The sequence below is a fragment of the Dermochelys coriacea genome, chromosome 1 (genome assembly GCF_009764565.3).
Source record: "Dermochelys coriacea isolate rDerCor1 chromosome 1, rDerCor1.pri.v4, whole genome shotgun sequence".
Lineage (NCBI taxonomy): Eukaryota > Metazoa > Chordata > Testudines > Dermochelyidae > Dermochelys > Dermochelys coriacea.
In genome coordinates this window covers 185,305,753-185,360,008 of record NC_050068.2, presented here as the reverse complement: position 1 = coordinate 185,360,008, position 54,256 = coordinate 185,305,753, and the positions used below count along the sequence as shown (strand labels likewise).

General features: G+C 42.1%; 2 protein-coding genes across 8 annotated transcripts; both read left to right on the top strand.

Moving 5' to 3' along the window:
• The first annotated feature begins 10,836 nt into the window (after positions 1-10,836).
• On the top strand, positions 10,837-15,668 carry LOC119841779 (CD160 antigen-like). Its single transcript, XM_038369385.2, is given in 4 exon segments — positions 10,837-11,486; positions 13,144-13,163; positions 13,165-13,486; positions 15,526-15,668. Coding segments are annotated over 4 exon segments (591 nt in total). The 5' UTR covers positions 10,837-11,380.
• LOC119862095 (cell surface glycoprotein CD200 receptor 1-B-like) lies at positions 15,561-52,322 on the top strand. 7 transcript variants are annotated; one of them, XR_005295146.2, is made up of 11 exons: positions 19,650-20,488; positions 22,708-22,778; positions 28,533-28,682; positions 30,031-30,345; positions 31,347-31,598; positions 33,416-33,532; positions 34,925-34,971; positions 36,407-36,525; positions 37,497-37,607; positions 49,501-49,593; positions 51,840-52,322. XR_005295146.2 is itself a non-coding variant. In XM_043509766.1 (10 exons), the coding sequence occupies exons 3-9, from the start codon at positions 28,625-28,627 to the stop codon at positions 49,588-49,590; spliced, it is 990 nt and encodes a 329-aa protein (XP_043365701.1). In that variant the 5' UTR covers positions 19,650-20,488; positions 22,708-22,778; positions 28,533-28,624; the 3' UTR covers positions 49,591-49,593; positions 51,840-52,318. The 7 variants fall into 7 exon arrangements, 6 of the variants coding, with proteins under 6 accessions (XP_043365704.1, XP_043365701.1, XP_038274053.1 ...); XM_043509766.1 differs by lacking the exon at positions 36,407-36,525 and having other exon boundaries at positions 51,840-52,318; XM_038418125.2 differs by lacking the exons at positions 49,501-49,593; positions 51,840-52,322 and having other exon boundaries at positions 36,407-36,495; positions 37,497-38,476.
• The last annotated feature ends 1,934 nt before the right edge of the window (positions 52,323-54,256 follow it).

Sequence of the window (54,256 nt, the reverse complement as noted above, 5' to 3'; positions counted from 1 at the left end):
CTGCTGCCCTGTGAGAGATCCATTCTTCAGCACCAGGAATGAGGGTTACTTTGTTGCTGGCTCCTGAGCAAACCTGCAGTGTCACTATATACAACGTAGGAATAGTGAGTAGGGAGTACAGAAGTTATAGTACCTCTTGTATTTGGCAATGGTGTGACTGCTACTGGAATACAGTGTCCAGTTCTGTTGTTCACAATTCAAGAAGGATGTTGATAAATTGGAGAGGGTTCATAGAAGAGCCATGAGAATGATTAAAGGATTAGAAAACATGCTTTTTTGTGATACTCAAAGAGCTCAATCTATTTAGATTAACAAAGAGAAGATGTAGGAGTGACTGACAACAGATTTGATAACAGGTTTTTTTAATCTAGCATGCAGAGGTGTAACAAGATCCAATGGTTGAAAGTTGAACTAGACAAATTCAGACTGGAAATAAGCTGTACATTTTTAACAGAGAAGGTAATTAATAATTGTTCCAGTTTACCAGAGTGTCATGGTAGAGTCTCCATTGCTGGCAATTTAAATATCAAGACTGAATTTTTTTCTAAAAGATGTGCTCTAGTCCAGACAAGACTTATTTTGGGAAAGTTCTATGGGCTGTGCTATACAGTCAGTAGTCCCTTTTGGCCTGGGAATCTATGACTCTATGAAAAACATTGTTTCCACTTATTTTTCTTGTGTACATCTTCTGATAATTTTTTTTCCTGGTCTGTGTACTGTGATGACTGTTTAATGGGTGGGATCCTCTGAGGATTTAAAAATCCAGATTTGTAGTAAACTAAAGAAATGTCTTTCTCCTTTTATAATAAGAGTGTCATTTGAACAGCTATTTTGATTTCTGCTCAGGTCGGTGGAAAATAAGGGGAAATAATTACATTGAAAAAAAGACTTTATCTAATTCGCTTGTCCTGAGACTAAAAGAAATAACATGCAGAAGTAGATGCATATGAATGGGCATGTTTGCAATTAAGACTTACAATTCAGTCTTAAGTTTTATTTTAAATTTTTTTGTTTTCTTTTGAATTGAATTGAATGGATTTTTTTAAATGACAACCTCTAAAAAATGGCCAGCAATTTTGTTCAAACTTTCAGCAGTTCACGATCAAAAGATCTAGTGACCAACATCATCAAACTGACCGAATCAATCTGATATTTTGGGACTGATAAATAGACAATTTACTTTCTGCAATGTTCAGTTTACTGGATTTTTCCAGGTTTCTACAAGACATCTCCCAAATTGGGACTTGATTATTGTGAAAGATGATGTAATAAATCCACATTGGGTAAAAGGCCTAACAGCTCCTGGGAAATGCCTTATTCTGATTCAGCCAGGTAGTTCAGAGGAGGAGGTGTGGGCATGCCCCTGTAGAAGTGGTGGTGAAAGGTGACTTGAAGTCCATGTCCCTGCCCACCCCATCCCAAAGTCAGAAGCCATGTGATTTCAATGTAACCCACTGCTGTGTGTGTGTGTTACAGGCCCACCCTTTGTGCCCAGTAAACAGAGGAGATGAGTTGTTACAGCCCTCAGCTACCGAGCCATGGCTCTTTCGCTCAAACTGTAGCAGCCCATGCATTTATCTCTGGCAGTCCCCTGTTCAATCCTTGGTGTGTTTCCCAAGAGATTGACTATCACATAAGCAAGATCTATTCTTCCTTCCCTGGCATCTGGCCAGTGATGGGTTGATGGAACCCAATAATAGCCAGCAACTAAGATTTATCACAGGTGAGTCTGACAGCATCCAAGTGACCAGCTAATTAACTGAACACCAACAGAAGCTGAGAAAATCCACCATCTACAGGCAAGCAATGTTCCAGAAAGATTTGAGAAGTGCTGTCAGGATGAAGAACTTGTGTTGCCATTGAAGGATTTAAGTTTTTATTTGGATTTTTATTTTGTCAAGTAGGAGATGTGTGTGAGGCTGGCAGACCAGGTGCCAGCTCATGCCAAGGGCCCTAGGCCTCACTGAACACAGACAAATGCATAGCTAGAAACCAGTCTGGTTCACCTGTGTGTTAGCATTGTTAAAATAGATGGTGAGTTTATAAGAATGTGTTTAGATGATGAAATACTTGTAGGATGCTAAATGTATTGATCTCACTTATAACATCTGTAGCCCATGGTATAAAGTTATGTGGAGTGTTTGCATGATAAAGCTCTGTCATAAATATAAAGGGAAGGGTAACAACCTTCCTGTATACAGTACTATTAAAATCCCTCCTGGCCAGAGGCACAAAATCCTTTTACCTGTAAAAGGTTAAGAAGCTCAGGTAACCTGGCTGGCACCCGACCAAACGGACCAATAAGGGGACAAGATACTTTCAAATCGGGGGGGGGGGGGGGAGGGAGGTTTTGGTCTGTCTGCTCTAAGTGCTTGCCAGACACAGATCAAGGAAGCAAGCAATCCAACTCCATTAGAATCAGTAAGTACTAGCAAGGGAATGCGTTAGCTTATTTTTGTTTTGGCTTGTGATTTTCTCTGTGCTGAGAGGAAGGTGTATTCCTGGTTTTCTTTTTGTAACTTTAAAGTTTGGCCTAGAAGGAAATCCTGTGTGTTTTGAATCTGATTGTCCTATAAAATTACCTTCCATCCTGATTTTACAGAGGTGCTTCTTTTACTTCTTTTTTCTTGATAATAAAGTTCTGTTTTTTAAGAATCTGATTGGGTTTTTAGCGTCCTACAAACCCAAGGGTCTGGTTTGTGCTCAACCTGTTTATTTTTCAAGCCTCCCCAGGAAAGGGGGTGTAGGCTTGGGGGGGATATTTTGTGGGAATAGGAACTCCCAGTGGTCCTTTCCTTGATTCTTTGTTTAAATCACTTGGTGGTGGCAGCATACTTCAGTCCAAGGACAAATAGAGATGTGTGCCTTGGGGAAGTTTTTAACCTAACAGAGCGGCGGGGGGTGAGGTGGTGTCTCAGAGAGGCAGATGAGCATGGGCAGGGCTTCCAGGGAGGAGGCTGAGTGGGGTCAAGCCTTGGGGCATGACCACAGTCCAGGTGTGCATGTCTTCCCCAATGAAGAAGTCACACATCGCCCATGCTGACCAGATATTAATAAAGAGACACGGTAGGCGAGGTAACTTGTCTCTCTTACCAACAGAAGTTGATCCCATAAAAGATATTACCTCACTCACCTTGTCTCTGTAATATCGTGGGACCAACATGGCTATAATTACACTGCATGCAGGTATGAATGTGCATTTTTAGTGATGTGTGTATGAATGAGTGAGTGTGGGTGTGAGAGCGTAAATGAGCTTTGATCAATCCTACAGAGAAGTGGCACATAACCAGGCTGAGAGTAGCTATGAGTCAAATAACGATTTACTCTGAAAAGTCCCACAGGTGTTCATGTTTGAGTTAAAAGAAGCTACATATCTAACCTTGGGAAATGTTGTTTCCACCTAATTTTTTGGTTACCCAGATATAACAAATTGGGCTTATCCTCAACATTTTCATTATAAATGATATTGAAACATTTTCTATGACCATTCCTTTGGGGGCGGGGAGCAAAAACTTTGGTATTAAATAAAGATTGGCAAAGCCATTCTTTTGGGTTGGTAGTTTTATTGTCTTAGTGACTTAAAATGGGAGTTGTTTTCTCCACTATTTGTTCTTCTTTGAGCAAAGTGTATAAATATTTGATTGGCTTTTATAATGTTCCTTTTATTTGAGAACTATAGACCCCCCCCCCATCAGCACCTTTTTTAGGTTATTGGCTAAGGATTGTTTATTGGGATATGAATTTATTAGTTTGGGGATTTTAATCTAATCTTTTGAATTGAGATATTTGTAATGTTTCTATAATGCATCGGGATAGCTTTATTTTAGTGTGGGGTCTTGGCTAAGTTAATTATCTAGATCTATAAATAAAATACAAAACTCAAACTTTGTCTAGTCAATGTTCCATCATTGAACCAGACATTTGGGGTCTTTAAGTCTCCTGACAATCTGTCATTGTTACTCTGTGTGTGTGTGTGTGTGTGTGTGAGAGAGAGAGAGAGAGAGAGAGAAAATTTCAGTCTGCATGCAGGACTACGATTGTATCAGACCTGCTCGGGTACTCTGATATGTTGAGTTGGGAGCAGAACACAGGATGTTTTTCACTGAGGGCTGCTGCCTTTGGAATTCTTTCCCCCTGAGTACCTGCTTTCCTCCCCTCTGTCACTGGTATGATACGTGGTCTGAAGATCATAGGGAAAGGAGCTATCTGACGCAACATACTGGTGAAGTGGAGGAAGAGATAATGAATCCAACCTTATTTGTATGGTTGATACCCACAATGCCAGTGTGAACATTTTGGTCATTTTAGTTAAAATTCCCTTAAGTTTTGGAGGTGTGGGGTAATGAAACATTAGGTCCTCAGACCTGGTGGAAAGGACTTTGCTTAAAGAATATGCCATCTTCCCCCAGGCAGCTCCTTGCTGAGCTACAGAGTGCAATGACGGAACAGGTTGAATTCCAGTGAAGAGCCTCTTTTTACCCACCACCCACAGAACTGAAATTGCTGTAGCTGGGTTAGATGGTGGTGCCTTAGGCATGAGTGTAGCTTCCCATAGTTCTGGTTTCCAGCGCATACAGAGAAAACATCGATGCATCCAAAGGCAAAACTGAGGCCAAAGTTGGCTGCTTGTTCCAAATTCCGTATTCGTGTTTCCTTCATGCACTGTTGATGTAGAAATAGCTGTGAGCCAGAAGAGCATGCTAGGTCCTAATGTGCAAATGAAATGTACCATGTGTCTTTTTTTTTGGGGTAGAATTCCTATTGGGTGCATCCAAGTTCTGCCACAAGGAGTAACTTGACCTGGAATCTCCAGTGTGTTCACAGTGCTGAGAAAGTCTACATGGTTGTGAAGGTGATGAGGCGACCTATTTGCAGCCCCTTCAGCACTAATTTCCTGTCTTATCTCTGAACATCTTAGATGAATTGATATTTGGCTTTGTTTTTGAGGTAATATGCGGCAGTTCATCTACTGTGTTACTAGAAATGTGGGGGAGGAGAGTTCCTGCACTCCATTAGCTAGTGTCATCTTTGTGGTTTTGAAAGGCTTGTATCTGACACTACATGCAGTATGGTGATCATCGGAACAAGCCCTCTGTTGTTTGCAATTACAATAGGGGAGGTGATGAGGAGGTGATATAGGCTGATTATAGTCTCCAGTCTCCAGACTCTAGATGCAGGTGCTAGCTCTCCCCAGAGCAGAGGCACACTGACTGAAAGGGCAAACACCCACAAATCAAGAAGTAAAAATAACAAGTGAGCTGTTTAATCAAAGGGATTCTTTATTAAAAAAAAATCCCAATGAACCAGTGGTTAAATTGGGGAGTAGCAGTTTTATAGCTTCAATACCACTTTTTAGCTTTCAGGGAGGTTTGAGCTTGTCATGGTCTTGGTTAGCCTACACATCTAGATACCTGAATTGCCTTTTTAAGACACTAGGTGGAATCTCAGTGCTATGATCACATAAATGTATAACTTTACAACCCAGCTCGATATCTGTCATGGTGGTTGCGATCTGCATCATCTGAATGGATTCAATCTTAAGGTTATTTTTATATCCAAGTAGTTATGTTGTTTTTCACTCACAACAGTTGGTCTTGTTTAAAATATACTCTCCTCCTTTCCGGGATAAAAACATTGGAGGGTACATTGTCTTCATGGCAGTGCAAGCAAAATAACCTCCATTATTCAGGATTGAGAAGTTCCAGACTCAGACTCCATCATCTCGCACACGCACAACAGTGTGGGACAAATATGTGTAGCTTTTAACTGTCTAAAATTATAAGTGATAAAAATTTATATTTATAAAAAATATTTATAAAATTATAAAAAATATTTATATATAAATATATAAAAATTATATAAAATAATTATAAAATTATAAAAATAAAATTAGTCACTTTATAATTACTAGAGCTGACTGGAGGATGACAAGTCAATTAGATGGCAACTTTTGAGTTTCAAAATTTGTGTTCCACTGAGGTCTATACCTGGGTCATCCACCTCCCTGGCCTGTACCCTAATCACTCAGCTATTCAAATAGCATGTCTCTTTTCCTGCCCTTCCCCTCAAAAAACCTTTCTGGTGAACATTTCATGGAACCCAATATGTCTTCATGAAACAGTTTGGCTTAGATAAAACAACATTTTGCCAACATTTCATTTTGGCAACAAAGGTTCCAACCAGCTCTAATGATTATACTGTCTTTTTTGAGCAAAGTAATTTAAAAGTGACTGGTTTTAAATAAAGTTAGGCTTTGAAGTTACCTCTCGTTTTGTGATAAGTAGTTGCCATTTTACATCTCTGATGCAGCACACTATACAGAAGTACTGAAACCTTAATATTTTTTCATAATGGAAAGATTCTGCAGAGCAGAAAAATCATGGAATACATGAACACACTGGAGAATATATTGTCTGGAGCAATCCCACAATGGCAAGGAGAAAGACTAGATGATTTTATATTGCAGGTCATTTCCTGTCTAATTTACCCTTGCCTCACAAAACTGTAATGAAAACACACATCTTGGGCACAAAGTGCACTCATCCCACCCTTTACTATGACTGAATAATTACAGTTACTGATGAATCTAAAGAGATTTTATTTGCCTTAAAACAAACAAGCATTCATTACTTCAAGGGAGTGGGGGAATGGAATTTTGCTGTTCATTTCTTTAGTTGAGGATTAGAATTGGTTGATTGAATATTTTATTTTTTGTAGCCCTATATAAAATAAGCTGGGCATGTTTAAATTTCACATGCTACTCCTGACATCGTCCTACTTCACTCAAAAATCCAACAGCTATGTGGGAAAATGGATAGTTCAGGGGAGCAGTAATAGGGTACAAAGCCATACATTGCAAAGTTGCCAGCTTGAATCTAGCCTGGGTCTCTAGCAGCTTAAAGGTTTTTAACCTTCTGATGTCTGTACAATGGCTGGTGTGGAAAGAGTGAGGTGCTTCAGTTCGGTTTCTATCGGATGTGTATCTACATGACAACATCAGTCACAGCTGATTACCTCGGTGAGTACCCTCAGCAGAAGCCCAGGATTTAATGGGCCCTAGACAGTAAGTCCCTTTCTCAACATTAGAAGTAGCCCCTTTAGGGCAATACTGAGGCACAACGAAGGGTGGATAGGAAGAGCAATGTGGGAGAATCTTGGGCTGCAGCTTGAGGCTTCACCCTTTTGGAGAGGATGTCTGTTTCAAGGGCTATCAATCTGGCAGCCTTCACCAGCATTAAAGTCATTTACATTTAGTTTGCTCTTGCAAACTGCCTTGCAGAGCAGAGGATTTATTTCTCAGGGTCTGAATGAGTATGGGAGGCTGACCTACCCTCTGCTAATACAGTCTATGGTCTTGATTGCCTTTATGAATTACTGAAACTATGCCGTGGCTTCACTGATTTCCCCCGCCCTCCCGCGCATGCGCACACACATTAACCACCACCTTTGAAAAAGCTATTGAAAAAGCAACAGAGTTTGCACCCTTTTTCATGCTCTGTAACTAAAATTAATCAGATATTTGTAAAATGTTACCTGGGCTATCAGACAGTTTAAACTGCACTGAGTTGGTTCTTAGTGAAGAAGATGAGATTGGAATTACTCTGCTACTTAGCGTCTACAGTAAATAAAACTCTAACACCACAAGACCATGGGGCCCTTGCCAAACAGTGCATCATTACTGAGTTGGGACCATTAGAATCAGTTAGTTAGTGATATGCGAGGTGGTTTGGGTAATGTAGGAACTTCCCCAAACCTTTGCATCATGGAAACTTCTCTGGGGTTTGGATATGTATTTGTCATTTTCACACCTCTCTGTTCTTCCTGGTTCTAATCAAGAGCAGAAGAGCTGAAATATACTGAGAGAGGAGCTGTTCTTGTCATGTTTCTAGCTCAGTTGGAAATCGTTAGTACCTGAAAACTTACGAAAGCCAAGATTCCCAGGCTGGTTTTGTTCTTGTGTATGGCTTATTGAGCCTGGTGGTGGGAGGGAAATTCCCCACTTCTGGATACTTTTCCATACCAAACCTCAGAACTTCTTGAGATGTGCTCATCCTTGCTTCTAGCAGAGGGTGTTGCTAATCAGTAGGGATGAGTGAACTCAGAGTTAAAGATTTCACAAACTTCTCTAACTAGGTTTTAGGGGCATAGGTTTTTCTATGTCATTTAAACCCTTGTCTTTTTTTCTGTAGTAGGTGATAGAATCTTTTAAAAATACATCTATATTTTCCTAGTTAGAAGGGAAGCATATGTTCCTGTATTAGGAATTGGAGGCCTAGTAGCCCTCAACATTAGGCTGATGGGTGGGTGCCCCTATATTTGGTACATATAATTTTTAGGACTGTCGATTCATCGCAGTTAACTCACGCGATTAACTCAAAAAAATGAATTGTGATTAATCGCAGTTTTAATCACACTGTTAAATAATAGAATACCAATTGAAATGTGTTAAATATTTTGATGTTTTTCTACATTTTCATATATATTGTATTCTGTGTTGTAATTTAAATCAAAGTGTATATTATTTTTTATTACAAATATTTGCACTGTAAACATGATAAATAAAAGAAATAGTATTTTTCAATTCACCTCATACAAGTACTGTAGTACAATCTCTTTGTCGTGAAAGTACAACTTAAAAATGTAGAGTTTTTTTGTTACATAACTGCACACGAAAACAAAACAATGTAAAACTTCAGAGCCTACAAGCCAGCTCAGTCCTATTTCTTGTTCAGCCAATTGCTAAGACAAACAAGTTTGTTTACATTTACTGGAGATAATGCTGCTCTCTTTTTATTTACAATGTCACCAGAAAGTGAGAGCAGGTATTTGCATGGCACTTTTGTAGCTGGCATTGCAAGGTATTTACGTGCCAGATATGCTAAAGAACCGTATGGCCCTTCATATTTCGGCCACCATTCCAGAGGACATGTTTTCATGCTGATGACACTCATTTAAAAAAAATGCATTAATTAAATTTGTGACTGAACTCCTTGGAGGAGAATTGTATGTCCCCTGCTCTTTTACCTGCATTCTGCCATATATTTCATATTAGAGCAGTCTCGGATGACCAGCACATGTTCATTTTAAGAACACTTTCACTAGATTTCACAAAACGCAAAGAAGGAATCAATGTGAGATTTCTAACCAACCCAAGGTTTAAGAATCTGAAGTGCTTTCCAAAATCTGAGAGGGACAATGTGTGGAGCATGCTTTCAGGAGTCTCAAAAGAGCAACAATCCAATGCAGAAACTACAGAACCCCAACTACCAAAAAAGAAAATCAACCTTCTGCTCGTGGCATCTGACTCAGAAGATGAAAATGAACATGCGTCGGTCCGCACTGCTTTGGATTGTTACTGAGCTGAACCTGTCAGCAGCATAGACGCATGTTCACTGGAATGGTGGTTGAAATATGAAGGGACATATGAATCTTTAGCGCATGTGGCACGTAAATATCTTTCAATGCCAGCTACAACAGTGCCATGTGAACATCTGTTCTCACTTTCAGGTGACATTGTAAACAAGAAGTGGGCAGCATTATCTCCTTCAAATGTAACCAAGCTTATCTGTCTGAGCAATTGGCTGGACTTGCAGGGTCTAAAATTTTACATTGTTTTATTTTTGAATCCAGTTTTTTTGTACATAATTCTATGTTTGTAAGTTCAACTTTCATGATAAAGAGATTGCACTACAGTATTTGTATTAGGTGAATTGAAAAATACTATTTTTTGTTTTTTTACAGTGCAAATACTTGTAATAAAAATCAATATAAAGTGAGCACTGTACACTTTGTATTCTGTGTTGTAATTGAAATATATTTGAAAATGTAGAAAACATCCATAAATATTTAAATAAATGATACTCTATTACTGTTTAACAGTGCAATTAATCGTGATTAATTTTTTTAATTGCGCAATTAATTGCGATTAATTTTTTAATCGGTTGACAGCCCTAATAATTTTTAATTCTCTTTCTTCCTCCCTCACTCCCTTAAGCCCCCAGAATATGAAAACAATAGCACTTAAGTCAAAATTTCACACCCAGGATGTTCAAGTGAGTTCATAAGGGGGAAAAAGGAAGTCTGCCTTCTCTGCTAAATGGTGATTTGTCATAAATATAAAGGGAAGGGTAACCACCTTTCTGTATACAGTGCTATAAAATCCCTCCTGGCAAGAGGCAACATCCTGTTACCTGTAAAGGGTTAAGAAGCTCAGCTAGCCTGCCTGGCACCTGACCCAAAGGACCAATAAGGGAACAAGATACTTTAAAATCTTTGGGGGAGGCTTTGGATTGTGCACTTTGTTTACATGGTTGTTCTCTCTTGGGACTGAGAGAGGCCAGACAGAAAACCATCTTCTCCAACCCATCTGAATCCAAGTCTCCAATATTGCAACCATTATAGGTAAGCCAGGCAAGGCGGATTAGTTTATCTTTTGTTTTATGTGAATTTTCCCAGTGTTAAGAGGGAGGTTTATTCCTGTTTTCTGTAACTTTAAGGTTATTTTAACCCTGTAAAATATTTTCCATCCTGATTTTACAGAGGTGATTCTTTTAAGTTTTCTTTAATTAAAATTCTTCTTTTAAGAACCTGATTGATTTTTCATTGTTCTTAAGATCCAAGGGTTTGGGTCTGTGTTCACCTGTACAAATTGGTGAGGATTATTATCAAGCCTTCCCTGGGGGATATTTTGGGGAAAGATGTCTCCAAGTGGTTTCTTTCCCTGTTCTTTGTTTAAAACGTTTGGTGGCAGCATACTGTTCAAGGACAAGGCAAAGTTTGTACCTTGGGGAAGTTTTTAACCTAAGCTGGTAAGAATAAGCTGAGGGGGTCTTTCATGCGGGTCCCCACATCTGTACCCTAGAGTTCAGAGTGGGGAAGGAACTTTGACAATGGTGAATGGGATGGAGTAAACTGGGATTTTTTTTTTTATTTCTAAAGACATTTTCCTGGGGGTTCACGGTTCCTTTTTGAAGAGCTATACAAGTAATTTGCTAAAATGGCTGGTACCAGGCCATGCTGAAAAGGAAGAGAAGCTATAGAGAATATGGTCGAATTTCTTAAATGTCATTAAAACTACTGCAAATTAGAGTGATGATCATTTTGCTCCATTTTAGGGAGGTGTGATTTTCAGCGTGCGCGCGTGTGTGTGTTGTGCTGTGAGAGTGTTAATGGTCTTCTGGCTCTTTAAGAAGATCTCTGCTCTGTGGTGTCTGTTCAAGTGAGGTTAAGTGGCAATGTGCTTTAACCAGTGAGCATGTAACTAGTTGGAGGAGGTTTGTACTTTCCTGACAGCTCATAAACAGCAGAAGAGGCTTCTAATGCACTTTCTCTGCTACGAGAGGAAAGTGGTCTGCTGATAATTGTCAAAGATTTTGATCTGATGGTATCCCAGAAAATGAGGAGGATCAGGGGTTGGCTGATTGGGTGTGGAAGAAACAGCCTTATTGTGGCTCTCCTGTGGGCAACATTGGAAATAAAAGCCACAGGTAAGTAGAACTCTGCAAATCTGGGGTTATCTGTGGACCACATTTGCAGCTCGAATGCGGATACACATTTTGTATCCACCAGGGCTCTACAGGTAAGGCAAAGTCAGGCAAGACGTAGGACGTTGCTGACAGTTTTCAAGCCCAGTCTAGAAGTTAGTTTTCTATACTGAAGAGAGAAGCTGTCTGGGGGATGGGAAAGGAGAGGTATATCTCAATACCCTTCCTAGACAGACTCTGAATCATGTGTGTCTCCTCCATTGGTGAATTTAGCTCACTGGCACAGTGACTGAGGGTGTGTCCACTGCAAGTGAAAGGTGTGATTGTAGCATTATACCCATGCTAGCTTTAAACGATAACAGTGTAGGCATGGTTGGCACAGGCTGAAGCACTAGCCAGCAAGGAGAGTATAAACCCTCCAGGGACCCTGGGTTGTTAGCCTCTGCTGAAGCTGTGCCCCCACATCTACATTGCTATTGTTACCTATGCTGGCTAGATTAAAGATAAGGTGGGTTTGCCTACCCATGCTAATCACACCTTTCCCTTGAATAACCTGAGAGAGAAGCTGAACTCTGACCTCAGAAGGAAGAATATCTAGAGCTGGCTAGAAAAAGGTTTATTTTTCCTGTGAAACATTGTGATTGTGATCTCTTGAAAAACCAAAAGTTTTCAGTCAAACTACTGAAAATTGAAAATTTTAGGCTTTTAGGTTTTCTAATGAAAAATAAACTTTTTTTGAGGCAAGCTGACATTTATCAAACCCGATTTTCTGTCGATGCTCTCCTTGGCAGAAAATATTTGGCCAACCTGCATGACCTAGACCTTGTAGAAGATAGGTGGGGGATACTGTGCTATCCCTCATCACACAGTTCCACAGAAGGGCTGCCAAGAAACACTGAGGTTATGGGAAAAGACAAATTATACAAATAATTATTTGTATTACAACAGCACCTGGAGGAATTAACTGAAGTCAGGGCCTCATTGTGCTAAGCACTGTACATGCAGAGTATGAGACAATCCCTGCCCCTAGAGCTTACAAGTCACCTGAAAGATCCTATTGGGATCCAGGAAGTGGGCAGGCAGAAGGATCCACAGGGGAGGATTCACAGGATCTGGAAGCCAAGTGATTCTGGGGGACAACTAATGAAATAACAGGGACAGGAGTGCAGTCAAAGGGTCAAACGAAGGGAACCTGACGGGGACACCGAGGAGAGAACCCCAGACAGCGCCCACTGCTCCTTGAAGGCGTCAAGGAGCCAGTGGACGCCGCCCAGAAGAACTCTGCCCAGACGCGTGAATGGACGGAGGATCAGAAATAGGCCCCACAGTCACAGGAGGCCCCATCGGCCAACCTCCTCTCCCTGGTTTTATAGATGGCCACTTTAACCAGGGCCAGGAGGAGGTTGACCAGGAGGTCCCGTGACTTTGTGGGGCCACGGATAGGTAGTGCATAGATAAGAAGGTGAGGGGAAAAGTGCAGCCAATAACGTAACAAGATATCTAAGAGGAGCCAGAATAGGGGCTGCAACCTGGTGCACTCCAGGTAAACGTGCACCAGGGTCTCCCTCACACCACAGAAGGGGCCAGTGTCCAGGACACGGGGCAGATTAATGCTCATACAACAGCCTCTCCAGTTAATGTCTGCTCTCTTACTTGGCAGGATGTGACATGCTTGAAATCCATTTACCCATCAGCCAGCTTTATCCTTAAAGAAGGAGATCTCCTGACCTTGAATTGCACAGTGTGGCATCAACAGAAACAGCCTTCAGATCTGAAGGTCTATTGGTGTAAACAGGTGAAAAATCAGCACAACTGTGCTAGGGTTGGCAAAGAGCTGGAACGCTTGCTATCAACAGAGCACTTAAATCCCCAAGCAAGGGTCAGCTTGTCTCTGCTCCTGCAGATTCATAATGTCAGCCAGTCAGACAGCGGTGTTTACCAGTGCAGAGCCAATGCAAGTAACGAGACTTCTATGGGTCACTATATCAGAGCGAACGTAACAGGTAAGCAGTGTAGCTTTAAGGCTTGTTTTGGGCAGGGAGGTGCTAGAGGCGAGAGGGTCAACAGATTCTTGTCCTCTACGTTTGTCTTTGTATGATAAAAAAAAAAAAATGTCAATGAATTGCATCATCTCATCCTGATGCAATGATCACACACTAATGTAACCTCATGATATAGGATTGCAGTATTGTGACACTTGGAATCAGTTTAAGGCTTTTTAATTTTCTCTCCAGTTTGTCTTGCTGGATGTGGGACAGGAATGTGAAAATTGAGGTGTTCTTGAATTTCAGATTGCCTGGTGGCCCCAATTAATCTGCTAGGGGTGGGAGCAGCATGCTTTGTATTTTGTGTACCAAAGCAGTTCTTGTAGGTAATTTGGAGGGGGGGGGGGAAGGGGGACAGACAAGGGCATGATGAGAAGAGTGTTAGAGTGACGTGCTGCCAGTCTGTAACTCAGAGGCAAAGTTCACTCCCACACTGTCTCACCTGGTATTGCTCCTATTTTTAACCACAGAACCTGATACATTAACACATGGCAAAGAAATGCTTTAAATTGATAACTGGGTGTATATGAGCACGGAATCCTTAGTGTTATGGGTGAGGATCACCCACAGCTGCCTTGAGGTGAATGTAGGTTTTTGAAGGGTTGGTGTTCACAGAAATGGGGCTCACAAGGTCAGGGCCAGCACTGCTGAGCTACTTCTCACAGAGCTGAACTGCTTTTCCATTTCACACGAATAAGAAAAAAATGATGTATAAAGAAAGGACAGGAAGGACTGAGAAACACCAGGGTCCCTGCCACCTCCCCCCTGAATCCTCTTGGTTGATCATGCAATATGTTCTCATCGGAGCTACCAAATGACCCCTGCTCAGTGCTCCAAAGAAAAGGATCATCCCTGCCCCTGAACTTTCCGAAGTCCCTGCCAGTATCTCCTCTGGGTAAAGTCACTCCTGACACAAAACTGGGTGATCAGTACATCCCTGTGCTGGATACAGAATGCTCCTGAGCCGGACAGAGGAGAGTGGCTGAAAACCCAGCTGTCAAGCAAGTGCTATTTGGGAAACTCTTCAGAAGTTCAGGGCAGGTTTTTACAGCTAATAAGCCAGCAGGGAAGTCAGAGAAAGGTGAGCATGCAGAAGCACAGCCCTGGAGGAACCATTCATACCATGGGCGATAGCCAATGGGATACACCCTTGAGTACAGGCAATACCGTGTGTGGACTCTTATGCTGCAGCTTGAGGGAGGAGGGCCAGACAGATGTGGAGCATGTGTGAATTTGACATTGTGCCCACGCTTGGTCACTTGTTGTGCATTTAGGCAATGCCAAAGCTATTGGCCCTGTGAATCCAAGCGGTTCCCTAGTTCAGACATTCTCTGTTCCACCTTCTTGTCCACAAATATAAACCAACATGCTATTCTGCCTTTAAATGACTCTTTCCACTCTCCTTTCCTTCTGTGTTCCAGACTCTGATTCCAGCTCCCCAAACCTGCCATCATCAGTTGGCCCTGCTTCTTTTCACTTATACAAAGGAAGGATTTGCCTTGCAGCCACACTATTATTTTATGCTTGCTTTTGCTCTCCCTAACCCCCACCTGTACATGTAATGAGTGAGCTGTGAACCACAGTTGCTAAAAGTGGTGACCAAACCTGAACTCGACCACAATGGAGTCACATCACCAGTTCTTATGCATCATTTGCACAATGCAGTGCAGCATCGTAACACCACAGCATGGTGTTATGTTGGAGCCTGCCAGAGTTGCAGCTGTGCTACTCTGACTGGGAGGAGCAGGTTCATGTTCTTTCCAAGTCATTCACCCAGCCTAATTGTTAACAATGCATCAAAATTATATTCTCATTCACCATGTTTCCCCTTTCATGCTGCGTGGAGCTTTCTCCAAAATGTTTCAATTCACTTCATTTTTTTTCTTTAGCTGCCTTCTCTGTGGCTTAAGAAAGCCGCTGTGGTTTGAGTTTACAGTGAGACACAGGGCGGTTCCGCCAAGTGTTTTTCCTTACCTGCACTTTGTTCATGATTGTAGCAGAAGAATTAAATCATGTGAGTTCTTTGAACACCACAAGGAGTCCAGAGGCTGTCTCCCAAGGCAGCAAAGCTCTGAGGATGGATATCTGGCTGGAAAAGACATGGGCAGTGATCATGATACTCTGGCTGACCCTTTCTTAAAAGGTAGGAAAAGATGTAATCATTCTCTAAGGAGAGAGATCCTGTGATCTGCCATCCTCTAAGATCTAGTAGAGTCACACAGCTGGATTTTCAGCATGACCCCGTTTTCCTTTTTCTTAAGAAAACTGCTATTTTGTGGAATGTTTCATCTCCCATCTCTGCCATACCATAGAGGTTAATGGACTAGAGTCCCCAGCCAGGAAGGCACAGTTAACCCCGCTATTAGTAATGCCTGTGCTTTCATGGTGTGGCACAAGGTGCCACTGCTTCAAGCTTGGTCTCCTGCAGGCAGTAAGAGTGACATCTGTGGTTTTCTGACGACTTTTATGAAGCAGGCCTTGTGGCCTTAAAGCTGATTTGGCTTATGGGCTCTAAGAGTTTCTTGTTATATGTGGTCATGAGCCTCTAGGGATTCGCAGGCAGCCCTGAGATGTGGTAATGTGACCTGAGCCATTGTGCAATCAAATATTGAGTGTGAACCCATTTAGTTGATTTAAAAATGAGATGGCCGTCTTAGGGGCATGATGACCCTTCAGAATGAATGCTGGTCTGGCTTTTGGGGACTTACACTGGTCTGTATTTGGACAAGCTTATGCTTCATTAATGTGGACATAGCACTTGACTCATTAATGGGCAGCTAGTTGTTTTTATTTCTTCGGGCACATGTGACGAAGATACAGTTTCTGGTGCTTGGGCAGATTCCTCTAAACAGCAGAGTAAAAGTTAACAGACTAAACTTCTATAAAGTTGTAATAGAAAATTCATTGTATTGCACAGGACTGCATTTCAGCATTTCATGGAACACTGTTTCTGAAGAAGGATTTTCAGTAGCTTAATGCCTGAGCACCTGGACGCCAGCTCTGCAGGATTATTTATTGTCTCCTATACTAGTGGTTAACCCGTCAACATCCCCTCATCAGACAGAGGGACTCTCGCGCTCGTCAGCATTGGAAGTGAAATTCTGTAGTCTCTGATATCAGTCTTGTGTGTTTTGTCTCCACTATTACTGAGGATGGATTTCTCAGTGTAGAGCATTTAAAGGGCAGGAAGAGATTTCTTTCCGTGTCTTCTTTCTGGACCTATCCAGAGAGATCTTCTAGTATGCATTGCCTCAACCTGCTACACTTGCTCTTTAAAGAAAAAAGAAAAGGAGTACTTGTGGCACCTTAGAGACTAACAAATTTATTTGAGCATAAGCTTTCGTGAGCTACATCCGATGAAGTGAGCTGTAGCTCACGAAAGCTTATGCTCAAATAAATTTGTTAGTCTCTAAGGTGCCACAAGTAGTCCTTTTCTTTTTGCGAATACAGACTAACTGCTACTCTGAAACCTGTCTTTAAAGAAAGATTCCAAGGTGCTTCTTTTCTGTGGCCACTCTGTCATCTGCATTGTCTTCTGCCATGTTCTGTTCTACTACCTATTCTCTCTGGGTTGCTTTAAGGGTGCTGGAAGCTCTTATCTAATCCCAAGCAGTGGGAGGTAGAATTCTCTAAACAGGGTTTTGCAGCTTTTGTAGCATTAGGATGGATTCCAATTGGATTTATACTACAGGTCAGTTTGGTGAATTGGAAAGAGAGACCCTCTAGGGATTAACTCCTAGATACTTGTTTGTTAGTTTAGGTCCAAAATTGTGTGTGTATGTGTGTGGGGAGAGGGAACAATATAAGTCTTTTTAAATTTCAGTTACAACTGCTTTGGGGAGCAATTAAACATCCTCCATGTGTACATTGTGGGCTTCTCAGAGCAGGGGTCACACCTTCTTCTCTGTTTGGAAAATTAGCACACTATGGGTATTACTGGAAATAGCTAAGTAATAACTGTAAACTTAAACACAGCAGCAGTGGGATAGTGCATGAGAACTTGAAAATGGCTAAAGAGTTAAAGACTAAAGGTTAAACAGAATGTTCTACAAACAGAAACCATAAATGTGTAAATTATTTTTTTTTAAATTCTTCTGTTTTAATAATTGTAGGATTTTTAAATACAATATTTTATCTTGACTATATGCTTTTAAAAACAGGTGGCTTTTTTGCAGACATTCTATAAATCTGCTTTGGTGAGTAGGGAGCTCCTTTCAGACACAAAATTTGCTACCAAATCTACGTGGGAAGGCACTGTGTTTATATATGTTGGCACATTCGTGAGCATGATGCCTCTTGGTATTTTTGTTTCAAAGTCCATGAGTAGCTGCCCTGATGCTGGTGTTTGATAAACATGTCTGACCTATGCCATGTTGTAATAGTTGTGTGCACTGCATGGAATGTAAAGGTAGAGAATTGTCCTATAAATGAATAAAATACATAAGTCATATGATGTCTATTTATTTATCCCTGAGAATTATCCTAGTTATTTATCAACTCCGAAGGGCTGTGCTTCTTTTTATGTATACTCTGTGATTCCTTTCGTCACAAGTAACCTGATAGTAAATGCTCCATCTGAGTTGTTGAAATAATAAAGTGTTTGTTTATGGCTGACAGAACCTACTGCTCAAAGAGCATCTTCACCTTGCAGAGGCAGCATATGGCATGTGCGTTTCACCAGGCATGTTGGGCAGGAAGGACACCATGTGATGCTATAGTTTGGGTTCCACTAAGTTGACTCAGGCTCCACTGAGGTGTTTTTAGGACTGTTATTCCTCAGACAGCACTCTGTACAGTCACACACAGGAACACGATTCTAGTTCTGTAGCATGGTATAGCTATACTCCCATCTAGTGGTGAATATGTAAGTAGCAATTAAATAAAGAGACTAATGAGAACTCTCATATTTTAAACTTTGCCAGGCACTGGAAGAGAAAATAAGGATTGTACCCACAGAGAGGTGGGTTTTTTCCACCAAATGCATCCGATGAAGTGAGCTGTAGCTCACGAAAGCTTATGCTCTAATAAATTTTAGTCTCTAAGGTGCCCCAAGTACTCCTTTTCTTTTTACCCGCAGAGAGACGCACTTTACTTAAGAAGTTAAAATCTCTTTGAACTTTCTTGAGTTTCTATATTCTATACAACATACAAGGTATAAACCTTTTCATGTACAGCAGCTACAAGACAAGTTGTTGCAACCTACAACCCCCCAGGCTGTATATGTAATCCTTTCAGTAAAATGCATAACCCTTGATCACAGCAGGGCCACAACTAATAGGAGACCATGCAGCACTGGGAGAAAGGATTGAGTTTGTTTCCAGGATGGCTTGGAAGAAACAGAACATATTCCTCAGCTAAGCTACACTCAGTGTGACTCCTGTTTCTATGGAATAGCTACACGTTATTTATCTGTCCAATACTGACAAAATGTGGGGTTCCAGATAGGTATAGATATTTACATGCAAAAACCTGTAACATGCAGTTAAGGCTGGAGACACTCTGTAGCTCTGTGCTCCCAGTGCCCTTCTAGCATGGGAGAGTTTGATTCCCAAAGCTCAAATGTTGGCAAACCAAGATTTAAGGTGACATGTCGCACCAACACAGCCTTCTTTCATGTCTGCCCAAAGGAGATCACAGTATCATTCCCCTCCCTCAGCCTCTGCCAACCAGCGGCAAGTACTCTTCAGATCAATGGTGCTGCACAGAGCACTGTGAGGGTCCAGTGGACTGTACCAGTAGGAGCTCTGACTTGGAGATCTTCTGGGCACAGAGAAAATGGCAGTTTTGGGTAGGGGGGTTAAGATATTGTTATATTTCCAGGGTGGGGGCATGGGGACACATTTGGAGTGTTGGCTACGGCTGGTCAAATATTTTCCATCAAAACAGTTTGTCAATAGAACTTTTTATTTAAAAGCAAGACAAACACTATCTCCCCCAGCTACACACACACACACACACACTCTCTCTCTCTCTCACTCACTCTCAGACTTTTGGCTTAAAAGTTGAAATTTTCAGTGAAAAATAATCCGTTTTTCTGATCAGCTGTACTGTTGGCCAAGCTACCTCATGCTGATAGTACCTAATTCTGCTGTAGGATTTCAAGACAGAACTGGCTGGGAGACGCAGAGTTTTGGTTGCTGACCCCTCTCTGTCTTAGTTGAGTAAACTGATAAGTGTTAGGATTTTGAGTCCGGAGATTATGGGTGAGATTTTCAAAACAGTTGGCAGACCTTTGTTAAATGTCAGTGACTCTCCCATGCAGAGATCAGAGAAGGCACCACCATTTAAAGTTACAGCACAGTTTAAATAGAGCTATAATGTAGGTAACTGTGTTATTAAAAGTGGCTTGCCAGAAGCAAGCATAGTTCAAAAGTTCTGCTAATATCTCCCAGTGATCCAAATTTATATATTTTTGGCTGTTCAGCAGTTGCAGTAACATACAGCCGTGTCTCCTCAGAAGCGAGCCATAACAATACACAGTGTAACATTCACGCACAATTCAGACATTTGATAGTGGCAACTGTTCAAAAAGCCTAAAGAGCTCATTTTAATTAGTCATATACAAGCATCCACACCTCAGCAGGTTATTCTGGAGGGCCCTAGCACTGGTCTCTGCACTACTGTAGCAGGGTGGCTTGTCCTGTGGGCTGCAGAGCCTGGGGCTAAGTCGCACCTGATTACAGAATGAGCCCCACCTGAGCGGAATCAGGCAATTCCCATGAAGAGCAGAGGCGGCTGCAGCAAAAGGTGAAAGCTCAGGGAGAAAAAAGCATTCTGGTAGGATCATGATACCAGAGAGTTTGGAGGGTAACACCCAAGTGAGCAGGAGGCTTCTGAGGGGCAGAAAACCCTGCCTGTGTTTGGGACTGGATATCAGAGCTCCAGTGAAGGGGGGACTGGCTGAGAGATTGGACCAGGATGGAAGAGGGGCCCTAGCACTGAGAGAACAGGCCAGAGCAAGTATGGACTTTTTCTTTGTGTTGCTAGAATGGATTTTAGTTTGGGGCTGTAGATTGTTGTAAACTGCTTGTGGTATTAAATTAGCCCGATGCAGGGTTACTGTTAACTACAGAAAGCCTCTATGAGTTCTTAAAGGGCCCTGAACAGAGGGAAAACAAAGGAGGGGAGACTGCAGAAACACCCTTGGCCAGAATGGAGGCTCAGCAGCAGTCCTGCTACAACCACAACATTTCCTTCTCTAGGCTTTGTGCACTAGAGCAGGTGCCTCTTGGCCATTCTGGACTTGATAGTATATTTTAAGGCCTCTCCTATAGAGTTCTGGGATCTTCACAGAAAAGTTCTGACAATACCATCCAGTCTGATTCATGATGCCCACATACCAAGGTATACACATACATGAAATACAGCTCCCTTTTAAAATCTATTTTTAATGTATTTTTTAAAGCATAATGGGGGCGTTGGCCTACCATCAAATGAGGGCCTGTTCGCTGGATCCATAGCCCCAGGTGTAAGGAAGATAGTGTGGGTATCTTGGTATAACTAGTGCAGGCCCAGGGGAACTATATGTACAGCAACTGGAGTATGATGCTGCCCACCGTATACTGGTCAGCCTTAAACTGCCGCTGGCTCCTGGTGTTTCTAAGTTAAGTCTCCAGCATAACTTATCTCCAAGAGGCAGGGGTTCCCCTTAAAGAGACTTGCTGATCTGCCTCTGAAGCACAGAGCTCTAGTCCCTGAAGCGGAGGGCAATGGTGGATTAAAGCTGACTAGGTAGCAGAACCATGCTGCCTGCAACCAAATAGAGGGTAGATCCAGGTACTGCTGTGTGAGGACTTTGGCTGCATAGAAAACATGTGGATGTTTAGGCAATGCAGCGGTGTCTCATTCTTCTGGGGCATAACATAACAGCAGGGGGCATTAACATTGCTCTGGCCACCGTACTTTTTTTTGTCTAGTTTTAAGAGGTTATAAAGATTGTATGGAGGTGCTCTATTAATAGATGATTATAATGGTCCCCTCTGCCCTCACAACGTATGGCGCTGTGAAAGAGAAGCTGCTTTGTTTTAGAAGATGGGAACATGCTGTATGAGATGAGTGGTGTTTTGAAAAATGCAATCGTGAGGGAGGCCATGATTACATGTAGACTGGTGTTACACTGTCCTCATGATCTACACTGTGGCATATCTAAGGATACGTCAGAGGAGCGTGGGACACTTTAGATCAGTGATTGTCAAACTTTTTTTTTCCCTGCGGACCACTTGAAAATTGCTGAGGGTCTAGGTGGACCACTTAATGATCTTTCCAAACGTTGTTTGTACCGTTAGCTAACTATTGTAAAGCGCTTTGGCTAAAAGCACTATATAAAAAAACCTTAATAAACTTTTTTGTTCTACAAATAAAAGCACACAACTCATATTTTAATATCGGTAGTCTTACCTTTCTAATGCGATGGATGTGCCCTTTCTCCCCCACCAAAGAAGCCCCTGAGCTGGGGCTGAGAGGGAGGGGGGTCTCTCCCCGGCATCCGCAGCCCTGGAACTGGGGAAAGTTGCCTCTTTTTCTCTGGCTGCCACATCCCAAATTTTCCCCCACCCCCTGATTTCCCCCATGGCTACCACCTCACATGTGCGTCTTCTCCAGGGTTCAGGCACCTAATTAGTGGAGCCACGCCTGCACAGCTCCACTAATTAGGTGGATGGCCCTTCATTCTCTTGTGCGTGGCCACCTAGGCGCTCACCATAGAGGGATCTAACCACGGACCATCTGAATGGAGTTCGGACCACTGGTGGTGCACAGACCACAGTTTAAGAATCTCTGCTTTGGATGTTATAAATTCTAATACAGTGGTTCTCAAACTTCTGTAGGGGTGACCCCTTTCACATAGCAAGCCTCTGAGTGCGACCCCCCCACCCCCTTATAAATTAAAACCACTTTTAAATATATTTAACACCATTATAAATGCTGGAGGTAAAGCAGGGTTTGGGGTGGAGGCTGACAGCTCGCAACCCACCATGTAATATCCTTGTGACCCCCTCAGGGGTCCTGACCCCCAGTTTGAGAACCACTGTTCTAATAGCATTGATGCCAGTGTCTGCTTTTATTTAACTTTTTATTCCACTGCTTTGCATAGTGCAGGTAGCTCACGAAAGCTTATGCTCAAATGAATTTGTTAGTCTCTAAGGTGACACAAGTACTCCTTTTCTTTTTTGCGAATACAGACTAACACGGCTGCTACTCTGAAACCTGTTTCTCTGAGGCACTGTTGCAAGACGTTATGGTTCTGTGAGAGGTCAGTAATCTTAATTACTTCTCCTTTAAAGTCATGGTGATGACGGTAGAAAATACCATCTAAATCGTTGTGTGGCACACAAGCGCAGGAGGGAGGGGATTGTGATGCACATCTATGACCAACACTAGGCAGTCCGGGACTGAGATTGTTTCAGGCAGATCAGAATAGTCATAGAATCATAGAACCATTGGGTTAGAAGGGACCGCAAGGGTTGTCTAGTCTACCCGCTGGCAAAATGCAGGATTTGTTGGTTAAACCATCCAAGGCATTCATGGGCATCACAGTGAAAAAGAATGAGCAATGAGGATTTAGGAACTGAGTGAGAACAGCAATTGTTTCTAGTCTAGTAGTAATAATGACTTTGAATAGAACTTTGCACAGAGTTTGGTTAAAAAAGTGCACCCTAGAATATTACTCAGAGGTTCTTTAGGTTTTTTATTGTGACAATTGGTTCTGGTGGGGTTTTTTTAGGGTTTTTTTAGAGGGGGTTGATTGAAAATGGAATTCAGAATATTTCATAGTTCAGGCTGATAGTGATTGAAAGCTTGTTCCTCTGCATTGGCTGTTTGACCTCTGGCAGGGGTGGACAAACTATGGCCCGTGGGCCGTATCTGGCCCATCGGACCTTTTAATGCAGCCCTCGACTCCCGCCGGGGTTAGGAGCTTTCCCTGCTCCGGTACTCCAGCTGCGAAGTGGGATCAGGGGCTTGCCTTGCTCAGCTCCATGCGGCTCCCAGAAGCTGGAGCAGCCAGGGGGCTCTGCATGCTGCCCCTGCCCCAAGCACCTGCTCTTCAGCTCCCATGAGTCAGGAACTACGGCCAATGGGAGCTGCAGGGGTGGTGTCTGCCGACAGGGCAGCACACAGAGGGGCGTGGCCTCGCCTCCAGAGGTGGGACAGGCTGCTGTTTCCAGGAGCCGCTTCAGGTAAGCGCCAGCCGGATCCTGCACCCCTGAGACCCTGCTGCACCCCAACCCCCTGCCCCAGCCTGACTGACCTCCATACCCTTTGATCCCAGCTGAGAGCACCCTCCTGCACCCCAAACCCCTCACCCCCAGCTGGAGCCTCACCCCCCATGCACCCCAATCCCTGCACCAACCAAGAGCCCCCTCCCACCGTCCAAACCCCTCCATCCCAGCCCGGAGCTCCTTCCTCCACCCCAAACCCCTCATTCCCAGCCCTCCCCAGAGTCACCCCCAGCCAGAGCCCTCATCCCGCCTGTGTGCCCCAATCTCCTGCCCCAATTGGCCCTCCATACAATTTCCATACCGACATGTGGCCCTCATGCCAAGAAGTTTGCCCACCCCTGGCCTATGGAGATGAATCGGGGGTCTCAGTTCAGTTTCTAGTGGACAGATATCCACATAATAAATCTCCATCACAACTAGTACCCTTATAGAGTATAGCGAGGGGAAGGGAGCAGTCAAGGATTGCACAGACACATCTCCAGAGGTGGTTATTTCAAAAGGCTGAAGCATATTGGTGTTGCTGCCTATGCTGCTCCTTTTCTGTGACCAGCCAGCTCTACTACAGGGCTGACAACTGGATTCATTTTTAATGAATTTTAGTGCTGGTGAAAGGTAACAAAACATTAGCAGTGGCATTTTCCTACTGCAGTATCAATACAAATGGAAGGAACAGAGCACGTATTATAAAGGCTTTATCCAGCTGCTATGATCAAGTCTAAGTGACAGTTACAATTTATTTTAATGTTGCAGTAGCAACACATTAGTTAGCACAGAGTAAACAACACAAACCTGAATCTGAAAATAGTCCTTTTTTTTTTTAAATGGGTTCTTTTCAGCTATGTTTGGTCCCCTTTTGTGTTTTGCTTTTCATAATAGGCTAAACTATTCAGGGAAAGTAAATCTTAAAAGTCACAAACAATTTTTTTCATTTAATGCATAAACATCCAAACGAGGGGCAGAAACAATATTATCGGATTCCAGCTAAGCAACACAGTTCCAGTTTACAAGGGGTAAACAGTGAGGTGGCAAAATTTGCAGATGATACAAAACTACTCAAGATAGGTAAGTCCCAGGCAGACTGCGAAGAGCTACAAAAGGATCTCACAAAACTGGGTGACTGGGCAACAAAATGGCAGATGAAATTCAATGCTGATAAATGCAAAGTAATGCACATTGGAAAACGTAATCCCAACTATACATATGAAATGATGGGGTCTGAATTAGCTGTTACCACTCAAGAAAGATCTTGGAGTCATTGTGGATAGTTCTCTGAAAACATCCACTCAGTGTGCAGCAGCAATCAAAAAAGCTAATAGAATGTTGTGAATCATTAAGAAATGGATAGATAATAAGACAGAAAATATCATATTGCCTCTATATAAATCCATGGTACGCCCACATCTTGAATACTGCGTACAGATGTGGTCACCCCATCGCAAAAAAGATATACTGGAATTGGAAAAGGTTCAGAAAAGGGCAACAAAAATGATTGGGGTATGGAACGGCTGCCATGTGAGAAGAGATTAATAAGACGGACATTTCAGCTTGGAAAAGGGACGATTAAGGGGGGATCTGATAGAGGGCTATAAAATCGTGACTGGTGTGGAGAAAGTAAATAATGTTATTTACTCCTTTTCATAACACAAGAACTAGGGGTCACCAAATGAAATTAATAGGCAGCAGGTTTAAAACAAACGAAGTATTTTTTTCACAAAACACACAGTCAACCTGTGGAACTCCTTGCCAGAAGATGTGAAAAGGCCAAGACTGTAACAGGGTTCAAAAAAGAACTAGATAAGTTCATGGATGGTAGGTCCATCAATGGCTATTAGCCAGGATGGACAGGGACAGTGTCCCTAGCCTCTGTTTGCCAGAAGCTGGGAATGGGCAACAGGGGATGGATCACTTGATGATTACCTGTTCTGTTCATTCCCTCTGGGGCACCTGGCATTGTCGGAAGACAGGATACTGGACTGGATGGACTTTTGGTCTGACTCAGTATGACAGTTCTTATGTTCATTTTCAATCATTCACAACCACCCTGTCGAGCTAAAATTTATATGCATTGAATAAATTCAGGAAAAATCATCTGCTCATGATATTCCACAAGCAAATAATAAGGCTACTTTTAAAATAAATAAATAAATTATTTTGCAAATTATTAGCTGCATTGTAGCAAATGGTTAGTGAATTGATAAGGCTGAGTTGGTGCTTTCATTCAAACTCTGATTTTCAGGTGTTTGAAATTGTATTAAAAAATTGTCTGATGCATGAGAAGTTTCAGCACAGGTTCTCAACCCAGATATGTGTGTGTCTTGCAGGAGAAAATTGTGAAGAAAATCCATTTAGCTGTGGTCTAAGCATGAATATTATTTTATATAAAATATATATTAAAACATGGTCGTTAAGGGAATTGGTGATATTTTTTACACTCAGATATCAGAAATATAGCTTTATTTTTTTTGTTTTTCGGTGCACCAAACGTTAGAGCTGGTCAGAAAAATGGAATTTTAAGTGTTAAATGATGCCATTCCAAATGACAACATACTCATTAGTGTAACTCTTAGGAGGGTGGCCTCAATGACATATCCCTCTCTCGACTCCAGCATATCAGCACATGAGCCAGATCCTAAATCATTATAGCTCCATTCAAATTGAGTAACCTTTTTGCTAGTTTACACCATCTGAGGCTTTGACCTACTGTGCGTGTGCTGTTATACTGATTGTTTAGTGCAAAGAGACTGTATCCTAAGCTGTTCTCTTTCCTCCATACCCCAAACTGAAGAGTGCGCTTACATTTAAATGCAAGGGTGATCATTCTCAGTACACACAGATTGCCCAGAAGAAAAGCTCTGTTGTAACATATTTGTGTCACATCAATATCACTGTTTTTGTTTCAAACTGTGAAAGAAATTCATACATTCACATACTAATACATATACTTATAAATGTATCAATATTATGAATAAACATTTCTATGCATCATAACTGCATGGTGCCCTACACAGATGATAAAAAACATGATCCCCGCAGCAAAGAATTTACACTGTTTTTGCCTTGATCTTGCAAATAATGATGCCCACTTGTATAGTTATGCTCAGTGTCCCACTGATGTCATATGCACAGATGCAACTATTGCAGGTTCGAATGTTAAATTAGACAACTGTAGGCCATGAAGTTAAACAAAGGACAGGGAATGGATGAGGGTTAAAACAAAAAATGAGTCATTGTGAATGAATCATAAAAGTTTGATCATTTTAAAATAAAGACTTCTCATTCTAAGAGAAGCACTTGCAGCTTTTAAGATTCTCTCACCTAAGTGGCTGAAGCAGCACACCTGTATGATTCTGGAATTAAGGTAAATAGACTGCTCTGTACTGCTATGCTTAAACATTTGTCGTTTTATTGCAAAACAAAAGGTCTTTTCAGAGCAAACACAAATCCACTTGTTAATTTATTGCAGTAGTGCCTGGAAGCCCCTGTAGGACAGGGTCCATATTGATCAATGCGTCACAAAAACACACTAAGCCACAGTATCTGCTATAATGAGCTAATAGGCTAAGGCCTTGATCCTGCAATGACTCTGTATGGGCACAGCAGTGCAACCATCGGGAGCCCCATTAATTTTTAACAAGTGGTTTATACAGTGGTGTGTTCCCACATAATCAGTTGCAGGATTGGGACCTAAACGGAAGTGATGCTGTCAATAGAATGCTCCATAAGTCTGAAAACTTGGACCCAAAGCATACATATATAATCCAGGACCGTATAGAACATGCCAAGTCTTCCATTTAAAAATTAGTTATAGTTTTTGCATTGAGATATCACAGATATCATCAGTTTCCTTAACAACAAAAATTATGCTCAGCCACAGCTAAAAGGATTTTCTTCAAAATTCTCCTCCGCAAAATACATGCTTCTTGGCTGAAAAGCTGTACTGAAAATTCTTATGCAGCAGGTCATCTTTTAATGAAATTTTAAGCACCTGAAAATAGCACATTTGAATGAAAGCACCATCTCATTCTTAATGATCAGTACTTCAACATTTGCTTTAATGCAGTCAATAACTTGCAAAAGTATTTTCTTTAAAACAAAAGTCTCTTTATTTGCTTGTGGAATATCATGCGTTATGTGATATGTTACTAAATAGCATTAAATGCACCATGCCTTATTTCTCTGAAGAAAATAGGAAATAAACAAGACCTCATTTAAAAGGTTCTGATCATTTGCAGCAAACTGCTGTCCATTCTGTTCTATTACAGAAGTGGCATCACTCTTACAGAAATTAAAAAGAGGGAGGGCTTACAGCCATTCCCAGGGTTATTCTCATTAATGAATGTAGGTGCCCTATCAATTGATGTAAGATTAGATCCTGAATATTCTTATACATACATTTGCCTCAGTTTTCAAAATGGGATGCAATGTGTCCAGATTCTTACTAGCAGAGCACTCTTTGCTGCTGCTTTAGAATATTTGACTGATAAAAAGATCAAATAAAAACACAAATTAAAGAGATTTCTATCAGTGAATGGTATACAGCATACTACTAATAATCAGCATACTACTACTACTACTAATAATAATAAATAAAAAAGTCAGCTGTAGAAAGATTGACATTTATTTGTGAAACAGGTTTCTTCATTTTCATGAACCTGCTGATATACCTTCTTGAGGGGTCAGAAAAAATATCTGAAATAGCCTGACAAAGGGTATTTTACAGAACATTTATTTTGAAGGGAAGCCAATGATTTGTTTCATGTTCTAACTTTGCTGTTCTCTCAAAACAGGAAATTATTTGGGGGGACATACATAGTGACCCATTATTCCAAGTCCTCGTCATTACCTTCATTTTGTGCAGTTTCCCCGAATCCCCTCCCAGATGTGGCCAATTCTGGCTGAATTCCTTCTTTTCCTAATTAAAGTGGTTCAAGGGCCAGGTAAGTGTGGAAGATCATTAAATGAATGTAATACCATGAGTTCCAGAGGACTACTATGTAGTCTCTTCTTTCAACAAACTGTTACTCTAAAATTGACAAGGGGAAACTACTGAATAAAGCAAACCACAGTACAATCAAAGGAGAGGCCCTACTACAAAAGAAAAATAAACTTCACAGACAGATTTGGCCAAGACAGCAGGAGTAATGCTGCTACCTAATGTGAAAGCAGAAGAGTGACACGAATTAGGATTACAGTACACACAATCTTTCTGCAAACATTTTATGGTCAGTTTCCATAAGAGGTGGAACCGACTTGAAAGTTATTGTACTCAGGAAAACAAAGTTATTGTACTCATCCTCTCACCTTCCAGCATGATTTAAAAGCAAAGAGGAAATCTTATGATAACAATCCCCATCCCCACTCTTGAGTTTAGATATTCCAAGTTAGAAGAGACACCGCCTTTGGCAGCGTTTTGATCCTTAACCACTGGTGATAAGGAAAAGTGTCATGACTCGATTCCCAGTTGTGGATGGCAGCACAGTTAACATGAAGGCCCCATAGAGTACAATTTAATGCGAATCACCAGGGTTGAAAATTGCAGTATAGACAGGACTTTTCTGTGTCCCTGTAACTGTACTAATGCTGTGGGCAACCTGGGGTTTTAAAGATTGCTACAAGTGTGTGGTTAGGTTCCATCTATATTACAGGTTGTTGGGTTTTTTTAGCTGTATTATAACCAGGTCCTCCAAGGAATTTCCTTCCTTTCTTGAGTGATTCCCTCACCCTACCACTTTCTCAAAGCACTCTATCAAGGTGAACAAAATTCCTTGGCAGTTGAGGCTTTAACCCACCATCATGAATCAATAAAGAGCACCACAAGGCACTGTCTCCAAGGCATACCCAATTCCTGATGACTAGACAAGCAGGAGACTGGGCATAGAAAATAAACACATCTTTTATATGGCAGAACAGAGCACTAACATACAGTTGCCAGCCCACTGGATAAATTCATGAGCAGCAAATAAATGAAAGAAGTCAGTCTCCAACTTCATAGTGTCTTTAAATGGTGACCGAGGCCTAGGATCTGCAGTAGCAAGGTGCTTCCATAGAAGGTGGGACTAGTGAGGTCAGTCCTGGAAACTGATGTCACTCTGGCACATCTCAAGTTCTCAGCTAATTTTTAAACTATTTACCATAAATATATAGAGAAGGGTCCAGGATCTGCTGCAGGAAGAGGTTTCAATACAGTATGAGAGCAGAGATGTTTGATCCTAATGAAATTAAAACTCCATAAACTATAATATCAGCTTGAGTGATGTTTTTAATTCTGCTTTTCTTCCCACGTAGCTGACAGCACAGTGTCTGCAGTGGTAGGTACCAGGGCTGTGCTGAGATGCCATAACACCTCAGAGTCATCTCTGATTTCAGTAGTATGGAAAATAAGACCAAAGACTGGAAGTCATTGCTTGTTGGCATATAGAGTTGATACCAATAAGACAGACAAAACAAACTGCAATGAGAGGATGACTTGGGAATCTAGTCCTTATCATAACCCTGCCCTTCAGATTCACCCTGTAAGACTTGCTGATGAGGGTAATTACACCTGTGAAATTGCAAACAGCGATGGGACTTTTTGCCTAGTCTCTGCTCTCACTGTGTTAGGTAAGAAATACCTTGTGTGTCTTGTTTTTTGTGATTAAAATGAAGAAGAGCTCTGTGGAGCTCAAAAGCTTTTCTCTCTCACCAACAGAAGTTGATCCAATAAAAGATATTACTTCATCCACCTTATCATAATTCATGTCACTTGACTTTTTCTTCTTGGTACTTGCCTCTCAGATAATGGTTAAGCTATTGTCTGTCCCCTGCCTCTTCTTAATCTGAGTTTTTTTCTGTCTGGTCAAGGGCAGAATATGTATTGCTGGTGTCTAGACTGAATAGTTCCATGTGATTCCTTCTTGCCCTGCCCATTTCCCTTTCCTATTGTCAAATTCTGAATTCTTCCCACGTATTCATAAAAATTCCAGCTGTGATTTTTACCATGCTGTGTTCTCTTCAGTCTGTGTTTTGCTAACAGATAGTCATATCCCTTGTTGTAATAATAGATTCTAAAGCCAGAAAGAACCACTGTGATCATCTAGTCTGACTTCCTGATGAAGTGAGCTGTAGCTCACAAAAGCTTATGCTCAAATAAATTTGTTAGTCTCTAAGGTGCCACAAGTACTCCTTTTCTTTTTCCTGTAAAACACAGGCTATAGAACTCCCCTGAAATAATTCCTGTTTGAACTTGAGTATAGCTTTTAGAAAAGCATCCAACCTTGATTTAAAAATTGCCAGTGGAGAATCCTATGCCTTTCCTCTTGCTGCCTCCCCACTGCCATCATCATCATAATCTTCTGTTTTTGCTGTGATCTTCTTGCACAAAACAAAGGGGGTCAAGACTTTCAAAAGCAACTAGTGATTTTCGGGTGTCCAATTTAGGTCTTTTTAAGGTGTCTTGACTTTTCAGAGCATGGGTGTTCAGCACATTCTGAAAATCCAGCCCCTTTGAAGTGTCTCAGTTTGGGCACCCAAAAATCGCTAATCACTTTTGAAAGCCTTGGTAGGGGAATTTTTTCCTACTGCAATAAAAAAAAAAACTCAACCGTTTCCCTCCTCTCCTGCAGTCCCTCCTGCAGTGACTCTGACTCATGATAGCAACGGGGTTGTTGTGTGCCACGCGTCTGCAGGGAAACCAGCTGCAGAAATCTCATGGGCTCAAGGGAGTGGTCGCAGTACTGAGAACAAAACTCATCACACCAATGGAACAGTGACCACACTAAGCAGTATGCCTATGATCAATAGCACCAATGCTCACGTGACCTGCTTAGTTACCCATCCAGCCATGAACCAGACCCAGACTATAGAACTATCACCCAGTGAGTACCACTTCTCCATAACTGGTATCTGTTATCTGGTAACTCCATGTACATCTCTACTTTATCAGTTCAGACAAGTGCCAATGCAAATGGTGAGGGCCGAGTGAGTTACTTTGATGTCCTACACTGAATGTTTATAGGGGTAAAGCTCTAATGAAACACTCTATAACAATAGACAAATGATGCATTTCTATACTCAACTTTCTACAGAACGTCTAGAGCATTCTAGAACGAAGCTGTTGTAATGGCCCCTGCAGCTCCCCTGCAGTGCTCGCTCTCTCCTCCTTGACTGATGTTGTGAGAGTTCCCCCTCCTGTTTCAATCACTGGGGACAGCCACAATGTCTCAAGTAGCCACAGATTTGTCACACTGGTTTTAGAAGTGCGATTTGAACCCCAGGTGCTGAATTATATCTAGCTATATAGAAAGATCAGCTTAGCACAGCCCTTATTACTGGCTCAGCCAGAAGACATTTCCTTTGGGCTTATTTGATACAGCTGCTATCTATGGTCTCAAGGGTTCTTGTCCAATGCTTGAATGTGGCAATGTGTAGGGTGCAGTCTCACAGCAAAGTCAGCCTCCAGACAGAGGTCACCACTAGCTGCTGAGAGTCCAAACCTGGTCTCTGCCAATGAGCTGGGCAGGTGTCCACATTACGAACTCCCAACACAGTGGACACCAGAAGACCCTTTGTCACAAATCTGTCCTTGTCAGAGCACCCCCTTCAGGAGTAACATGAGGAGCGCAATTGTGCAGGTCAAATTGCCCCCACCCCAGCAGACACTGTGAGATGTATCACTCTAACAGGGGCCAGCCCTCAGCCCTCCAGCAGAGGCCTTTTGGCTGTTTCAGGGTTCTCGGGGTTCCAGGTGAAACAACAGGACAGTCCACTGTCAGCAAACAAGGTTAAATAAAAGGAAAAGGAAGAAAACATGCAGACAGCTTTAGTCAGGCTATTGGCCCCTCTTACTTCAGAGGGCCTTGGAAATATCACAGTCCAACTCAGAGTTCACTGGTCTCTAGTACAAGTCTGTCTCCTTCCCTTTCTTAGCCCAGAAAATCCATGTCGGCCTTCTGCAAGGGCAGGACTCTGCAGGGTGTCAGACCTCTCTCAACAGCCTGTTCCCTTCCCAGGGTTGCCCCCACCTGGAGTGGAGGTCCCTCCTTTTAACTCCTCCTCCAGTCCTGGCAGGATTTGCACGTGTGGAGGGGCAGGGCCACTGCAGCCCTAAGCAGCTCCTTACCCTCATCCTTGCTGGCGTGGGGTTTATACACCCTGTCATAGTTCTTGTTAGAATTCACAGCAGAGAGACCAAGAATCAAACAGGACATGAAAACTGAGCTATACTCTCCTTCCCTGAGGACAGTCACTTATCATCAGGGCTGAAACACAATGGCAGGGTGTGAGGGGAAGCTTGGTCTGGTGTCTCCAGCCCTAAATTTACTTGACTAGAGAGAGACACGGTACATTTGGCATTCCACCTACAAGAATGGATCAGGCTAACCCACCTGTAGGGTGATTCCTGAACACAAGGAGAACCACTGTGATTCTGGGGCTTCATCAGGATTTAACTCTTCCAAAGACACCATATTAGGTGTCCATCTAGTTTTCAGAGGAGCCTGATGTAAGATATTGTAATAAACTGGCCAGAGGGGAGTGATTTTGTGTGTGTGTGAGGGTGTATGAGACACAGAGCTCACACAAAGAGCAGAGGACGAACTCCCCTCTCCATGGCTTGGGTAAAATCCAATAGTTACATAATCTGTGAATTTCTCCATCAAGCTTTATAACTTTCATTGTATTGGTATCTTGGCAGAACTTTCTGCAGACATGACACTTTCACCCATACTCCATTATTTCCTGATATGCACCTCTTCGTGTGTCGCTGTTGCAGTTGTTGCTCTGATTTTATACCGGACTTTAAAATGCAGAGGTAAGCCATTTGGAACTTAGTCACTTACTGCTTCATAAGAGGTGGAAATGCCCCAGTATCACATTACTGACTCTGCATGTTTACAAGGAAATATACCTTATCACTGACCTGTTTGGCCAGGTTGGGGTTGAGGGAAAAGCTCAGGGCTCCAGTTACTGACCATGTCCAAGACCTATGGAAATGTGCTAAAGAAATAGTGGTGATTTTTCTACAGAACTTTTAAACCAACCCAAGAATTCCACAGCAGAAGTATAAATCTCTGTTAAATTCTATATGTGGCTGAAAATTTTTATAGAACAGATATTCTTTATTACAAGATAAGGGGTTTTAGAATAATTGAATAGAACCTGTATTGGTTTCATCTGCATTCAATCCTATGGGCTTTGTATTAAGGGCTGTGTCCCTGTGTAGATATACAAAAATGTTTCATTACCTCGTGGCTGACTTACCTGGTAGGGGGAAATATCCCTTTATTCTGCCACTGGCCATGCCAGATGATGGAAGTGCTCCAGTGCTCTTACTAACTGGATGGGAGAAGTGCACCTATGCAATCAGTGATGGTTTTCTTGATCTCTTGTGAAGGTTAGAGCTAAGTTTGAGGGTATGTCTATAGCAAAAGCTGGGCATGGGCTAGCCTACCTGAGCTAGCTTCAATACAGCTAGCACCAGTAACCATAACAGTGAAGAAAATGCTGCACAGGTTTCAGAGCAGGCTATTGGGCTGAGTATGTATCCAAGGTCTATACTGGGCTTATGCTTCCTGCACAGCAGTGAAGACAATGTAATTGTAACCCACGTTAGCTGGATTCATGCTAGCTCAGGTAGGCTAGCCCATGCACAGCTTTTGCTGTGTAGACATATCCTGAGACAAGGGGGTTTAATATTTCCCCTATATGTTTTAGAACGGGGCCAAAAGGCCATTGAATTTCACTTTCACATCCTGCCAGGCAGGTGAGTGGATGATCTGCTGTTAGGTTTAGCATCTCTCTCTTCTCTCTACCATTTCCTTGTTATCAAAACTCCTGTGATAATTTCCTCCAGCCCTGGGGGCCAGATGTGAAACTCCTGCTTCTACTTAAGATGGAAGCCTCCACCCAATTAGATCTGTTCAATTCAATATCTGCAAGCTTCTGAGACAGCAGACTTTAACTTTCACATATTCTTACTTCTACTGGAGTGTCTGAACATGTTCTAGAAACGGAAAGTAAAACAATCGCAAACCTGCTGGCAATAAAAGAATTCTAACAGTGACAATACAACTGTCAACTAAGCCAAGGAGTTCAGCTGTGTTGAGATGAAAGTTTTTCAACTAATAGCAGAGGAAATATAGATGATAACTACCGAGTGTGTGTTGTCCCATCAAACCATTTTGATCTGATATTTTATTTTCAGTCTCCTGGTTAACTGGACTGGCAGATACTGCCACAATGCTGAATACAGTAAGTGGAATTTGTTCTTATTTTGGGCTGACACATACAGTTTCATTTTAATTTACTTGGTCTCACGCAGCCCCCATATGTCAATTTCTATGTTTTTGTGTCATTGTCTATGTGGCTATATATTAATGAAAATGTCTGTGACCTGTATGTTTGTGTCTTTTTTTGTGTTTGTTTAAAATGCATGAAGTAATTGCATAATTGTAGGCAAGGGATGTAATGCAACATCTGCCATAAAAATATAATAATTTATTTATTAGAAAGATAATGCAATTTTAAGGTTGAGTTTTTGAATGCACTGACTTTCCTGAGATCAGAATTATGATTCCCATGGCAACCTTAACTCTGCCCTTGTGTATGTAAGCAGTATACTAGGGTCTTTGATTCCACATTGGATTCTGCATGACTAAACCGGTGATGCACATCCATAGAATTTTGTTTTCATCTATAGGTATAGAAAAGCTGCACTTGCTTTCCCTTATGTTGTATTATTTGTCAAGCTGTATTATGTCACCTGGGCCACTGCTGTGTGATTGTGTAATGAAAGGCCCCATGATGATGCACACATTCTAGGAGAAAGAGGTAAAGTGTTTGTAGGAGCTAGCGCTCTGAACTCTGATTTTGTACAATTAAAATCTAAATATTGACCTTCGCTTTTAAATATAAGTTCCTTCAGTACAATCAAAATGCTAGATAGATACAGTATGAAAATACCTACCAAAGATTTGGCTCCATTGAAGTTACTGAAGAAAACACCCATGGACTTCAGTAAGGTCAGGATCTTAACTCAGATTTTCACTGTAATTTTGTTGTGGTTGCGATGCCACAGTATCTCTAGACCTTCCTGTTTTTTACTCATCATGCTGTCTAGTTTCAACCATCTTTGTTCAGCAACTCTCTCTGTCATCTTATTATCTACACAGCAACTTCATTACCCTCTACAGATTAATAACTTTCAGAATTATTATTGCACTTGTGCAGGCTGGCAGGGATATATTAAAAACTATGAAGCCTGATATGAACAGTGAGGAATAGAGGAAGATAACAAACTGGCTAAATCCTGAGAGGTGAGGAGCACCTGTTGAGTTTGCAAAGCTCCCTTTGGTCAGTGGGAGTTGCAGGAAATAAGTCGGTGTTCAGCTCCTCTCAGGACCTGGCATAAAGCGAGTACATTACAAATGAAGAAATATCTCCTTATTCAGGGATGTTTGCGTGTGAAAGCAGTGAGGCTACCTATAGAACTAAAGAAAAATCTGGGGGGATTTTTCTTTCTGTAATAGTCCTATTCCAGGTCTCTGAGAGAGAGAGAGAGAGCATTTAAGCAAAATTGCCAAATATTATTTGATTACTTCTTAATGGGAACAGCAATTCTGCTTAAGCAGCTGCCTTTGAGTGATTTTTGTGCTTAGATTTTTTGTTTTGTCTCACTCTTCTGCAGTTTGTTTGCTCCGAGTGCCTTTCAGTAGCAGTGATACATGCAGAATTGCTTTGCTGCCTATTCCTCGCTGTTGTTTTATCTCCTTCCAGGTTGGTTACTGTTGGGCCGTTACTCTGGAGGTCAGTCTGCTGTCCCTGGCATGGGGAAAGCTGCATGCACAGTTCCTAACCCAGTGTAGCTAGTACCACTCCCGACTCCATGGGTCTGATCAGTAGCACAATGGGCTGTGCAGCTTCTCAGACAGCAGCGTTACTATGAAAGTAAAACAGCGACTTCTGTTCATTGTAAATTCTGCTTAATGATGGCAGCCACCCATCAGAGTGTCCCAAGCAAGAGAATTTCACCATGTCCTTAGTTATGTTATACAGTTAGCATCAGCATTTTATAAACAGCTTTGCCTGTTGCTGTTGCAAAGTGAAGGAGAGTTATTGTATCTGTGAAAAGATGTCTGCTGGGCTCACCCTGCATTAAAGGTCTGTGCTCTTTACAGCAATTCTAGGTGGGTGGACGGACAATGTCTGAGTAGGAGGTGATTTGGCCCAAACCCCCCAGCAATGGCTACACCAGGGTTTCCTGTCCTGAATCATATGGTCTTAGACAAGTGCAAATGTTGCTGTCCTAAACCGTGATATGTGGAAGGGGAACGAGATTAAAGGGCCTGAACTGAACAGGTCTCTCACTCTTTCCTGTAATAGGTTGGTAATTTACGACATGGTGATGGTGGTTGGTATTATCATAGTATGTAGGCAGGGGGGCTGGAACAACTTGTATAGTGGGAGTGCTGAGAGCCACTGAACCAAACAAACCCTGTATATATGATGGAAACCACTTCAAGTCAGGGGGTGCGGCAGTACCCCTAGTTCCAACACTGATGTGTGTAGGAGTCTGAGTCATGGATGAGGTCCTCATTGAGCTGCTGTATTTCTCTCCAGCCTCAAGTGTCACCATCTCTGCCCCATCTCTTCATTGAGAGTAAATTGTGATGGAACTTCACATGTCATTGTCCTGATTTCATCCATTTCACTTTGGTCTGTATTTAGGATGTTATATAAAAATCTGCTTAATGTATTGATTTTTCTTTGTATTGCAGACTGGGAATAACCTCAAACTCACATCCAGGCCTGGGACAGTTAACACAACTAACTCTTCCACCGTGGAAAGTATCTATCAGAATTACAGTGTACAGAACATACATAAAAAGGTTAATTCTCTAAAAACATAAAGGCAACGAGTCTAGTCCTAGCTCAGCTATTGTCTGTATCAAGAATATCTAACACATCCTGTGACTATTCTGAAATGGGGCTAGAAGTCCTGCAGCGCACACATATAACTGCTCCAAAAGTTCTGTCCTTTTTGTCAGGAAGACTTGGCTTTGATCCACCTATTGCAGATTCCTCTCTGAGTTGCTGAATTACTTTTCTGAGGTTGGCCTTCATAAATTGAAGGAGTTCTTATTGTCTTCATCACTCAGGAAAATGGCAGCAGAAAGACAAGTGGGGATCAACATGTTTTAGTATATTTTCTCCCTCTTTGGATGTCCATAAATATCTTTGTCTGAAATGTTAAGGCCCAAGCTTCAAAAACATTCATCAAAATGTCATCTGTAAGCTGAAGCCTTGGGCATGCAAAATGAATACCTGTGTGCCTAGTTGCCAGCCGACTGTGAAAACATGGGAATTGCATTTTGATAGTTGCACTACCCCTGGAATCCTGTGGTGGAAACAAGTGAAACTAAGGACCCCAAAAACTCCTAAGGATAGGGAACCCTCCATTGCAGAAATGCAGTACTTGTCTAGCTGGCAGAATTAAAAGAAGTTTTACTAGGTAGAAAGAATGGTTTACAGTGAGAATTAGCAACATGGGACTGGTAGCCGCTGATCTTACATTTTTTCTGACATTTACATTTTCTGACTTTTTATTTTTTTTATTTTTCTGATTTGTATAGACCTTGCATATATAATGACAGAAGCCAAACAAATGCATTTGAACTTGAACTTGATCTGGGAAGTGGGAATGAGTGATGGGCAACATTGAAAAGTTTAGTTCAAGTAAACATCTAAAAACCATGAATGTGTGTCTGAATCTGCATCCAAACCTCTTTGGGTATACAGTTATTTGACCACTTAGAAATGAATGGCCATGCAGTGCTCAGATATTTATGTTAGGTACTCAGAGGACTTCAGAGCAATATAAAAATACAAAGGACCAGATTGTGGGCAGCCTGTGCGGGGACAGCAAGGGGAGAAACTTGTTCCTTTACATCCTGGTGCAGCCTTCCTTGCATCTTGGTATGTGGAGATAGATGGAGGTAATTATTGTTGTTTAGTACTGGGATGATAATCTCCCAAGAACAGACTTTGTCATAACTAGAGCTGGTGAAAACTTGGAATTTCCATTTTGAAGATTCCAGTTCCATTCTGATTTGGAGTGATATCTAGAAATTCCAAAATTTCCTGTAGACAGGAAACTCTGAAAAATTTTCAGTTTGGAAAAATCGGAACATTTCTCTTCAGTGGCCAGCTGCCTGCAGTAGGGGATAGCTGTGGGAATTCCCCCAGAATCAGAGGTGTCTCCCGTTGTGCAACAAGGAGCCTGAAAGTTCTGAGAGCCTCAGCTTCAGTTGGGGCTGCTTGGTTTCCATGTATGGCAGGGCTAGAGTGCCACTGCTAAAGAAACTGCTTCTGAGAACAAGTGACTGTCTGAGCAGGAAGTGATCAAGATTCAGGGACAGTATTTGTCATTCATTTGTGATTATTTTTAGTATCATGTTTTACTGTATATCCATTTTATTTTATTGAAAGGAAGGTATAACGGTAACGTTGATAATGTCCCCTGTCATGAGAGGTATTGCATTTGGATCTCTGACCTGAATTATGTGTTGAGACTGCAACGTAAAGTTTCAGTTGCTTGCCAGTGTTTCTGCATGTCACACTATTGTTGTGCACTTGTACACACACACAGAATTATGGTGATGTATTGGCTGCATAAGTTTATTGGCTGGGTGGTGCTCTGGTTCCTCCTGATATGGCCTGCTGCCGCCCTGGGACCAGACAGTGGAGTGGAGCAGATGCAGCATGAACACAATTTCAACTATGGAATCCAGCACAAGAAGCTGGGCCCCAGGATTTTTCCAGTTTGTGGGTCTCTGCAGCCCCATCTTTGAGGCATAAGGTACCAGGACTCTGCCTTCCAACTCCCTGCTTTACAGGTGATGTCAGCAGCTGCAGCCCAAGAAGCTCACTACGGACCCTGTGGGGTGATATTTAGGGGGTGTGGAGTTTCCAGGAAGAAGAGGGAGTAGGAAGGAGGCACACACTGGGGGATTTCTAGGAAGGAATGAAAGATTTGGGGTTGAGGGAGTTCCTAGCAACCAAGGTGGTGTGTGTAGAAAGCAGAGACTTGAGGAGAGGTGAGGTGTTCTTAGGGTGCTGAGGCAAAGAAGGGGAAGGCAGCAGAGCTGGCTTATACTGGGGGAGGGCATCATGGGCAAGCTTAACAGGAAATGAGAGTGTCTGAGTAGTGGAGGTTCATTAACAGTATGACTAAAATGAAATCTCCACTTTGTCCTGCCAGCCCAGCCACTGAGCTGAAAATGTGGCAAAATAACCTTTAACTTGAGTTTTGGGACCTAACTTTTACAGCACACTCAAAAAGGAAAACAAATATATAACAAATATTGAACTATTTGTTTTGAAATATTTTCACATATTCTTGAATGAGAGAAAATGCATCTGCTGTTTTATTCTTCTTATGGGAGAGGATCCCTTGGTCCCCTCTACATTTGTACAGGTTCGCACATTTAGATTCCTCAGAAGCAGTTGGTGGCAAAAGAGCTATCCAAGAAAATACAAAAGTCTACTTCCTTCTGCATCTGTCCCGAAGATTCTCTCATTCTATTGGCCCCAGAGTTGGTAGTGGTGCTTTTTCAATCTGTGACTGCCAGGGTTGCTTTTGTAACTCTTCATATCTAGGAATGAAACCACCCTTCCTGAAAAAGCTCCAGCTGCTCCAAAAACCAGCAGCTTGTTTGCCTAGCTTCACAAGTTGTCATGAACACACCACCCTAACTTTCTAATCTCTACATTGACTCCCCATTGAATACAGACACCAGTTCAAGATCTCTGTCATGTAACTCAAAATCCTCCATACGATGGGCCCTAGCTACCTGAGAGAGTGACTCCCGTTCCTGACAACACAGTCCGATGATAGCTATGTTCTACTGAAACCGCAAAACTGTAGAGAGAGATTTGCGCATCAGAGACAGAACCTTCAAGAGCTGGACCTAGAGGATGGAACTCACTCCCACAAGCAACAACTAACCACTTTCCAAAGCTAAATGCAGAACGTGACAATTTTCTCTGTTTCTAGACAGACATACAAAAGATTTCCACACATACAAACACTTAAACACCATATGAACTATTCAAGCTATTTCTCCTGTAGACTGGAAGAGGGGAAAATAATGCATAATTTAAGTACTTGGAAGGCACTCAGATATTATGGAGTTGAGGTCTATTTGCCAATCTAGGCCTGAAAACCTTCAGAGAAAAAGCTGTACAAGAATTCCAAGATAAGATCAACTTTTCAGCTGAAGACCTAGGGCAAGAGTTACCATATTTCTGACCAGACTAAAAGATATTTGTTAAAGAACACAACAAGGTCAGGTGTGGGAACAGGAAGAATGCCCTGCTAGATTGCCTTTGCAGAATGAAAATTCAGATTTGCCCTATTCCTGAAATACCACCTCAAAAATCTCTACAACTCTCTGGAGGAATTATAACAGTCTGGAGGATATTTAGTGCCACCAGTCAGGATGGATGTCATAAAAATAAAGGGAAGGGTAATCACCTTTCTGTATAAAGTGCTATAAAATCCCTCCTGGCCAGAGTCAAAACCCTTTTACCTGTAAAGGGTTAAGAAGCTAAGGTAACCTCGCTGACACCTGACCGAAATGACCAATGAGGGGACAAGATACTTTCAAAGTGGGAGTGGGGGGAAACAAAGGGTTCATCTGTCTGTGTGATGCTTTTGCCGGGATCAGATCAGGAATGCAGTCTCAGAACTTCTGTTAGTTAGTAAGTAATCTAGCTAGAAATGCGTTAGATTTCCTTTTGTTTAATGGCTGGTAAAATAAGCTGTGCTGGATGGAATGTATATTCCTGTTTTTGTGTCTTGTTATAACTTAAGGTTTTGCCTAGAGGGATTCTCTATGTTTTGAATCTGATTACCCTGTAAGGTATTTACCATCCTGATTTTACAGAGGTGATTCTTTTACCTTTTCTTTAAATAAAATTCTTCTTTTAAGAACCTGATTGATTTTTCATTGTTCTTAAGATCCAAGAGTTTGGGTCTGTGTTCACCTGTACAAATTGGTGAGGATTTTTATCAAGCCTTCCCCAGGAAAGAGGGGTTAGGGCTTGGGGGGATATTTTGGGGGAAGACGTCTTCAAGTGGTCTCTTTCCATGTTCTTCGTTTAAAACGCTTGGTGGTGGCAGCATACGGTTCAAGGACAAGGCAAAGTTTGTACCTTGGGGAAGTTTTTAACCTAAGCTGGTAAGAATAAACTTAGGGGGTCTTTCATGCATGTCCCCAAATCTGTATTCTAGAGTTCAGAGTGGGGAAGGAACCTTGACAATGGAGTTGTGATAAAATCTTGTCAATTTACAGAGGTGACTGAGTGTGAAGCAGGGTCAGAGCGTCTAGCTTGTGTTCAGTTAAAGTTTGTAGTTAGAACTCGTTGGACTTTTGAGTATTCTTATTTTGTTCTGAAATGAAGAGAGAAATTGTGCTGGCAGGCACTGAAAGGGTTAATCCTGTTGGTCTCACAATACAGAGAAGTAGTGCTGGTGCTGCCTCACTTTTGAGTTCTGTCTAATATAGCTGCAATCACACAGGCCTTCTGTGTTCCTCACTCCTACTTGCACTACCGCATGACAGCTGACCAGCGTGGGGGGAGGAAGAAGGAGGAGGCTGCAGCAGCATCTGCTGCTGGTGCTATGTGGTAGCTGGGGAAGGTGATGCAGGGCACAGCTTCATCTCTGTGGCATGGTTCGTGTAGGCAGAGGTCTGGTTCTTCCACGCTTCCAAGAAACCTCATCATCCTCCCAGAAAATTTCTCTGTAGCCCTGTGGGACAGTCCGACTCTGCTTCCATTACTGGCTTACGTCAAAGCAAAAACCCGAAACACCATTGGACTCCAGCAAGTCCTTGCTCAGCTAAACTAACAGATGCTGCAAATTTTTGGAGGGATTAATGTATCTGTTTCTCAGTCACTCACTGTACCCAAGGAGTAAAGTTGACCCCTTGTGGTGTGAAGTCTATAACCTTGCTTCTCGTACACTATGGGCTAGATTCATAAAGGGAGTTAGGTGCCTAACTGCACGTTAGGGGACCAGCTTCAACAAGAGGAGACCCACATCAGAATGCCCAATAGCCCAGGGGTTACAGTAATCACCTGAGAGATGGGAGACCCATGCTCTAATTCAGGGATTCTCAAACTTCATTGCACCGTAACCCCCTTCTGACAACAACAATTAGTACACAACACCAGGACGGGGGGACTGAAGCCTGAACCTGCCCAAGCCCCTGCCAAAGCCAAAGCCCCACTGCCCCAGGCCGGGGGGCCAAAGAGCTTCAGCCCCAGGCCGGGGGCCTGTAACTTTAGCCCTGCTGCCCAGGCCTGAAGCCCTCAAGCTTGGGCTTTGGCCCTAGCCCCAGCAAGTCTAAGCCAGCCCTGGCGACCCCAGGTTGTGACCCACAGTTTGAGAACCACTACTCTAATTCTTTCTTCTCCCGCAGGTAGGTGGGGGAATTGAACCCAGGTCTCCCATATCCTGGCTAAGTAACCTAATCACTGGACTAATGGTTATAGGGGAGGCAGCCTCCTCCCTCTACCAGCACTTGCATAAGAAATGCCTTAGGTGCTTGGCTCCAGGAGAGAATTTACAGGTGTTTATCACTTGCCCGATATAGGTGTCTCCCTCCAGCTCAGATTTAGGTGCCAAGCCCCCTGAGAGGGGTGGGGTTTAGGAGACAACCCTTTTGTTTGCCCCTCCAATTGTCTAGTTTAGGTGGCTCCCTGTTCAGTGTCCTGGCTCTTAGGTGCCTAAGAATGGGATTTACATCTCCCTCCGTTCATTGTATAGGGAGCCTGGGTGTCTAACTCAGGCTTTGTGAATCCCAGTGGTTTTCTAGTTGCCTAAAAGTTAGGCATTGCAACGGTCAGTCCCTTTGTGAATCTATATTTCTGCTGTCATGCCGTTGGCCAAGCAGTACATATTAGGTCTGGCAGAAGATATATATTCTAGTCTGTCTTAGAAAACGAGACTTGACCATTAGTTTGTTCTTGTGCTTATCTGTTCTGTGTGATAGAAATAAAACAAGTTGTGGTTAATTTTCTTTATTGTAAATTATTTCCCACATCCTATGACGTTTTGGTCAGTCTGATGTGTGTCACCTTTGAGCTGCATTAAGTAGGCACAGTTGGTCTGGTGCAAAGTAGCAGATCAGTTGCTTTAACTTCATCTTCTCTGAAGTCATAGTGAGAAGGGAATATCTGGCTAACCAGACGGTGACTCATAATGGACATTCTGAATCTGTGAGCTCAGAGGTTTCTGGACAGATGCATAGAGCCAAGAATAGGTGGGTTGTCATAGTGAGAGGAACAATAGGAAGTTAGGAATCAAGGCAGAATGAGGCTTGCTTTTGGCTCTTATGATTTATTACTTTTACAATGTGATTGTTATATTTTGGTTTGCACATGTCCATCATGGTGATATCTGAGCACCTTTCAGAGATGCATGAAGTGATGTGACTGGTTTCTGTCATGTACGTTGCCGTCTGTACTTCTGTCTTCTCTCAAGGTGAAAATGTGTCTATAGATTTTATTGTTATGCACTGGTATGCTTGTATTTGTTATGGCAAAGTCTAAAAGGTGCATCTTGCACTCGGGATGAAAAATGGGGAGAATTGAGGTGTCTGAAATCAAACATGGAGACAGCTCTGTGTCCTACACAGACTTAAACCAAATGTAATTATGTCACTCTGTTTTTTGTTCTCAGACAATATTGTTTTAAAAATAAATATAAGTGACTAATAAATGTGCATGGAATAGGGCATATAACCCAAGTGAGTATTGGCAATTTCTGATTAATAGTTTTCTTGGACCATGTACAGGGAGTATATGGGATCAGATCAGTTTCTAGTGGACAGGTGTTAACGCTATAGCAAATAATCACAGCTAACATTAATTTGCAATGGCACTTTTATCACCAGTCTTGATAGAAAAGCCAAGTACTGAGAGAGTACAGAGGATACTATTCTTTGATACCTTCTCAGCCATTCCCAGATGGAGGGAGTTAGGACACGTCTACACCAGAAACATTTAGCCAGGGTTGTAATATTGCTTAGGGTTGTGATATTTTACAACATTTTTATAATGGCAAAAGCCCTAGTGTAGTTATTTGGGGAAATTGGTATAAACTATACCAACAAAACTACGGTTATTGCTGGTAGAAGCTACGTCTACCCTAGGAGGGTTTGCTGGTAGAGCTCCACCAGCCAATCTTTTCTAGTGTAGACTAGACCTCATTCATCTGTAAAAAGGGGTGTCATGGGGGGTGTCTCATCACTAGGGCACCTCCTACTGGCTGCTCTGGGGATTAGCTCTTTCCAGTTTTAATGCCCCCTTCTGCCACTCATTGCATGCCCTGATGGCTCTCTTTCTTACTTTCTGGGTGCTCCCTTTCATGACTTGGCCCTCCAGCCAGGTCACTAAGTGGTTTTCCCCCTTCCAGGGTATCAAAGTCTTTGCCTACAAACTGTCTTAGGCAGTCTTTCCATTCACTGCTCCAACTGTGCCACTTCCCCAGTGGCTGGTAGGGAACCCAGGCCCACCCTCTACTCCAGGTTCCAGCACAGGGACCCTCTAATCAGCCTCTAAGATCCGTATCATCTTAAACTTTGCTGTCATTTCGCACAGCCTTTTTCTACACCCTGTCCTTTCCTCCTTCTCTCTCTAATGTTTAGAGAGTGGCTGCAGGCTCCTTCACTGCAGCCATCTTCTGCTGGCAGCTTCCTGACTTTGTATGAGCCCCCACCTGTTCCTTCTCAGTTGGCTCCATCATGGTTTAATTCCCCTCAGCTGTGACCTAGATGGTTAATTGGCTCCTTTCCAGCCTCATTAACCCCTTCTAGGCCAGTGTGGGGGATAACAGCACTTCCCTACCTCAATGGGGTGTTGTGAGGATAAATACATTAAAGAATTATGAGGCACTCGGATAATATGATAACTGGGCCATATAAGTACCAGAACTCCCAGAACAGGTTTGAGACATGGTATTGTGGTAATGTGGGGAAGCTTTCAGAGCCACGGCCTATTGTGCAGATAAAAGTCTTCAGTCTCCAAGAGTACCAGCCCTGCACCTTTTATCAGCACTAAATTCATTTTTAAAAAAATTAAAAAGTGGCATTTTTCTGTTGAGGCATCAATGCCAATCAAAGGAATGAAATACAGAATATTTATTGTTATGGCTTCAACTGTGTTCTAGCTACTATAATCAAGGAAATGTTAGTGAAATACACTGTGTAGCAGTAAATGATGCTAGAGCTAGTTCCGTTGTAAAAACTCTATTTTTGGTTGCAATTTTCCCTGTGGTGGGGAAAACAGCACGGCGGCCCAACACGGTAGCATTTAATTTCAGAAAGGGGAACTACACAAAAACGAGGAAGTTAGTTAAACAGAAATTAAAAGGTACAGTGCCAAAAGTGAAATCCCTGCAAGCATCATGAAAACTTTTTAAAGACACCATAATAGAGGCTCAGCTTAAATATATACCCCAAATTAAAAAACATAGTAAGAGAACCAAAAAAGTGCCACTGTGGCTAAACAACAAAGTAAAAGAAGCAGTAAGAGGCAAAAAGACATCCTTTAAAAAGTGGAAGTTAAATCCTAGTGAGGAAAATAGAAGGGAGCATAAACTCTGGCAAACAAAATGTAAAAATATAATTAGGAAGGCCAAAAAAATAATTTGAAGAACAGCTAGCCAAAGATTCAAAAAGTAATAGCAAAACATTTTTTTAAGTACTTCAGAAGCAGAAAGCCTGCTAAACAACCAGTGGGGCCATTGGACAATTGAAATGCTAAAGGAGCACTCAAGGACGATAAGGCCATTGCGGAGAAACTAAATTCTTTGCATTGGTCTTCATGGTTGAGGATGTGAGGGAGATTCCCAAATCCCAGCCACTCTTTTTAGGTGACAAATCTGAGGAACTGTCGCAGATTGAGATGTCCATTAGAGGAGGTTTTTGAACAAATTGATAAACTAAACGGTAATAAGTCACCAGGACCACATGGTATTCATCCAAGAGTTCTGAAGGAACTCAAATAAGAAATTGCAGAACTACTAACTGTAGTCAGTAACCTATCATTTAAATCAGCTTCTGTACCAAATGACTGGAGGATAGCTAATGTGCCAATTTTTAAAAAGGCTCCAGAGGTGATCCCAGCAATTACAGGCAGTAAACCTGACTTCAGTACCAGGCAAACTGGTTGAAACTATAGTAAAGAACGAAGTTGTCAGACACATAGATGAACATAATTTCTTGGGAAAGAGTCGACATGTTTTTTGGAAAGGGAAATCATGGCTCACCAATCTATTAGAATTCTTTGAGGGGGTCAACAAGCATGTAGACAAGGGCAATCCAGTGGATATAGTATACTTAGATTTTCAAAAAGCCTTTGACAAGGTCCCTCACCAAAGGTTCTTAAGCAAAATAAGCTGTCATGGATTGGTAACTGGTTAAAAGATAGGAAATAAAGGGTAGGAATAAATGGTCAGTTTTCAGAATGGAGAGAGGTAAATAGTGGTGTCCCCCAGGGGTCTGTACTGGGCCCAGTCCTATTCAACATATCCATAAATGATCTGGAAAAAGGGGTAAACAGTCAAGTGGCAAAATTTGCAGATGATACAAAACTACTCAAGATAGTTAAGTCCCAGGCAGACTGCGAAGAGCTACAAAAGGATCTCACAAAACTGGGTGAGTGGACAACAAAATGGCAGATGAAGTTCAATGCTGATAAATGCAAAGTAATGCACATTGGAAAACATAATCCCAACTATACATATAAAATGATGGGGTCTGAATTAGCTGTTACCACTCAAGAAAGATCTTGGAGTCACTGTGGATAGTTCTCTGAAAACGTCCACTCAATGTACAGCAGCAATCAAAAAAGCAAACAGAATGTTGGGAATCATTAAGAAAGGGATAGATAATAAGACAGAAAATATCATATTGCCTCTATATAAATCCATGGTACGCCCACATCTTGACTATTGTGTGCAGATGTGGTCACCCCATCTCAAAAAAGATATATTAGAATTGGAAAAGGTTCATAAAAGGGCATCAAAAATGATTAGGAGTATGGAACGGCTGCCATATGAGGAGAGATTAATAAGACTGGGACTTTTCAGCTTGTAAAAGAAACGACTTGGGGGGGATATGATAGAGGTCTATAAAATCATGACTGGTGTGGAGAAAGTAAATAAGGAAGTATTATTTACTCCTTCTATTAACACAAGAACTAGGGGTCATCAAATGAAATTAATAAGCAGCAGGTTTAAAACAAACAAAAGGAAGTATTTTTGCACACAACTCACAGTCAACCTGTGGAACTCCTTGCCAGAGGATGTTGTGAAAGCCAAGACTATAACATGATTCAAAAAAGAACTAGATAAGTTTATGGATGATAGGTCTATCAGTGGCTATTAGCCAGGATGGACAGGGATGGTGTCCTTAGCCTCTGTTTGCCAGAAGCTGGGAATGGGTGGCAGGGATGGATAACTTGATAGTTACCTGTTCTGTACTACATGCCACCAACACTGATGTGTATTGTAGATGTAGCCCATGAGTCCTTGTGGTTGAACCAGGACCATTAGTCTTTCTTGTTGCCTAGTCACTGGAAGGACTCTGACCACTGCTTTTGTGAGGTGATGGTCTGTCCAAGACAGCAGCTGCATTTTGATGACTTTTATGTTGACCTGTAGGCCCAAGATCAGGTCCAGGGCAGGATTAGTTATGTGCGATTGGATATTTGTAATTATTCCAAATCCAAGTATTAACCTCAGAAAATTCAGAGTAAAGGTTAACCTTACAAGAAATCAAAACTTGCTTAGGTTTGGAAATGCATGGTGAAGGTACCCAAACAACCTTAACACTGCCCTGTAGCGATGCCATGCAATAAACATACAATTATAGTTAATGTATATCACTTTTTGTGGTCTTAGGTAAAATGAAACTGATTTTTAAGGGCACAGCAGATTGTTTCATATAATTTTTATCCCATGATGTCACTATAGTTCAGGATAACAAACTTGTCACAGCAATCAAATGAATGAGCTAGCTGATACAGTTGAGCTAGATTGTTCCTGGCAGTGTTTATGGTGGAGGACAAATAATATTTCTTGGTCTCGGCCCACAGCTTCACAAAGGTTCGAGTTATGAAGCAAAACTTTTCTGGGTTCATTCAGTGCCTGGACTATCATCTTTCTTTCTAGTGCAATTCCTGTTCACAGACTGTAACCCATATAGAGGCCGCAATTTTCAAAAGTGGCCTCAGGTTTTGGATGCCTCGCATGAGACACCGCACAACGGATTTTCAGAGCCCCCTGCAGCTTCTGTTGTTTTCGACGGGAACTGTAGCTGCTCAGCACTTCTGAAAACCACATGTCTCAAACTGAGCATCCAAAATTGAGAGGCATTTGTGACCAGGAAGTCTTAACGAGACCTCAGCAATTAACAGGAACAGTAAGTCATAACCATAAAATAATAGCCTCTAAGTACAGAAGATTTACCTTTGTTTCAGGGTGCTCATTGATTACATGGCTTCACTTCAGGGCCGAGTTAAGATTGTTTGGAAGCCTTAACTGTGGTAACATAGTTATAACCTATCGTTCCCTTCCCACCTCAGCCCCTGGATAAGCGAACAGCGAGTTCATAACTAAAGTTGCAATCCTGTTACAGAGGAAAGCTTAGGAACTAATTGCACAGTTCTCTGTGAGTCCAAGTGATTTTTCTCTATTTTTACCTCCTGTAGTTCACCCTGATCTTTCCTGAAAGATGTATGAAACACAGGCAGCTCTGGTTACTCTCCTCCCCCTTCTCCTTTTCAAACTGTTTTAAGTAGTAGGTAAGTGAGAAAGTTCACTGAGTAAATGCAATTCACTAACTACTCCTCACAACTTAGAGTTGTGAAATCAGTTGCCAGTGAAATCAACAGAAAGACTCTTTCCCTGATTTCAGTGAGGATTGCATCTGGACCCTTCTATCCAACTTTTCAAGATTGTTCAGCATGGAATAGCTCTCATTGTTCTCCATGAGAGCTGCTGGGTCCTGAGCACTTCTTGAAATCTGGCCATTACTGCTGTTACTGAGCAGTTGGCTGTGGAACAGAGGCCGGGATGTCTGCAGGAGTCCCCTCAGGTCTGCAGTCACCAGTGCAGCAGCTGGCTCCCCATCTAGCAGCTCTTAGGTGAAACTCTGCACCCCTGTGCTTTGGTGTCTATCTGCCCCTTGTTCAGAGTGGCTGGTTCTGCTGCTGCTGGGGCAGCTGTTCTTTCTTCCTTCTCCTTCCAAACTTCTTGCACTTGGTTTTAATACTGCCTCTCAAGTGTTCACTGACTCAGACTCTCCCAGGTGTAGGGTAACCAGATTTCCCAATTTTATAGGGACTTTGTCTTATATAGGCACCTATTACCCCCTACCCCTCTGCTCCAATTTTTCACACTTGCTATCTGGTCACCCTACCCTGTTGATCTACAGGCAATTCTGTATCCTTGTTTTGGATGGCACAACGCCCCAGTGAATTAGGTTTGGTTCTCCTGTGGCCAAGTCTGTACAATGGATTTCAGAGTAATGGAGGGAAAGAGAGGAGGGGCTTCATCCAGTCCCACAAGGGGGGAGTACTCTTGCAAACCTAGAGGGATATTTTGAAATTGTAACATGTTAGAGCAAGAGGTTACTGTAATTTACATGTATCAAATTAGAGTAAGGGATTTCTGTAGTTTACACGTTTCTCTGACTTCTCAGCATGTAAATTACTCCAATTTGCTCTCCTAGTCTGAGTAGCTTTAAGAAAAGCCTAGGTTAATGTGTCACCAGCACCCTTTCAACTTGTCTCCTAAGAGGTTAGAGAGAGTTTAGAACAAGTATAAATCAGCATAATGTACACGTTCCTCCAGTCCCCTCTGTGTGTGTATGTTATGCTAATTTAAATAATTTCTTGGCTTTGTCAGGCCACCTAAAATAGTGGTGGAACTAGCAACGTTGCTCAGGTGAGTGTGAATTCGCTTAGGGCTGTAAAAAAAATAGAGAAAAAATTGTGCCCTGTGCGATGTGATTAGATAGAACTAAGCCCCACTGTGGATGCATTCTTCCCATTAACCTAGTTACAGCCTCTCAGAGGTGAATTTACTACAGAAACAGCAAACCCCTTCCATTGCTGTAACAAGGGTGTTAAGCAGTGTGGCTGTAGTGGTGCAGTTGTATCTGTGCAGACACATCTATAGCCTGATACTCACTTAGGGCTTGTCTACAAGGTGGGGGAGAAAAAGACAACAGTAGCTAGTGCACACTGTGCACTGAGTGCCTTTGTGCGCAATAGCTTATTGCAATTGAAAGTGCATTAAACTAAACCACCCCAGAGCATGTTTAGGGTGCCATAAGAATGGCCACATGGGAAGTTAGTGAGGAGAAGCTAGTGTGCTTTAAATTCACACCCTCATTTACTGTACACATAGTCAAGCCCTATGACTCATCTCTGAGTTTGGCCCCATGTCTCTCTCCTATTTCTGAGTTTGATTGAACTTGCATTGCAGTCACATCATGTTTCCACTTCCTGAATATACTGTATTCTTTCTTATATTTGTGCAGTACAAAATCTTTTAAAAACTAAATTTAGGTATCTAATTGGACTTCCTTGATACATAACATAATATAAAACCTGGAATAAATCAGAAACCAGTATTTAATTTACATAAGCATATCATGAAATCTAGCAGGTCTTTTTACAGCCCTTCCACTTCTAGTGGTAATCAAAACAAAATAATACCTTTAAAATAGGGAACGTGAGACCTAGCTGCAAGATCTACTAAATGGAATGACATCCTTTTTAGTCAATCTACCTGCACTACCATTTAAACACTTATATAATCCAGGAAGTTAACTAGCCTAGCGTGTTTGCCTAATTCCATAACAGCTAAAGAAATATTGATAAATAAAAACATTTGGGTTTCAGTGCAATTATTATATTCTCCATTACATACTATTAAAACTTACACCCCATTATTGTCCTTATACTCCCTGCTCTAAGCTAAACAGCTAGAGATAAAGAGGGCAGAATTTCATAGTGTAATGTTCCTTTGTTCTTTTTTTCAGGTGATGTAACTGTTAATTGTACGGTTGAAGTTCAAGTTCCAAGAAATTACCAATATCAGAGCAAACCTGGGGACTCCCTGAGTATAGAGTGTCCCGTAAAGTACTGCACAGAAAAGCCAACCATAAACTGGTGCTTGATACAGGGAATGAGGTGCCTACTTCTGAAAGATGGGCCAACAAGACGCTCAGTGTGGAGAGAAGGGAATGTGGCGGTTCTGAACTTTGTCGATTCATCAGAGTAACAGTGGACTGTATCGTTGCCGACCTGTTGTGGGCAGCCTGAGCCATGAGAGCCATGCAATAAATGTTATTGTTAGAGGCGAGTTTGGAACCAGGATCATATTAAATACAGATCTGCTTTTGGATGCTGTTTAATGCATCCCAGGGGGATAAAAATGGTGAAGGATGAAGTCTGCACTCATCACCATGCTATCCCAGCACCTTACAAATGCACATCAGTCCCGACCTGAGAGAGTTTGGAATTCTTTCGTCTCTTTTAATCTGCATTCATTTTGAGTGGCTAACGCAATTTGCCCTGTCTACGTTAGGGTTTTAAAACAGGTTTGCTATCACATTTTACAAATACACCTTTTTATCTAGCATGAATAAACCTGGATTGGGTCAGGCTCCCTTCAAAACCTGTCAGTGTTATTTTAGCTCCGTGTCCCTGCCTCGGGGGTTGACTATGCTGCCTTTTGAAGGGTCCCAGATGCTACTGGCTTGGAGAGTGAGAGACCAGGCCTGAAAATTAAACCCAGATCTTTCACATGACAGCCCAGAGCATTAGTCATAGGGACACGCTATGGCATTAAAAGCAGCAGTGTAGACATGCCTGCTCAGACTCTGAAGCCTGGGAAGGGGATTTGGTTTCAGAGCCTGAGCCGCAATGTATACACAGTTGTTTTTAGCACAGTAGTGTGAGCCTGAGTCTGTAGACCCGAGCTCTGAGACTTGTTGCCACAGGTTTTAAAATGAAGTATAGACGCACCCTGTCGCACCAGGCACCAGAACCGAGAATAGGAATTCTTGCACCTCATTCAGGACACAAGATGTACTATGCTTTGTAGATGAAACTCGGTTGTGTAGTGAAAGAGGCAGGGGACTGCAGAGAGAATGAATGGTCTGGTGGTTAATGCATCTGAATGCTGCCCTGGAGAAATGGATTCTATCCCTGCATCTGCCAAAGCTCCTGTACAATGTTAGTCAAGTCACTTAAACCACACTTTTTATAGGCGGTCACTAATTGTGTGTTCCTCATTTTTGGGTGCCCAGCTTGAGACCCTGATTTGCAGAAGTGTTGCTGAGTGCCCACAGCCACAACTGAAGTCAATGGCTTTTCAGTGAACAAAGTCCTATATGATGCTAAGAACTCTGAAATCAGGTTCTAAGCATCTCAAATTGGGCACCCAAAATAGTGTATACTTTTCACCTTAATCTCTCTGTGCTTCAGATGTCCCATCTGTAAAATGTGAAAATAAATTAATTATTGTTTGTGAAGCACTCCAATACTACAGTGATGAGCACCTTAGAAAAGCCCATCAGGGAATGACTAATTCTGTGTTCAGAGCAGGATCTGAATAGTGAGCAGTAAATAAGTTGTGTGGCTACACATTGAACAATGAGGATAAAACAAAATATAGAATAGGTGATCGTTCAGTAAGCATTGTCCATCCTGTGCACTGAATGAGGCAGGGGCCCTGCTGCCAGATTCTTCCCTGTGCATTTTATCTGTCCTGTCCTTTTCTGCCTTTCTTCTCTGTTCTTTTTACCTTCTCATCGCTCTTTCTCTTCCCCCTCCCTCTTACACTTTTTTGTTCCCCTCCCCCATTTGTTTTCTTATTCCCCCTCTCAGTTCCTCCGGGCAGCAACTGTGGCTACGGACTGCTTCAAGGAGGGGCATCCATTAACGGCTTCATGAGTCTAGAGAGACACGTTCTTGTAGCTTAAGCTGAGTGCCAGATTTTGTGGCCTTGTCCCTGTGAGCTGCTCCTATGGCCACCTGCATTAGGGGCCACTGTAGGAGAAAGGAGAGGAAGTGGGTGATTTCCAATGAGCCACCTCCTGCGTTACCCACAACCACAATCGCACAATGGGAAGAGAAAATTTGATCTCATGGAACTTGTTCCACTACCCACTGGTGTGAATTCCTCACAAACCACTAAGCCTTGAAAACATCACAGGTGCTGAAACTTCTTAAAATTACAAGAAAGAAAATTAAAATAAACAAGAAAGGCAGTGCCTGGAAGAAAGAAAATATTATCCCCATTTTACAGAAGGGGCATTGAGGCAGAGATATTGATTTGCCCAAGACCACACAGGAAGTCTGTAGCAGAGTCACAAATTAAATTCAGATCTTCTGAGTTCCAGTCCAGTGCCTTAATTGCAAGACTACCCATTTCTGTGGGATGGGACATGGG

What these genes read in the sequence shown, in the direction of transcription:
- LOC119862095 (XM_038418094.2), top strand. Translation starts at nt 28,625, where the DNA reads ATGTGGCCAATTCTGGCTGAATTCCTTCTTTTCCTAATTAAAGTGGTT. An exon ending in TAAAGTGGTTCAAGGGCCAG is followed by an intron (nt 28,683 to 30,030) that starts GTAAGTGTGGAA and finishes CTTCCCACGTAG; the next exon opens with CTGACAGCACAGTGTCTGCA. An exon ending in CTCTGCTCTCACTGTGTTAG is followed by an intron (nt 30,346 to 31,346) that starts GTAAGAAATACC and finishes CCTCTCCTGCAG; the next exon opens with TCCCTCCTGCAGTGACTCTG.